Here is a 60,948-nt window from a genome sequence, read left to right as displayed (position 1 = left end):
AGCATGCGTGAAATAATAAAAATGGCAGTTATGCGTTGCTTTCGTTTTGAGTGCTGTGCCCTTGAAAACGCGAGTGCTTTTAAATTTGGATTCCGTGAGGATTGCTCTTAAAGTGGAAAAATCAAATTGAAGAATAATATTTTTTTTATCCTAATATAATATATTTGTGATTTTTTGTTTTCATTTCCAAAATCATAACCATGTAACGTGGAACCACTTGAATTTCTTAAGATTGTAAAGAACACTCTTTTTATCATCTTATGAAAACCAGATGGCCTAACATTACGCGATTATGGTGATCGAAAATCAGAATACGAGAAAGGCAACAAAAAGTCACAAACAAATTTTAATACCAAATATCACACTCACTTCGATTTTGAAAGAATGATAAGGGAAATGTGGGTAAGTCCGTCCCCCCTAGAGAAGAAACTGTTAGATGTTCACATCGAGGTAGCCTTGACAAAGATACATTGTTAGTTTGCACAGAAATAAATTCATTCCTATACTGATTGTTCTACTAGCTACACGCGTTTTATTGCCTCGCTCTCCAAGAGGTTATGGGCCCAGTAGGCTAGTAGTAATTGACGTTTGACGAAAAAAAAAAATTCAAAATGGATGCCAAACTAGGAATCGAAAAATTAACAAATGGAAACTACCCTCAATGGAGTTTCGAAGCCGAAATGCTTTTGGAAAGAGAGGATTTATGGAAGTATGTCGCTGAAAATCCGCCCGCTGAAGTCACGGCTGCGTGGACCTCGGGAGACCGGAAAGCTCGAGCGACGATTTCACTGCTGGTCGAAAAGCGCCAACATCCATTAATTCGAGATTCAAAATCGGCAAAAGAAACCTGGGACAAATTGAAGGCTCAACACCAGAAGACAACTATGTGCTCTAGGGTGTCACTGATTTGTCAAGTTTGCGATAAAAAGCTGGCGGAAGGAGGTGACCTGGAGGCTCATATATATGATCTGGAGGAGTTATTCTCAAGGCTTCTAAGCGCCGGAAAGGACCTGGGAGAGGACGTTCAAGTAGCGATATTATTGCGAAGTTTACCGATGTCCTATGAACATGTTCGAACGGCCTTGCTGATTTTGAAGGACGATGAATTGAAAATGGACTTCGTTAAGGGAAAGCTCTTAGAATACTCGAAGAAGCTGCAAGATAATGATGAAAATGAAGAATCAGCTCTGAAGGTCAATGCGAAGAAAATAATTTGCCACAATTGCGGAAAAAGAGGTCACAACCCGAGTAGCACAATTCGAGCCCATTTGGTTGCAGCAACTTATATATGACTGGATTTGGTTGTATATAGGTCAAGGTAACTCCTTTATGACAAGTATGCTGCTTGGGAAGAAAAAGGATTGTTTCCTAAGCCAAGATCCAAAAGAAAGGAAGAATCTGAAACCAAGAGAAAAATCCAAAAAAGAAAAATCATATTCCCTCATGCTACAGCAAAGCAAAGATTCAAGGTGTTGGATCAGGAACAATTCGCAGTGTAGACGAAAACGGAGAACGAACAGCAGTAACGCTATCAGATGTTCTCTATGTTCCTGGATTAGAACTGAACCTAATTTCTGTCAGTAAGCTGATTAGCAAAGGAGCAGATGTTCGTTTCGATAAGAAAGGATGTTGGATAATGGCTGGAAAGGAAGTAGCTGCAGTAGCAATCAAGCACGCTGGTTTATAGCGTTGGAAATTGCAAACATACCTGGCACAGACGTTTTGGGCACCGTGACGAAGCAATACTACAGCAGATAGTCAAGCGAGAATTGGCAATCGGCATCGAAGTACAAGACTGCGGTATTTGTGAAATTTGCAAGCATTGTTGCCTCGTGGGAAAACAGAGCAGAAAACCATTTCCAAATTCGACAGAAAAGAAGAACAGTGCTGTGCTCGACCTTATACATACCGACGTGTGTGGGCCAATGGAAACAAAGTCTTTAAGCGGATTCAGATATTTTATCACTTTGACCGACGATCATAGCAGATTTTGTATACTGTATTTCATGAAAAAGAAGTCGGAGGTAGCAGACAAGATTCAGCAGTATGTCAAAATGGTTCAAACGCAATTTAACCGAACACCAAATGCAATCCGATCAGATGATGGCGGAGAATATACAAGTGACCAACTGAAACGTTTCTATCGAAAAAATGGAATATTGCCGCAATACACAACAAGCTATTCACCACAGTCAAATGGAAATGGCTAGATGCATGTTGGCAGACGCAAATATGGATAATAGATTCTGGGCAGAAGCAATGAACACGGCTGTACACTTGCAGAACGTATTACCATCAAGGTCTGTAGAGTCAACACCTTATGAAGTTTGGACTGGAATGAAACCGGAAATGGATCGCCTGCGTGTTTTTGGATGTCCTGCTTTCGTCCATATTCCGAAGCAGCAAAGGAAGAAACTTAGTCCGGTAGCTAAAGAAATGACATTCGTTGGTTACTCAACTGACCATAAAGGATGGCGGTTTATAGAAATGAAGTCATTGAAGGTTGTAATAAGCAGAGATGCAGATTTCGTTGAAAACACAAACTTAAATCAGAAACCATACAACACTAACGATGCGAAGACAGAAATATTCGAATATGAATTGCAGAAAAGCAGGCACATCAAACCTCATTCATCTGATTCAAGAGAACAGCAGCATGAAGAAAATGTAAATGAACGCAACGAAGCAATACATTTCGATGAAGACAGTGCTGATGAACAGCAGGAGTTTGAATCTGCCGGTGAAAGTTCTTTTGATACAACATTACAAAATGATGACTCCAACGTTGATGAGTTTGAAGGTAACCGCAGATCAAAGCGTTCGACAAAAGGCGTTCTTCCCACTCGATACCGCGAGGTAACTGGAGCAGCAATCCAATTAGAAGATGAACCTCGCAATTATGAAGAAGCAATTCAAGGTGCGGAAAAGGAACATTGGATGATTGCAATGCAGGAGGAGTTGAATTCGCTAATGGAAAACCATACCTGGGAGTTAGCAAAGCTACCGTTGGGAAAAGCAGCCGTCGGAAGCCGATGGATATTCAAAAAGAAAACCAATCAAGATGGTGCAGTGATCCGTTACAAGGCAAGACTGGTGGCCCAGGGTTTCTCACAACGATATGGTACAGACTATGAAGAAGTATTTGCTCCAGTTGTCAAACAATCCACCTTCCGTGTGCTGTTGACTATCGCCAGTCGAAGGAAACTCATTGTAAAGCACGTAGATGTGAAGTCAGCCTATCTGTACGGAGAATTGGATGAAGTAATATTTATGAAGCCTCCGCCTGGACTGAAGGTTGATTCAAATACTGTTTGCCGACTCAAGAAAAGCATTTACGGGCTTAAGCAAGCCGGGCGAATCTGGAATAAAACCTTGGACAACGCATTACGTAAGATGAATTTCCGACCGTGCCAATCAGACCCATGTTTATATAAAAGAGAGAGGAATGGAGATCTCGATTTTATTGCCGTTTACGTAGATGATATGGTCATAGCTTGTAACAGTGAAGCAGAATTTGCGAAGCTGATGTCAGTTCTAAAGAAGCAATTCAAGTTGTCATCATTGGGAAACTTATCATATTTCCTGGGGATGAAGCTACATGAAGTAGATGGTTCTTTCCTGATTAATCAATCGGCGTACATTTCAAAACTAACTGCAAGATTTGGATTGAGTGAAGCTAAGCCATCAGCTATTCCTATGGACCTATTCTGTATAGACTAACATGCTATACAGATGCCGATTGGGCCGGTGATTTCAGTGATCGAAAATCGACTTCCGGTTATCTAATATTCTTTGGCAGCGGTTTAATATCATGGGGCGCACGAAAACAAAACTGTGTAGCACTGTCATCAACAGAGGCAGAGTTTGTAGCTTTGGCTGAATCCTGTCAAGAGTTGCTGTGGCTGAAAAAGTTATTAAATGACATTGGCGAACCTCCGGAACCTATTGTTAAATGTGTTGAATTTTACTAAAAGGAAGAATGGTAGAGGAAGGAATCAACTCAAGGGAATTCAAGAGAAGATTAGAAGGGATTTCTTTAGTAGGCGAATGAAGTGATTCAAGCTAGGTTTCAGAGTAGACTAACTACATTTATTTTAGCTTTTGAATAGAAGCCCATTGGCGGTAATGAACACGCTATGTATGCGTGAGTTTGTACAATGATCACAGTGGTTCAAATTCACAGGTACATCACAATTCTTCCCCTTTTAATAGTTAATAACATGTTCAGAGTCGCTAATACAGGCAAATTGTCAAACTTATGGAGGTCATATACAAATAAGCATGGTTGCAAATTCATTTGAATTTCAATATAATCTACAGCAATTCGAAACCGCAAAAATAAAATCAACGGAATTTCCCGAAATACTTTCTCTACTTGAGTGTTTAACCACATACTTAGTATTTTCCGTCTCAAAACTCCAAAATGACCAAATTCGACCAAATTCGGGTTCATTGTTCATTTTCGTCGCGACTTTATTCCTCTTGTTATCCAGTTGATCGCGTGGCTCATTCGTGAACGACATGCATGGCCCTTGCCGTCTTGATACACCTTCTATTGAACTAGTTCGCATTCGTTGAAGAGAAGCTGGACACCTTCGTCCACTCGTATTCCCAAAATATGCCTGTAAAATAAAGTAAGAATACAGTTCCATGTTAACGTTCTTAATTCGTATAGCCAAATTCCAGCTATCTTTTTTATGATTCCAATTTTCTGGAGGAATTTTCCTCTTTAATTGCTTAATTTCAACAACATATGGTTGTGGTACTATCACAATACTAATTGTGCCCGAAATATTGCTTAACATTATACAATAAAAAAATTCAAAGGATTTCCTTTGAAAACGTAACCTAAAACATGTCACACATACTAAATGCTTTTTATAAAATAGATCTAAAAAGATCTCATGAAACTCATCTTGATCTGATTTAAATGGCCATTGGCTATTGCCTAAAACATAACAAAGTAAACTTTCAACAGATTGCCTTCGCATTTTTATAATCAGTAATATAACATGCAATTTAGTATCTTGGCATAATAACAATAAAAGCAATAAAAGCTCACCGAAAAATAAATGCATATGAATTTCTTTGCGTTTTAAATCAACCGTCTCTTTGGACGATCCCGTTGTTACATAAGCCACTTCTGGACATTGGTAGTAATAACTTACATTTATTTCATAATTTAAATGGTCTAAAGATAACTTTTCATTTATACCATAACGTTTCCTAAAAACCATTATTGTCTGTTTTGGTATTTTATTTCTTAAATTTAAACGTTTACTTATCATCATCCTCTCTGGGCAAGAATTGTCAATACCATAAATTATGTTTGCTACCATATAATTTAAATCACGTGCAACACTCTCGTAACATGAATATTGGGTTTCTACCATTTTTAGCCAAAAAGGAACATATTCGTTGAAGAATGACGCGTCACAGTCAATATAACTGATCTCAGAGCATTTGCTCTTTATTACGATTTCATGATTACTTTCTTTTTCCTGTTTAATAGGCCGTTGCCACTGCAGCTGCGTTACATATTGTTTCTCAAATTTTATATGTACTGTTTGTTGCAAATAAACTATACAAATATTCATTAATAACATAATACAACCACTGTACAAATAGGCTCCATTCAGTTGACGCTCGATTTTCAAAACATTTCTATTTGGAACGATCCTAATTGTTTGTTTATACTGACCATTTGGCCTACCCTTAAAAATAAACACATTTTTTAAATTCCTAAGCAAGCAAACCCACAATAATTTGAAACCAATTCTGAACCTACGATATTTTCCATAGCATTTCGTCAGAGGTTCAAGAGATTAATGTTCGCTTTCGTTTGATTTCAAATTACTTTTCTTTTCTTCACACATGTACAAATTACAAAACAAGGCCGAATCTACAGTCAATTTATAAGTTTGTTCTACAGCTTGATAAAGATATCGTTTAACATGATTTCTTCAAAAGTTAAAGATGATACACAGGCATTAGCTGCACGAAGACAATAAGATCATTTCAATACCACCCTTCACTGTTTACAGTTTATACAAATCAGACAAATGTCTATACAAAACTGTAGCTTGATGATCCCTGAACAATTGTAATCGATTGTACTGCTAACAATTGGTTTGCATGAGAATGCTGTGATTTTGGAATAAAAATTAATATGTACTTTCTATTGATCATAAATTAACAATTAATCAAAGATGTGATTTAATGCGTAGAATTGAGAATTCAGAAAATTGAGAATTTTTTAAAAAATGGGTGTTACACTTTCACAAAAAACACTTCTCAAACCTACACTCTTTGACGGTAATCAATGTAAATCAATTGAAAAGAAGCCTCTAATGGAAATCTTGCCACACTTAGGAATCACAAAAAACACGCTTCCACAAAAGATGGCTGAAACTATGTTAAATCAATTTCTCTAGATATTCCACTGATATTCTTCAGAAATCACTAAAGTTTTAGAAAGATACCTACGAGTGATTCGCTTGCCACTATACGAACTACCTTGTTCAAAAAGGAGCAAACCGTGCTGGTAGCCTACTGTTGAGAGTCGTTGGCAATTGAATTCAGCTCACTACTTTTTATATTTGCCCGCGAAATGAAATACTAGGTATTTGAAATTAAACTACGTTTACCTCGTCGCCACTGTTAAATGTGTTGAATTTTACTAAAAGGAAGAATGGTAGAGGAAGGAATCAACCCAAGGGAATTCAAGAGAAGATTAGAAGGGATTTCTTTAGTAGGCGAATGAAGTGATTCAAGCTAGGTTTCAGAGTAGACTAACTACATTTATTTTAGCTTTTGAATAGAAGCCCATTGGCGGCAATGAACACGCTATGTATGCGTGAGTTTGTACAATTATCACAGTGGTTCAAATTCACAGGTACATCACACCTATCAAAATATTTGAAGACAATCAAAGTTGTATTCATCAGCTAGACGGAGAGAAAATTGAAAAAAGGTCGAAGCATATTGACACTAAGTACGCATTTACGAAAGATTTGAAGAAGCAAGGTATAATCACAGTTCAGTATTGTCCAACCACTGAACAATTAGCTGACATGATGACGAAGCCGCTTTCCAGAGTGAAGCTACAAAAATTCCGGATGGCGGCAGGAGTAAAACAATCAAGTTATACCACATGTGAGGAGGAGTGTTAGATGTTCACATCGAGGTAGCCTTGACAAAGATACATTGTTAGTTTGCACAGAAATAAATTCATTCCTATACTGATTGTTCTACTAGCTACACGCGTTTTATTGCCTCGCTCTCCAAGAGAAACCACTTTTTATTTAACATTTTGACAATATGTCATATTAGTTTTTATCAGTTTTGTTATTCTGGAATACTGAGAATTGTCAAATGTTGAGAAAAATAACAAAACAAGCGCAAACACCGCCGACGCGCTACTGGATGTTCATGGTCCGCCAATTGAAGTGCTACATTAGAATAAACAGATGTATTGATCCAAACAACAATATTTCCTTTCAATTTTATTCAATTTAACTAAAAAACATATCACTGATCAAATTCATCCTTTTTCCTTGAGTCACTCGTCGCAAACGATTGAGGAACCCACCGTAAGAGGCCCACAGTTGCTCTTGGGGTATAACTAGATCAGATATCGCTTCAGGACTTGCACAAAAAACATGCTGTTTTAGAACAGACGCGACCTCCAACATACTCCAGACAGATAAATTTATCAGATTCAGGATCGGTGACGTTTAGGGCTAGTTCTCAATGGGTATTTTGTATTATATTATGTTTACCCCTAATGTAGCAGTTCAATTGACGAACCCCGAAATTTTCCACTATTAAATTTTAATCTTTAACCTTGGGACTCGCGTGGTCCTGGATCACTCATGTTGTACCGCTAAGCGAACTTTTTTCGAAGGTTTTGTACTTTTTACACCGGTTCGAGTCCCGAAAGGTTAAAGTACAAAATGCTTTCAAAATATCCATTTTTTTGTAAACATATTCTTTTATTTACCTTCGAGGCACACTGAACGCTGGATTCCATAGAAAATTCATTTATTATGGTGATTTTGGACAAAAATGGGGAATGGGCCCGTCAATTATAAAATGCCGTAAGCCGGGCAGCCGATATGCATATGCAGAACCTGTAAATCCTTCCACTGATCGATCCATTACTAAATTAAGTAAATATTGAATGTGTAGCTCCACCTAGCAGTATTGGTACCTTTCTCGGTAAAGTTAAAGATGTTACTGATAGGTGAACTGGCCCAATCAAATAAGCAAAATTGCCAAAAAACGGATGTTTTCTGATTACATAGTACATTGAACTCTCCCTCACTTAAAGGAGGAATAAGAAAGTAGGAAAAATTAAGAAGGAAAACGAAAGAACAAAATGAAAAAAGGAAAGAACACAGACAAACAGACACAATACTGTAAAAATTTTCTTTGTTCACCTTCGGTGCATTTGAATATTCCTCAGGAGGTTAAACGAGCACAAGCAGTGCCCCAATCGTTTTTGTTCACGTTTCCGTTCACTCACTACCGCCATCTAGTGCATGATTGGCCAAACATAGATAGCGTTAGTGGTTTTTGAACGATGATTTTTACGTGAAATATTCGAACAGTTATATCTGTTTGACTGTGGTAAGAAGGAAGTGGGAGAACAGAAGAGGAAAGAAGGCAGAAGAAAAGAAGAAGAAGGAAGAAAAAGTAAAGAGGGAGGAAGAAGAAAGGAAAATGAATGAAAGAATAATGAAAAAGGAAATATAAAGAAGAAAAGACAGAAATAGAAGGAATATGAAAGAAAGAAGAAAAATAAGGGTGAAAAAAGAAAAAAGAAGAAAGTAAAGGAAGAGGGAAGAAGGAAAAAAAAGAAAAAGGGGCAAAAAGATAAAAATTGGAAGGGATAAGGATTAATTTCACAATTTTCCACATATCACATCTCACTGCCTTTTCTCGGTCCTCACTTCTCATTTTCTACTACTCACTTCTCATTTTTCACTACTCATTTCTCACTTCTCATTTCTTACTACTTACTTTTCACTACTCACTCCTCGCTTCTCATTACGCACACCTCACTTTTCTTTTCTCACTGCTAATCGCACACTTCCCACTTCGAATTTTTTACTTCTCAACACTCATTTCTCACTTCTCACATCACACATCTTACATCTCACTTCTCGCTTCTCATTGCCCACTTCTCATTACTCACTTCACTCTTCGCTGTTCTCACTTCTCATTTTGCATTTCTCGCCATTCACTCTTAACTTCTCACCTCTCAGTTCTAACTTTTTTTTCTTACTTCTCACTTTTAACTTTGAATTTCTCACTTCTAATATCATATTTCACTCTTTTTACTTCCTACTTCTTACTTTTTACATTTTTTTTCTCAATTCACTTCCTGTTTCTTATCTAATTTTCCCAACTCACTTCTCATTACTCACTTTTCCCTACTCCCCAAGTAGCACGCACAACATCTTCTAAAAAGCACTTGGTTTCAATCAGTTTCATTAAAGTCATTGGCGTAACTAGCCCCGATGCCTAGGAGGAGCTATCGCTCTTCATCTATTTTCTTTATTTTGAGAATAGAGGTAAGGGAGCGTCCACAAATTACGTAACGTTTAGAGGGGGGAGGGGGAGTTGAGCGAAGTGTGACGGCCCATACAAAATTTTCAAATGTTTCATACAAAAAGTGAAAATAACCAATTTTTGCGTTACGTAATTAATGGATCTTCCCCAATAAACTATAGAGGAAGATTGTCGCTAGGGCGTCAACGCAGGAAAAATCAGTACGTTTTGACAGTTGCGTACCCAACATGTTTGGGAACTAGAACAAAGGGAACCGCAGCGACAATCGTCCTCTATAGTTTATTACCTCTATTATTTTGAAATTATCTTCAAAAAATCTTGAACATTTTACCACCTCATTAAATTATCTTAGTAGTAAAGTGATAAATATTCCAACCATTTAAGCATTTAACTGCGGATCAGTCACACTCATCCATATTTCCTTTTCTCAAGCACGTGCTTTCTGTTGTAACCCACAGTATCGAAGTGTGTTTGTTTACCATCCGATGATTGCTACAAGTAGTAGCGCTCGGCTTTGTCCTGCACACTCAAAGGACAATATGTGGCAAATCGCCATCAGGCTTCCACCAGTAAGCAGTGGATATTTTTGCAAATTTCATAGATATACTCTCTATCTAAACGGAAAAAAATAATGCAACATTTCTCCATGGGTTCCGACGAAAATCCTCCAAGTATACCGAAGGGAACCTCCAGGGATTCTGAAGGCAATGCACCAGGGATTTCGACAGGAATGTTCCAAGTGTTCCAAAACAAACAAAAAAAAAACCCAGATTAATCCACCTAGCGGTGATGATGCCTTTCTCGTGCGGTAAAAAATAGTATTTTGGCCATAACTACCAAGCCTATTGTCCGATCCGTCCAATTTTCAATAGGAAACAATGGGGCAGTATTCTGCGTCGAATGCAGCCTGTTGTGAGGGAATCCGTTCAGGGTAAGTGCATTAAAAATGAGCTAGACTTTTTTACGCGCTTTTTTATGAGGAAAAGTATTTTGGCCATAACTACCAAACCCATTGTCCGATCCGTCCAATTTTCGATAGGAAACAATGGAGTAAGATACTGCGTCGAATGCAGCCTGTTGTGAGGGAATCCGTTTAGGGTAAGTGCATTAAAAGTGAGCTAGACTTTTTTACGCGCTTTTTTATGAGGAAAAGTATTTTGGCCATAACTTCCAAGTCCATAGTCCGATCCGGCCAATTTTCAATAGGAAACAATGGGGCAGTATACTGCGTCGAGTAAATTGGTTGAGGGTAAGTGCAAAAAAGTGAGCTAAACTTTTTGTACTTTTGGTGCGCACATACACACACACATACACACACACACACACACACACGCACACACACACAGACATCACCTCAATTCGTCGAGCTGAGTCGATTGGTATATAACACTATGGGTCTCCGAGCCTTCTATAAAAAGTTTGTTTTTGGAGTGAACATATAGCCAACAATCAATATGAAACTGACGATTTTTTGTGGTTCCTGTTACGCATGCTATGAACGGTCTTCGGTACCCAGCAATGAAATCGTCGCTTCAGTACGTAATCTATTGATGCCCTCTTAGAACAGATTTTAGCACGGCTGTCATAGCAACATTTCCGAAAGTTTTTTTCTTCTTCAAACAAAAACAAACTTCGAAAATGAAAACTGGCGGAGATCGAATCACGCAGAAATTATCCCTTAAAAGGCAATTCTAAAGTTTAATTTTACATTTTATAATATTATGAAAGCATTATTGATATGAAAATACGGTACGTATAATTATTACAATGAACGTTATACGTAGAAAAACATAACGATAATTTTTACTCTATTCTCCCATATTCAGCGATCCGGTATGTTGAAGAATATGAAAGCTTGCATCGCAAATTGTAAACTCGAATTTCCAAAAAGAAACTGGCAAAAATACGCCCGGGAACAAATAATCGCGGGTTTAAGAAGTGTTGAGACATATAACCAAATACTGGAAGAAGTACTTCAATACACATTTTAAAGAAAAACAGCTTTTTCCGTTATCAATGTTCTATTTTAGGGTATTCTATCTTATAGTCCCGGTAGCGATGTCGTTCTATGTACCCCTCACTACCAGATGCATTAGACGTATCAGAGCCTCTACACCTCAACACCGGCACTTTTCGCATCACGAGATGTTCATCGATGAAGAAAACCAAAATTATACAAGTCTAAAATCCCGTTTTTTGTAGCATACCGTGAAAACGACGACGAAGCTCGCACCGAGGCTCGCACAATATATGCCGTTTTTTCAGGATATTTGGAAATGGAAAAACTTTTGACATTCCCCTCGGACTTAGAAGTCTTAATTCGCCAGATACGAGAATGCAGATTTACAGTTGAATGTTCATAATTAGCTCATGTCCCGAAATAATTATTTATTTTTCTTTTAAATACAGAAGGAATTGATTAGGATGAATTTAAAATTAGATTGTTTCTTTTTTGAATTGAATGATCAGAACTATCAATAGCGATGGGAGATATATAAATATCAACCATAAATGCCATTAGACATCTCGTTTCTAAAAGTAATAAATGCCATAAATAAACTTCATAAGGGAATCATAAAGGTTATAAAGTTTCGCGAAATACTTTATTTGTTGTTGTTGCAAATACTTGTTGATACTATGTACATTATATTTATTATATCTATGCCGATATGTCACTGCACCGCTTATACTGTACCAAATCTGTTTGAATCTTTAATATTTCCAAAAATCTTCATACATTTTTTAATCCTCAATCTATACGATCCAAAATCACAACTTTCATCATCTTTGACATCAGCAAACGAATAACTAATTAAAGTTATTCACCCGTATTCTTGTTTACGGACGAACGATACTTTCGAACGAATGCGATTCGTTCGATCCGTTTCTCCATTTGATTTTGCTGGCGTAAACGGGAATGCGCTTCAACTTTCGTTCGAAAGCGCGTTCGTACGTAAACAAGAATATGGGTGATTTTATCAACTTACTGTGGTGCTGTTTTTATTCGTATTTTTTCTTCTATACAAGTGCTCGACAACAATCAGTAAAATACGTTCCCGTTCTAGGCCTTCCCTGACGATGTCCATCAACATTAGCATTAGCATACAGTAGTTCGCACAAATTCGTAGGTGGTACAAGCCAAGACTATTGTATGAGAGTAGCATCACTTTTCATCGTTATCACAGATATTGATTTGGGACTAATCACTAACTCTTAGATGGAAGCAATGCACTCTCCAATAGTCGAGATCTGTCCTGGCTACGTGCTTGCGAATGCTGAGGAAGGGGAAGGATGGTTTGTTGGATACCTACTTAAGAACGATGCAGAGAACTCTACGACCTCTCATAGGTGCCACGGGAGGTTAATGGATTGCGTGGAAGGTTATAACAGTAAGAATCGTTTTTTTGGTATTACGTGAAACACAGAAAGTACTAAGATAGAAATACAAAGTAGGAAAGGGACGAGCCTGAACCCACGGCCTCCTGCTTATAAGGCAGAAGCGGTAGCCATCAAACCACCGAGCTCGTTTTTCCCTGACGGTGCCCATTAACACTTCATGAATTAAACCGCAACGTTCGCCCAAAGGCTTGAAGGCCAAATCCACCATTCAGGGGCTGCGAATGTATCTGAGTTTCAAGTCTACGCACGATCGGATGGGCAAACGGTGGCTCGAATGAGCCGTCATCCAAGTAATTCATTAGTTCGACAGTAATTTAGCAGAGCTCACTGCAGAAATTGTAGCCGTGAACCAATCAATCAGGGGTTCTTACAAGGTGGTGATGAAGCCAACAAATTTCAGATCATGCTGCTGAATGCTGCGGTTCGGTATCAGATGGTGGATTTGTTGACTAGACTACAATGTTTGGAGTGAAGACACAGAGGAACTGACTAACACTCAAGTTGCGTGATTTCAAGAATTTCTCTTAGAATGCATAATGAGTATGCATTGGCGGATCGGTATGGCGATGATAAAGATCGAGATATGGAACGGAAAGAAATGAATTTCAAATATAACGCCATTGATTCGACGAACATGTTGCTGTACCGGTGTTTGACGCTCGCTTTCCAACAGTCGAATTAAATCCAAGAAGGAGAAGCCACCCAAGCATATTTTCGTCATCTTCGTTTAGTTTCAATTAGGGTAACGCAGCGGTAGGTGGCTCTTCTGAGATAGAAATATCCGTACATCACCCCCATGTTCATAACGCATACTTTCGTTGAAGATTAATCTCATACGGTATTTGAAAATCTCATTTGGCTTCATCGAATAGCCAAACGACGGAAAGGTGACTGGTATAAACGCCATGAGAAGTAAAAAAGTCTGCAAAGTGGTGCCGGAAAAACAGAAGTATAGGGCACTGCACGGAAACATCTCTTTCTCTTTCGTTCCTCATAAATTTTGACGTTTACTGGCCTTGTTGTTTTCTAATTTCTTTGCAGCAAGAAAGAGACAAAGCAGTCCGTGCAGTGCCCTATAGGGCACTGCACGGACTGCTTTGTCTCTTTTTCGCTGTAAAGAAATTAGAAAACAACAAGGCCAGTAAACGTCAAAATTTATGAGGAACGAAAGAGAAAGAGCTGTTTCCGTGCAGTGCCCTATAGCGTAACATCACGCTGAAGAGAATTTTTCAATCGATTGCTTGGTTTATCCGACGGCTGATACTGATACCGAAACATTCCTGGAAAGACATATGACGTCGGATTTCTGAGCTTTCAGAAGAAATTCCCTGGAGAAAAAAATCAAAAATTCAACGGGAACACTTTTTTTTATATCAACGGAAGAAAAAACCGATTGAGTGCTCAGACTATGCCTATCCATGCAATTCCTCAATCCACTTAACATTAGGTATACATTATCAATAAACCCAGAGTTTTAAGCGTCGATCTGAAATACAAATAAAGATATTATATGTATGGAAAATCAAAATAATTCCATTCCTTGAACATCCGCAGTATATATGAAAACAACAAACAGACAGTTTGATAACCTTGACAACAGTACAAAATTAGAACAATGAAAATTTATGTTGAAGCGTTGCTTTGTTTCACTGGGTACCGGAATCTTAGAACATGGAACCATAAAATGAGTACTAATTTGTTCTGACTCCAACATCTTGATAATTATATCTATGATATAGCCTTTACGTATACTTTGTATACGAGAAAGGCAAAACCAACGTGGATGTTCCAGGGATTTCGTAGGGATGTAGAAGCAAATCATCGAAGGATTCCGAAGCAATCTGTCGAGTGGTCCCGAAGCAAATCGTCGAGGGACTCCGAATTAATCCTCCAGGGATTCCGAAAAACTTCTAGTGATTTCGAAGGGAATCCTTCAGGGATGTTGAAGCAAATCTTCGAGAAATTCCAAAGCAAACCGTGGATGTATGTCGAAGTGAATTGTTGAATGATTCCATAGCAAATCGTCAGAGGGATTCAGAAGCAAATCATTGAGGGCTTCCAAGGCAAAATCGTCGAAGTATTCTAAAACAAATCGTCAAAGAATTCCGAAGCAAATCTCAGAACGATTCCGAAACAAATATTCGACCAACTGCGGAGGAATTCCGAAGCAAATTAACGAAAGATTCTGAAGCAAATTCTCCATGGATTATGGAGAGTATCCCCCACAGATTCCCAAGGGTTGCCAGCTTAGATTTCGGTCGACTTCTTTTATTTCTTTATTGAGGCTTCTGCGATGTCCCGCTGGGTTCCAGTCTAATGCTTGTTAACAGATTTCGTTTCCGCCCCTACGTAGAGTGTGGCCGTCCCAGCCCCACTTTCGATCCCGAATTTCTGTTGCTATCGGCTTCTGGTGACAACGACGATGGAGCTCGTTGTTTAAGACCCAGTTGTGAGGCCACCAGGCCCGAACTATATACCGCAGGCATCTGTTGATGAACACCTGCTGCCGTTGAGTGTCCTCCACTGATACACACCATGTTTCGCTAGCGTATAACAGCACAGATTTCACGTTAGAGTTGAAAATTCGTATTTTGTTGCGTTCACTTATCTGCCTGTTTTTACAGATATTTCTTAAACTCGCAAAGGCAGCTCTTGCTTTCTTGATCCGTGCGCCCATGACGATCTTGGTACAGCCGTCTGACGCAATTTGGCCACCAAGATATTGGAAGCTTTCTACATTCTCCGCTGGCTGCGTTTGTCAATTGATAACTACGCCTGCCGAAGAGGAGCGCTCGGCAAGGTAGTTGAGCTTACTCTGCATGTCAGTGCGCCGTTGAGCGAGGAGTGCAACGTCATCAGCAAATTCGAGGTCATTCAGGTGCTCCATGGTTATAGGCTGCCATAGCAGCCCGCGGTTTGGTCCACGGTCAATCGCACCTACCAGAATCTCGTCGAATACGATGAGGAACAGTACTGGTGATGGAATACATTCTTGCCTCACACCAGCCACTGCCCGGATAGGGCCGACAAGACCCCATTGTGCAGCACTCTACACGAGAAGGCCTCGTACTGTGCCTCGATGAGGCTGATGATTTTCTCAGGAACCCCGTTGCGTCTCAGGGTGCCCCACATATTCTCGTGATTGAGGCGGTCGAAAGCTTTTTCGTAATCAATGAATAACAAGTAAAGGGACTCTTGGAATTCGTTGACCTGCTCCAGAAAGATACGGTGCGCGACAATATGGTCCACACAGGGTCTTCCGGTACGGAATCCGGCCTGCTGCCGCTGTAGAGTCGCTGAAAGTTGCGGTGTCCCAGATATTACGAAATAAACAATGCAGTAGTTGAGCGGATGTCATGGGGTCAGCTTTGAGCATCTCGGCTTTTATGCGTGTTTTACGTCGGATCCTAGGCAGGTCATGCCGAGGTGGTGGTGGCCTGGCATGGTACTTGGAAAAGTTGTTCGACGTCCTCGAACCAGCGTTTCAGCTGGTCAGTTGGGTCGGACAATAACTGATCATTCGCGTCTTTCACAGGCATCGTTGCATTAATCTTCGCCCCGCTTGCGGTTAAGATTCTTCTCGATTCTAGTTGAAATACTTCGATGATTCTGAAAGAAATTCTTAAGATTCCAATGAGAATTCTTCTCGGATTCTGACGGGAATTCCTCCCGTATTCTGATGAGAATCCAACTCGTCTTTGACTGCTGGCGTAGTACCACGATTGCTTTGATTTATATTTTGGTGACTCTTCGTTGTTGGGATATGAACAACTTACTTTGATGCTGCCAAATTAATTAGATATTGCCTTTTTATAATTGACACCAAGCGCAATTTCACTGCCACACAGGAATCTAGCTCAGAAATGAGAAACCAGCTCATTTGTCTTCCACTCATTTCTTTATGATAGGGTCAATATGGGAGATAACTCTTTTGTCTTCAAACTATTTGTTCAATGTTGAAAATTGATGCTACTGTTAATTAACTTTTCAAATCATAGGGGGGGGAGGGGCTATTTTTTCTATGGAGGGTTAAACCTTCCTAGTCCCACTTATTTACGCCAATGATTAAAACATTTACAAAACACAAGAACACAAAAAAATTGCATGAAGCAACAACCAAGGAATGCTCATGTTGCATACATGAAACAAAAACGTTCAGTTGCATATTATGTAACATTTATGTGTCTTTCCAAATTAAATTATTTGTATAAACAGAATTACAGAAAAGTTGAGAGAATCTCAATGTTTGATTTGATATTACTCAATAATGTGACAAATCACCATTTATTCCGGTTATTGTGCAATCAAGTAACAAGAAACCCGAGTAGGAAATTTTAGAATCGAATGGTTTTTATGCTAAGTTAACATGCAATTCCTACGAAGTGTTGAATGGTGCTGTGGTAGAGTGAAGGACTATCAATCACAAGATCGATAAAGTAAATCCAGTTTGGTTTTGCCTTTCTCGTAATAAATTTATAATATATTATTAATTAATAAATAAAATAAATAAATAAATAAATAAAATTAATAAATAAAATAAATAAATTTATAAATTAATATAAAAATCACGAAAATAAAGTATTTTAAAAAACATTACATTCAAAATATCTAAAATAATCATTCCGAAGCTTGCGCTCTGGATAATGGCCAAATGCTAACATCCATTTAAAATCCAGAATAACTCCTGGAAATTCATAAAGCTCCCGAGACTTGAATAAATTCAAAAGACAAAATAGTTACAGCCAAAAAGATTTTTATTTTCGTTTTTAAAAGGGGGTTTGGTAGAGGAAGGGTTAAATCAGGATATGCATACCAAATGGGTTCGCCAGAGCTTTACAGCTCCAAATGTGGCAGAAACTTCACAATCAGTAGCTGCGTAATACAAATCCTGACAAACGAAGGAGCGCTGCTTCGATATGGTGCTGATATGCGAACAAACTCGAAACAGTCTTTTCATACTCATCTACGTGGTGGACGATTTCCATTGAATGGAATCCATTCGGTGGCGCGCCTAAGCATTTTTGATGCCGATGGTGGCCAAGAAATATCACCGGTGGCGGCGTACAGATCTAATTAAAACTAAAACTTTAACAGAATCCAGGAGTAATAGATGTTGTTATTGAATGCTTTTTAGTTCATCCATTCTAGAATATAGATAAGGTATTAATATACCAACCAAGAAATTTAAGAAAACACCGCCAAAAATGTGTAACTGTCTTTTGTTATATTTTTAATGTTATAAATGGCTCCAGCATCCAACATGCGACAAAACAACATACAATCGCTGGTCCCACATCGTTCTGCAGTTAAGGCTCTATAAACTGTAATCAATCCGATAATGACGATGATTTTATTCGAATCTGCACTAATACTAATAAAGTTTTGACCTAAATTCAATATTTTGGGGCTTCTTCCCGACTTACCTTCATCATTTTATATTCACTACATTTTCATATAATTTTTCCTTATCCAAATTAACAATTATCGAGAAATTGCAGGAAAAACGCTGAAAACTGCCTTTTTTCCTGGGCCGGCATTCGTATTTTTATCGAACGCATACTAACTCCGAACGTTCGCAGCAAACACATACACACGCATTTGATTTTTCACTTGATCTTTTCCCACTGTTTCCTTGATTAAATCACTGCTAAAACATATTCACTAACTGAGTTTCACATTTTTCTTCAATATTGACTACCAATTAATTCACTTCGCGTCCAAAAACTGTCGAAAACTGCTTTAAAAAATTCGAAGTGAGAGACAAATTTGACGACCGTATTGCGAATGCAATAAAATGCGGAAGACTCAAATTCACTAGCGCAATAAGTAAAATGGTGAGTTCAAAATCTACGCTATGCAACTTCATTCAATCCGAACAATACAACGTATACGCCAGCCAACACGCAAACAAAGGTGTGCATACACAAGAAAATAATCATCTCTTCACCGTTGCCAGATTTGTTTATTGGAAAAAATCATTGCTGTTTGTCGGATTGAACCAGAAATACCAGAAATAAATAATTAAACATGTTATGTAAGCTTCTGTTAAATTCCAAGTGGTGAATAACAAATTTTAAACCGACAAATACCCGTATATTTGATACACCGTGAACATATGTTATGATATAGAATAAACATTTCGTCAAGTCTGGCAACATTATGCATCAATGATATGGAAATGCTAATATCATCTTCCAAACTTGGACGTACATGTTCATGATAGCATTAGAGGCGAAAGTATAGAATTGATAGTTCCGTTAGGATACGGCAGGCATGAAGAATGTTTTTATAGAAGTCGATTTGAAGCGAGCGGAGGGCAATATTTGTGATGGCACATATCTTTGACCTTCCTTCTGCCAAGCTCCCGTATGAAGGGGAGGGAAGAATATCAGGGTGGAAGCTGATATATCTCCACTGGCAAAAGGAAGGTGGTTTGACTTGCTCATATGCCATCGCGTGCGGAAGGATTTGCTATCGACGAGTACTGTCCCCAAATTTCTAATATGACATCAGCATTTAGTCGAATAGGATTTTTATTGCACAGTTCTGTTTTCTCATTGCGTCCGTCTCGTCGCAACCAACTTGGCTGCCTCGGAGAGAACAAAGCAGAGAAAGGCACAGCAGCAGTGCCTTTCTCTGCTTTGTTCTCCGAAAACAAGGAAAAATAACATTCATTAACTTCACGTAGAAGTAACACACACGAAATCATTAATTTATTATGCATCAGCTGGCATATTTTTAACACCCCATTTCCACCCACCCCAGTTGTAAACAAAATTTATCTATCGCTGCTGCACTTTTCCGTACCAATTGCCTCACTATTACAAACAAGCGATACAGTCATTAATTCTCAAAACATTGTGATGGAGTCTTGAGCCTTAACATTCTTGTCAGCTATTTGGTCATCCATGCCACACCACCATTATACAATCAAATCGATGAGCGGGCGTTTTCCGCCGATTAAAGCGTCAAAATAGAATTGCGCCAAATTAGTCGATGTCACACGTTTCATACGATACACGCTTTGCATGTCGCGTGTTCAGCCCATTTAGTGTTGTTGCTCTTTGCTCACGCCGCTCGTTCGACATCACCATTCAAGTCAAAGCACTGACTGTGACCCCTTCAAGTCGAGCAGGGTGATCGTGAAAATATAAATGTTGGAATGATGGCAAAACATACCATGGAAGATGTAGACAATCGATTCTTAGCATTCACATTATTTGTCTGATTTTATTATTTAAATTTTGGTTACGGTGACTATAAAATGCTAATTCGCCACCTGTTTGATATGTATACATATTATGGAACGTGTCGGACCACTCTAATTCTCATAACGCCCTGTAGTAATGCGGAACACAATGAAGGTAGCTCAAATATGAATGATGTCTTTCAATGAACACAAACTTCCATCACCATTCATGCAGCATATTTACCTATAGACACTTTTCCAGTTTATTCGTGGAAAAGGGCAACAATCAGTCGCTCACGTAACGATGATGACGGTTGACATAGATTCGAACCTGCCCTCCCGCATCGCCCTCCCACCGGTTCCAGTCATTGAAGTTCTACTCGTTGGTTGCTGGGATGCTGGTTTGACAAACGTGCCAGGAACTATTCTTCTCGAGTGCTTACTGGGTATGGAACTGGGAAACAGTGAGCTGCTCAAGCAAACACCAATCAAGTTGTTTTGATGTCATAATGGCCCTAGCGACCATACACTGCGCAGCAACTGAAGCTGCTGGTAGATTGCGAAACCGATAAATGCCTTGACAAACTGTTGCGCCGCGTCACTCGGAAGTTTGCCTGCAGAACCGCAAACAAAAAGTTTGCTTGATACCGTGCAAATTCAAACTTCGGACGCTTAAGCACTTTTTGCTATGAAATCAGCCTGTTAACAAACATTTTAAGTCTCACCGTTCAAATTACCATCACAATCATAGAGCATATCGCTTATCTTTGTAACACGGGATTAACATGTACGAATTATTGTGTAGAATACTTCCGATTAATAAAAATATTTGGCTTCTGTTTTACTCAAACTCCGGACAGCAGCAAAATTGGATTCATATTTCGGACATAACGTTTCAAACTTCGGACAACAAATTACACAATATTGAGAAGAAATATTGCAAATGATTATCACTAGATAGCTCAGACTGACATTCAATTATTTCGTCACATTAAATTAACATGGATTACTAGAATGAAACTATCCTAAATAAAGCTAAAACTATGAGCCCTTTCAATTCAGCTGGATGAAACATTTCAATGACATATTTCTGAAAACCTCCCATACAAATAGGAGTGTCCGAAGTTTGAGTATGTCCGAATTTTGATTATCCACGGTACTCGGTTGGACCCGCCCGCACTCGAGAACCTTCGTGGAAAATAGACACCTGTCTGTGCGGTATTTACAAAGGTGAAATGTGGAGTGGGACAAAAAAGTTTCAAGTACCTTCTATAACTGGAAAATGACTTTAAGGGCAAGATTGTTACGCTCAACCTTTCGTGGAATGTCGCGCCGATGTAAACCAGAAATAAACGAAAATTTATAGACTTGACGCGTAAAATCTAAAAGTAAATCCACCAAAAAAATAAACTGTTGGCGCTAGTTGTTTTAGAATTACGTAGAACGTGTGTATATTCCATTGTGTTTTTATATTCTTCATTGTTTTATTTAAGGGAAATCTATATAGGGGAACGGTTAGGCACTTCCTCCCACAGCTCCTATTTCCATCCCGTCAAAAACAAAGCAAAGAAAGTGTTTAGCCAAAAAAAGATCTCTTCATTGAAACGACATTTTGGGCCGAATGACACGTTCGAAGTGAAGTCATTTCCAGTCTAAATCGCTGATTCGATCATATGGCCCATCGAAATACTCCGACATCCAGCATCTAGGACATATAGATTCTAGCATAACCCCTTCTTACCAATCACTCAAATGCAATTCGAATAGATGACATTCGGCCAAATGGCTCTCGGCCGAATAACTTTCAGTTAAACGAGCTGTCATCCTCATGTATTAAAACTATGATAGTTTCTGGTTCATGTCTGAAAATCAAAAAATCAATTAAATCGATCAAAAATTGAATGAGTAAGAGCAAAAACATCATCAATATTTGGTTGCGTCAAAGTGGTTGGGGATGCAAAGGTTAATGATATACACTCCTCTAATGCCGAGAATCATGGTTCAACTATTCTTAAAATCACAAAGTACGTGTAGTAACGATCATCGGCGCTATAATAAACTCTGCCACCACCAGTATGTACATGACGTCATCCTACGACATTTTGGTAGATTGGAAATTCTAAAAGGAGCAAAACTGGACTATCGTCGAGTGTTATTTCGATAACGACGTTGCGCTGAGTACCGAAGAGAAATGCAGCTTTTTCACTGAACACTTTTCGGGTTTATTTTCAAGCTATTCGTCATCTCAAGGCTGATATTGAAGAAAGTTGTACCTATTGCAATAAAGTACTACTAGTGAATATGGATGTCTTTGATATGGATTTTGATTTGATACGGCAGAGTAAATCATCATGGATCTTCTTTTGACCGTGCAGAGGAAATGTTCCGATATTTTAGCTGCTCCACTTTCTTTGCTATTCACCGGAAATGCCAAGTACAGTGGAAAATGCTGTACCTACTATATAATCAGTTTTCAGGAAAAGCGACAAACGAAATACATGAATAGAATCGAACTACCGTGACATTACATCTTTGGTGATATGTTTGAGTCGGCAATAAACTGTAAAATGTTCGCTTCCTGCAAGAAATACCTCAGCCTTTGCGTGGTGTCTTTCCCAGCCGCTTTGTGGAAACGAATCTCATCGTTTTGCATATGGAGAATAGTAGCGTGGATGAGACAAGCAAATAGAAAAAGTCCTACTCAAGAATGTACTTGGGTGGGACAGTCGTATTTCGTTGCCATTATTACGCAGAGGGAAAAATCATTAGGGGAAAAGTGGGTAAAACCGACACCTTAAGCAACTTTACAGTTCCCCAATCTATGAAGTAACTTTTCGGTCTAGAAATTTGATACAAGCATACTTTAACTCATCAAGCATCAGTCCATTAGGTTTCAGGACTATATTTCTTGATAGAATCTGATTTAAGATGAAAACGCGAACAGTCCATCTTCTAGTCCAACCAGCTGGGGTGCGGGTAAGATCGACACCACATGAGGGTAAAACCGACACATCAAGTCGTTATGGAATCGAACATCAGAACAATTCTAAATAATGTTACAACATAATTGAAAATGTTTAACAAAACATTATTTTTGAAACTATTAATTTAGACTATAACTTGGTAATTTCGGTACCCCTGAGTTTATATACGATTATTGGAATAAAAAAAATCCAGGAATCTCATTTTAAATGGGACGCGATAAATAATAATCGTTGGTCTTCCAACTACAAAGATCCGTTTCAGGAAGAAAAAAAAAAGTTGTTCGAGACCCCTCGGTAGATGTTTTTCAAATAGTCACGAAATGAAAGTTAAGAGCTATATTTTCACGTAGTGAAAGTTTTGGCGATGCTCATTTTTTTGTCATAAAGGTCCCCCATACACACGCCGTGCTCTCTTTCTTTACGCTCTCTTTTGCTAATATCTAGGCTAGTTTAAAATTTGTTGCAATATTTTCACCTCACCACACTAGACAAAGCTATTTTCTTCAGATCGGTGCTGGAAAATCCAATGTAAATGTTAGTATGGCGATGGCGATTATGTAATAATCGAAAGAGAAAGTAAACAAAGAGAGCCTCTCTTTTGAACTTACGACGTTTTCAAAAATCACGCGAGAATTATATTATGGGAGTGATGAGTCTAATATTGTCTATCCGGAACAAATTTATACCGCCTTTTATACCGAAGTTGAATTTTTCCCCAGATACAGGCAACTTTCCCAACTTCGGAAGTAGTGCGCTGGATTCGTCTGAAGATGCGCTAAACAACGCATCAATTAGTTTGACAGATAAAACTTCGGAAGAAAGTTCGGTTCGAAAGTCCCGACTTCCGAATTCTAAGTTGGTGCTACGCCGACAATAAAACAGAGGTATTTCGTGATTCGATGACAGGTGTCGAATTTACCCCAACTGATAACATAATAATGATGAGATACATGTGGATGTTTATTATTAGAGAAGTTAACTATTTTTCCACAACATACACAAAATGATGTTTAATTATGGATCAGAGAAGGATTAAAATTTAATACTGAAAATCAACCAATTATTGTCGAAAAAGCTTATATACCGAAGCTAAAATTTTACATAACTCATCTCCTCGATGGTGATTAATGCTAAATAGCTGTTTATTATGACTCTTACACGTCTCTGGCAGTTCCAAAAACTAGAAATACTAGAAATCAAACGTTTATTCAAAGTGTATCGAAATACTGTCCGATAATCACTTGAAATCAGAGATTTGAAGTGGTGTCGGTTCTACCCGCAGTATCGGTTTTACCCACAATTCCCCTAATAAAATTAAAAATACCAATGGGAAAATTTAAAATTTGCGTTTGTTCTTTTTCGTCAACTCTCGTAACTATTTATTATGTAACAAAAAACAAACTTTTCTAGGAGGCCCGGAGACACATAGTGTTATATACCAAAGTCTCGCTCATTTTTCAGGCACTTACCCTTAACCGATTTGTTCGCAACAAGTTGCATTCGACGTGGAATTCAACAAAACAACAACTAGGGTGGGTGTACCAGTTATCGCTATACTTAAGAACAACTTTTTTTTTTAAATAAGTAAAAGACGTGCGGGTCAACTTTATATATCAAGCGAAAGGTATAACGGGATCCGGGTTCAATCTGAGAAAGTGGAACTCCAATAGCCAACAAGTATTAAAATCGATTCCTTCTTATCTGAGAGATGACCGTCAAATACTAGACTTGGATGAGAAGGCAACTGTGAAGACGCTGGGCCTTACGTGGGAGCCAGCTACCGACACCCTGTGGATCAAAGTTCCAGATTGGAGGCCAGGTGGGCCAATCACTCACCGTGTTGTGCTTTCTGAGATTGCACGTCTGTTTGATCCCTATGGACTAGTTGGTCCGGTGGTCGTTCTAGGAAAACTTTTTCTCCAAGAATTGTGGAAGGCCAAGTACTCCTGGGATGAGCCGCTAAGCCAAGAACTGCAGACACAATGGTTGGAGTTTAGATCCAATCTATTCGAATTGGATGCAGCCTCAGTTCCACGGTGGATCGGTTTCGGAAAAGACATTATTTCGTGCGAGTTCCACGGATTCAGCGACTCAAGCGATAAAGCATACGGCGCTGCAGTTTATTTGCGCTGTATGGACTGGAACGGAGATATCACTGTCAACCTGCTAATGGCCAAATCAAAGGTTGCGCCATTGGAGGATTTTAGCAGGAGAAAAAAGAAGCAGTCAATACCTAGGTTGGAGTTATCTGCAGCTCTACTGTTGGCGCATCTCTATGACACCGTTTCGACGAGCATGGCAATTGAAGCAAAATCTTTCTTCTGGACGGATTCTACAATAGTCAAATGCTGGATTTCCTCGCATCCATCGAGATGGCAGGCATTTGTGGCAAACCGTGTATCGGAGATACAGCATGTCACAAAAGGTAGAGTGTTGAACCATGTCCCGGGAATCGAGAACCCCGCTGATATAATTTCGAGAGGGTCAACTCCAGCTCAAATAGCGAACAATTCTCTGTGGTGGGCTGGCCCAGATTGGCTGAAGAAGGATACTCAATACTGGCCGGCAAGTACTCACGTTCCAGATCAGCAGTTTGATTCGGTGACCCTGGAGGAGAGACCACTAGTATCGGCAGTTCTACATATTCTGCCTCCGAACAAGATTTTTACGTTGTGATCAAGTCTGCTAAGTCTCATACGACTGACTGCTTGGATGCGCCGGTTCTTGTTCAACTGTAAACTCCGGAACAAGTTCCAACGAAAGTCTGGAATTTTAGCTGCCACTGAGCATGAAGAAGCACTGCTCGTTTTGGTGCAACTTGCTCAATCAGAGAGCTTTCCATTGGAATTGTCAGACCTTGCATCGAAGAATGAAGTCAGATCCACCTCTAAGCTCCGAAGTCTCAATCCTGTGATGATAGAGAGTATACTTTGCGTTGGCGGCCGGCTCAGAAATGCTCCAATATCGTGCGGGCGTAAACACCCGATGCCTAGACAGCCGGCATCCGTTTACGAAACTGGTCGTTAGCGATTACCATCACAGACGGCTCCACGCAGGGCCGCAGTTGATGATATCCTGCATCCGTGAAAGGTTTTGGCCATTGAATGTCAGAAATCTGGCAAAAAAGGTAACGCATGAATACGTGGAGTGTTTCAGAGTGCAACCACGAGTTAACGAGCAACTGTTGGGAGATTTGCCACACGAGAGAGTCTCACCAGCTCCTGTCTTTCAAAAGGTAGGAATTGATTACTGTGGACCATTTGAATTGCAGCCTGCTACGCGGAAAGGCGCTCCGACAAAATGTTATATCTGCTTGTTTGTTTGCATGGTTTGCAAAGCTGTCCACATTGAAGTCGTCATGGAAATCACGACCGCAGCATTTCTCGCCGCTCTAAAAAGATTCGTGGCCAGGCGTGGGGTGCCAATAGAAATATTTTGCGATAATGCTTGTAATTTTGTTGGAGCACGGAGACAGCCGAATGAGCTGCATCGAATGTTTCATCAGCAACAACATCAAGAACATCTGTCGGCGGAGGCCGCTCAAGACGGCATAGCCTTCAAATTCATTCCAGCCAAGTCCCCCAATTTTGTTGGCTAATGGGAGGCCGCAGTAAAATCTCTGAAGGCTCATATGAAAAGGGTTATTGGCAACAGGATGTTGAAGTCTGACGAGATAAGTACCGTCGTAGCCCAGATAGAGGCATGCCTTAATTCGAGGCCCTTGACCCCACTCAGCAATGATCCGAATGACCTGGAAGCACTAACTCCAGGGCACTTCTTGGTGCAGCGCCTTTCGTCTGCAATACATGAACCCAGTCTTCTGGAGCTACCGGAGAACAGACTCTCTAGGTGGCAGTTGATGCAGCAGTTCAGTCAACTGATTTGGAAGCGATGGTCAACTGACTATCTATCGAATCTCCAGAGCCGTAACAAGTGGACAAGGCATAGAGATAATCTGGACGTCGGAACTATGGTTTTTTTGAAGGAGGACAACGTTCCACCTCTATCCACATCCACAATACCACATGGAAATCACCTAATCATGTAACAGAAAACCAAATCGACCACGTTCTAATCGACGGTAAATTCTTCTCCTACATCACGAACGTACGCACTTACCGCAACGCGAATATTGAATCCGACCACTATCTCGTCGCAGTATGTCTGCGCTCAAAACTCTCGACGGTGTACAACACGCGTCGGATTCGCCCTGCCAACTTAACATTGGGCGGCTACAAGACGGTAGACTAGCCCAAGACTACGCGCAGCAGCTGGAAGTGGCACTCCCAACGGAAGAGCAGCTAGGCGCAGCATCTCTTGAGCTGGAATGCTATTCGATTCGCCATTGGAAGCACCGCAACCGCTGCACTAGACACGGTGGCTCCGGATCAAAGAAACGACTGGTACGACGGCGAATGTGAGCAGTTAGTTGAGGAGAAGAATGCAGCATGGGCGAGATTGCTGCAAAAACGCACGATGGCGAACGAGGCACGATACATACGGGTGCGGAACAGACAAAACTCGATTTTTCAGAGGAAAAAGCGCCAGCAGGAAGATCGAGACCGTGAAGAGACGGAGCAACTGTACCGCGCTAATAACACACGAAAGTTTTATGAGAAGTTAAACCGTTCACGTAAGGGCCACGTGCCACAGCCTGATATGTGTAAGGACATAAACGGGAACCTTCTTACGAACGAGCGTGAGGTGATCCAAAGGTGGCAGCAGCACTACGTAGAAGCACCCTGAATGGCGATGTGGCAGACGAAGATGGCGGTATGGTGATGGACCTGGGAGAACGCGCGCAGGACATAATTCTACCGGCTCCGGATCTCCAGGAAATCCAGGAGGAGATTGGCCGGCTGAAGAACAACAAAGCCCCTGGGGTTGACCAACTACCAGGAGAGCTATTTAAACACGGTGGTGAGGCACTGGCTAGAGCGCTGCACTGGGTCATTACCAAGATTTGGGAGGAGGAAGTTTTGCCGCAGGAGTGGATGGAAGGTGTCGTGTGTCCCATCTACAAAAAGGGCGATAAGCTGGATTGTAGCAACTACTACATTGCTGAACGCCGCCTACAAGGTACTCTCCCAAATTTTATGCCGTCGACTAGCCCCAACTGCAAGGGAGTTCGTGGGGCAGTACCAGGCGGGTTTTATGGGCGAACGCTCCACCACGGACCAGGTGTTCGCCATTCGCCAAGTACTGCAGAAATGCCGTGATGATATGTGCCTACACATCATCTATTCATCGACTTCAAAGCCGCATATGATACAATCGATCGGGACCAGCTATGGCAGCTAATGCACGAACACGGTTTTCCGGATAAACTGACACGATTGATCAAAGCGACGATGGATCGGGTGATGAGCGTAGTTCGAGTTTCAGGGGCATTCTCGAGTCCCTTCGAAACCCGCAGAGGGTTACGGCAAGGTGATGGTCTTTCGTGTTTGCTATTCAACATCGCTTTGGAAGGGGTAATACGAAGAGCAGGGATTAACACGAGTGGTACGATTTTCACGAAGTCCGTCCAGTTATTTGGTTTCGCCGACGACATTGATATCATGGCACGCAACTTTGAAAGGATGGAGGAAGCCTACATCAGACTGAAAAGCGAAGCTAAACGGATTGGACTAGTCATCAACACGTCGAAGGCGAAGTACATGATAGGAAGAGGCTCTTGAGAAGTCAATGTGAGCCACCACCACGAGTTTCTATCGGTGGGGACGAAATCGAGGTGGTTGAAGAATTCGTGTACCAGTGAGCCGGTGACCGCCGATAACGATACCAGCAGAGAAATTCGGAGACGCATAGTGGCTGGAAATCGTACGTACTTTGGACTCCGCAAGACGCTTCGATCGAATAGAGTTCGCCGCCGTACCAAACTGACAATCTACAAAACGCTCATTAGACCGGTAGTCCTCTACGGACACGAGACCTGGACGATGCTCGTGGAGGACCAACGCGCACTGGGAGTTTTCGAAAGGAAAGTGTTGCGTACCATCTATGGTGGGTTGCAGATGGCAGACGGTACGTGGAGGAGGCGAATGAACCACGAGTTGCATCAGCTGTTGGAAGAACCATCCATCGTTCACACCGCGAAAATCGGAAGACTGCGGTGGGCCGGGCACGTAGCCAGAATGTCGGACAGAAATTCGGTGAAAATCGTTCTCGACAACGATCCGACGGGAACAAAGAAGGCGAGGTGCACAGCGGGCAAGGTGGATCGATCAGGTGGAGGACGACTTGCGGACCCTCCGCAGACTGCGTGGTTGGCGAAGTGCAGCCATGAACCGAGCTGAATGGAGAAGTCTTTTATGTGTAGCACAGGCCCCTCCGGCCTTAGTCTGATGATAAATAAAAAAACGTTCCACCTCTCAAGTAAAGACTGGGACGTGTAAGTGACATCCATCCAGTACAAGACGGCAACGTGAGGGTTGTCACCGTTCGCACGAAGGAGGGTCTCTATTGACGAGCCATCTCCAAAATTTGTATCTTGCCCATCCTTGATAACCAGACTGGTGAATCGTCAACGTCAACACAGCCAAACTAAGTATTCACGCCCCCATATGGGGCATCTAAGGCATCTTGCGATACAAACCGTCGCTATTGCCTGGGGGCAACCTCAATGTATATTAGAGTGGCCCAGCCTAGTATGGAGAGAAAAAAAGTCATCGGATTCTACATGATTTTGCCTCTAGGTGAGAAAATCATTTTCTGAAAATTTCAGCCTGATCGGTTATTGCATAAGCTGGCGCAATTGATTTGAAGTTAATATGGGGATTTCAGCCGAAATACATGGGAAAATACACCTCTGTTACTATTTCGTACAGGAAATTGGATGGAGGTTCCCGATTGAGCCCAGATTTGCAGGGAATGAAGTTAACATGCCCATGAACAATTCGACATAAAATTCTACTATTATTAAATAAACTTTAAATCAGTTTTTGGCTGATTTATTTGGAATTGGGTTGAGCACTTTGAAATTCATTAATTGCCATGAAAACATACGCATGCAATCAAAGGTGCCTGCGATGCGTGATTTCGCGCGCACTGAAACATGTAACTGCACGCGCCACAGCACATATCGCAGCTACCTTCGATTACACGCGCTTGTTTTCAAGGCAATTAATAATTTCAAAGTGCAAATAAATCAGAATCGCACGACTTTTTGTATCCTGGGCTATGTATATAGTTGTATATAGTTTATTTGCAATCCGGAAACATTCTGACGCGTTCCCCTTCGACAGTGTTCACCAATCTTTGGAGGAATCGTCATCTGGTCAGGAACCTTATCATCTACTATCATCGCAGATTCACCAAAGCTAAGTACGCCCCCATTTGGGGCAACCGTTGGCGAATTCGTGGCTATCTAGCCACATCTGCCGAGGGGGCGATGTCCAAGTTATGTCACCATTCATCAATCTTGCATTTCGAATCCAAATCGCTTTTTATTTTTGGCAGATATGGTTCGTCTACGGCTTCCTGGTATGCAGTCATCATTCTGATAATTGATTATAATCTCAGATCAACTTCAGCATCACATCAAAGCTTAACAGCTCATTAGCGAGTCTTTTGTCACGTCGTTGGAGAGTCTTTTGACACGTCGGCGACGTCCGCATCGAAGTTCCTCACATCAACCTTGAGACGACAACTGGTTGTCTGCAACACGACTTCCGCTAAGCATTTCACGGCCCCATTGGGGCATACTTTGGCAATGATAGAGTTTCGTCTGTTAACACCAGGGGGCGACAACTAAGTTATGTTTCCCTCCATTCAAATGTGTTCCGGAATCAAGCCATATTCTTCTCCGACAGGTCACGGAGAACCGATTCCACCGGCCGATGCCATCATAATCGATCTAATCAGCGGAAGTACGTGAGCAGCGGAGTCAGCAGAAGTTATCGAGAACTATTCAGATCAGAGGATTGTCATTCCTACAAGGATGTGAACAGTATCAGTAGCGGTGAATCCACTTGACGGACGATCAACCTCACGTTACGGCGCACGAGCTAGCAATTGCAGTTGGAGAGTCTTTTACTTTGAGAGTTGATGCAGCCGAAGAGGATCATTTTTGAATACATGTACCTAGATATAAGTACTAGTAATTGATTTGAATTTTGTTTCGAGTAAACTCAAGGCGGCCGGTATGTTAAGGATTTTAAAGGCATAAATTTGGTACGTCGCTGTAATCAGTAATTTTGAGATGAGCATCTGCAGCCAAGCGAATATAGGTATACTACACGCTGCTAGGCATAAAGAGATAGGCTATCAGTGATACGCTCTCGCAGCTTCACTGATAGGTGCAGATAACAACATTTTAGTTCTCTCTAACCGCCGCCGGTATAGTTGTCGGTCGGCCGTACGACCGTGTGGTAAAATAAAATTATTACAGTCCACTAAATAAAGTGTATCAAGTGAAACACAAATAAATTAATTTGTAGTGACCGTATCACTTTGAAGCTCTTTTTCTGTTCACGTTCCGAACAAGTTTCGCGGGTGCGCACGTTAGTGCAAAACGGGGAAAACCCAACAGGTCATTCGGCCGAATAGGTTCTTGGTCCGAGTAGGTCATTTGGCCGAGTAGATCACTTGGCCGAATAGGTCATTTAGCCGGTTAGGTCTTTCAGCCGAATACGTCTTTAGGCCGAAAAAGTAATTTGGCCGAATAGGTCACTTGACGTCTCACTTCTCAATCATTATTTCTAACTTCTCACTGAGAAATAAGAGGTTAGAAATTATGAGTGGGAAAAGAGGCGTCTCCGTCCTTACTTCGCTCTTCCTACTTTTCACAGTTAGAAGTGATAAGTGAGAAGTGAGACGTCTAACTACTCACTTCGCACTTCTCAATTTTCACAGTGAGAAGTGAGAAATAATTAGTGAGAAGTGAAACTTCTCTTACCAAATGACTCGCTCCCTAAGAAAAATGAGTCCAGTAAAAAATCGACACATTTTGGTTTGATATATTCCAAGTTTTCCGTTTTCCTTTGAAGAAAAAGAGGATTGAGAGCGCTAAAATAATAAAATATTTCTAAAACGCACGTAGGGGCATGGCAGGTATTTCCGTCCATCGTCGCGCCGTAGGGCCTAAAACCAATGAAAAGCAACGTCAATTTGCTAGAACTCCACTATAGCAGAACGTTTCTCCTGAGCTTACGATTCGGTACGCATGAGTTTGGCAAAAAAAGTGTCTCTTTTATTGGTTTTCGAGACTATGACGGAAATACGAAAATGCCGGCTTTAACTGCACATTAAATAACTAGTAACAAATGGTACTCAAATTCAATCATATATCTAACGGATATGTTTATAAATATAAGTAATTCCAAAATGTTATTAATTTTCGAGATCATTCCCTGTTCTTCGTTAGAAGCGAGCAGTTTGTTTTTTTGATTGCTCTCATCTCGCGTGAAATTCTCGGAGTGTTTTTCTTCATTAGAAGTTTTTTTCACTCGTTTTTAAAAAACGCGTTTTGTGCCCTGTGACAGGGAAGCAGCACACCCTGGCCGAGACCTCCGGTGTGTCTGTTAAAGGCACTTCCGGCTACGACAACCTGCCGGATCGCAAGTCGCAACCCTTCCAAAAGCTGCATCATCGCCAGCAGCAGAAAGTGCGGCAATCATCTTGCTAGCGAAGCCCCCATCCCCATCGTAGCAGCCAATACGACGACAAAAGCCTGCCTGCAGAGGAGTCGCCATCGACGCTGGTACGCTACCTACCTACAAAAAGCTGTTACTGTCGGTAAATATCTCGTCTGTTGTTCTCGGTCTCTCGCTGCGAGTCTCGCATCTTGTGAATAAGGCAAAGACAAAGGTGCTGTTTGAACGAGATGGCGCCACAACATTTAAAGTAAAATGAATTTCCTTGTATGGACAAATCATCCGTTCTCATTAACTACGCATCGCATCAATATGAAACCTAGGCCAAAAAGCAACAAATAATTTTTAGATTTTTTGTTCCCACGACTTGTTTTACAGTTCTAAACAATAAAAGAGATTTCATTGTACCTCCATACTAAATTCTAGTTGTATACTTTCAATTTCTTCAAGACTGTTCTCCACCTCGTGTGTGTGGAAGGAACATTGAAAGCTTACGATATCGAACAGCAGATGTCACTAGTGTATATGCAATATTACATTGATACAAACACACAGCAACACCACCTGTCGCCTGATAATGGAAATATTGCAATTATACCATCAGGTGTAGTGGCTGTTGTTAAAATATTTAGGAAGGGCCTCAAGCGGAATATTTGCTAGAATGCAACTGACGATCTCCTAAAAACTACCAATAGGAGATCGTCAGTTGCATTCTAACAAAAATCACTTGAGGCTAACTGTTCATACAACAGCCACTGCATTTTACAAATGTTCATGGCGACAAACAGCACCTTTGTCTTTATATAAATCGTCAGTTGCATTCTAGCAAATATTCCGCTTGAGGCCCTTCCTAAATATTTTAACAACAGCCACTACACCTGATGGTATAATTTCAATATTTCCATTATCAGGCGACAGGTGGTGTTGCTGTGTGTTTGTATCAATGTAATATTGCATATACACTAGTGACATCTGCTGTTCGTTATCGTAAGCTTTCAATGTTGCTTCCACACACACGAGGTGGAGAACAGTCTTGAAAAAATGAATTATTGGCAGTGGCTGATTTTTTACTCGCCGCTGTCACATCCAGGCGCTATAGTATATGCGCAAAATAGCCAGCATGAGTTAACCGCCAGAAATTTGTATGGCGAAAGTCATCTAACGCGGGATTTCTCAAAATAAGAAACTTTTCATGAAAAACTATTTGGTACCGATTATGTAGGAAGGTGTCCGCTACCATGCCCACCAAATATTTTTTTGATGAAAGTGTTTAATTTTGAGAAATCGAACCTTAGATGCCTTTCGCCATACTGATTTCAGAAAGTTAACTCCTAGTGTGCCGCTGTAAGCACGCTCAAAGCAGGCGATTCATTGAAAGTATACAGCTAGAATTTAGTATGGAGGTACAATGAAATCTCTTTTATTGTTTAGAACTGTAAAACAAGTCGTGGGAACAAAAAATCTAAAAATTATTTGTTGCTTTTTGACCTAGGTTTCATATTGATGCGATGCGTAGTTAATGAGAACGGATGATTTGTCCATACAAGGAAATTTATTTTACTTTAAATGTTGTGGCGCCATCTCGTTCAAACAGCACCTTTGTCTTTGCCATATTGGCAAGTGGAACTGTGAACTGGTAGTAAATTGGCAAGTAGAGCTATACTAAAAGTTCATCAGATAAAGGTTATTTTTTTTCTCGTTATATTTTTTTTATATTTTTTTTTGTTATATTTTTTTTTCGTTGTATTTTTTTTTCTCGCTATATTTTTTTTCTTTACATTTTTTTTCTCTTCCGTTATATTTTTTCGTTATTTTTTTTTTCTCGTTATATTTTTTTTTTCGTTATTTTTGTTTCTTTTCATTTTTTATTAATTGTCCCACTCACTTTTTCATTTACCCGCCATTTTTTTTTCTTTTTTTTTCTCTTTGACGAGTTGGGTTATTAACAGCAGCTAGTATCACAAGCTACAACGCGGAGACTGCCCCTTATTACAGCACGTTTTCCCGCTTTTCTCCTTTTCGTTTTTGGAATAACCGCAATATTCTGCGTGTTCTTTGTTTCGATATTAGAATCATTTTATTTTTCGTTGCGGTGATCATTCTCCGCAATGGAAACTTATGACAAAGGCGGGGGTGATTCGCGATTCGAAATTTCGGACGATGATTACATTCCATCCCCGGAATACGAGCAATTTAATGAAACCGGCTTAACTCCCGATGAAACTGTTTTGCAAAAACAGGTAAACGTTCAGGTCAACAACTCAAATTCTCCTGGGATTTTAAACCTGCCTTCTCCTGATCCTATGGATACTAACCAGGCAAGTGGATCAACACCCCCGGCGACCCCCCGCCTAAAAGCGTACCCGCCCGGATCTAAGGGCCCATTTCTGGTTTTCTTTCGGCCCAAAGGTAAACCGCTAAACAAATTGCGAATCGAAAAAGATCTGGCAAAATCGTTTCAGGGCATTATTGAAGTGAATGCCCCAAGCCGTAATAAGTTGCGAGTCACTGTAAGTGATCGTGAAAAGGCCAACATAATTGCTGCCTTCGAGCTCTTTCGATTGGAATATCACGTGTACATCGCAAGCAGTGAAGTCGAGATAGCAGGAGTGGTCACCGAGTCGTTTCTAACATGTGCTGACATCAAGACTGGTACTGGGGGGTTTAAAAATCGAGCGGTCCCAACAGTTCAGATTCTTGATGTCAGACAAATGAACTACGTGTCAGAAGATGGCACCAAAAAACCGTCTGATTCGTATCGTGTGACTTTTTCTGGTTCTGCCCTTCCTGACCACCTTGTTCTAGGGAAACTTCGATTACCAGTGCGCCTCTATATACCGACCGTAATGCACTGTAAAAAGTGCCAGCAGATTGGTCACACAGAGACCTACTGCTGCAATAAACCACGGTGTAGCAAATGCGGTGAGCAGCATGCCGAGGGTCTCTGCAGTAAACAACCGAAATGTACCTGCTGTGGCGAAGCTCCGCATGAACTTACTACGTGTGCTCGGTATACAGAGAGGGAGAAACATCAAATCCGCTCAATAAAACAGCGGTCGAGGCGATCCTATGCAGAAATGCTGAAGACGCTTGCCCCAGCCGCTGTTCCATCAAACCGTTCTATCGCCAGCTCAAATGTCTTCTCTTCCCTGCCCTTAGATGATCAAGGCTCAGACTCTGGGGACGGTGAAGAATACACTGTCATCGAAACAGGGACAAAAAGAAAGCGAGCAAGATGCAGGCGACAGCACCAACACGCTTCTCAAAATGTTCCTGTCGTTGAACAGAGTACTCGACCTTCCCCTGCAAAATTAACAAGTGGTGGGAAACCCCAAAAAATGGCTTCTATTGGGTTCAAGTTTGCGGCTGGCAATTTCCCGCCACTTCCGGGAACATCTAAAACCCCAGCTGTTCCAGTTTTTTGCCCAGAAAGTTTACATCAGCAACAAAATCATCAGGCGGTTCAACATAACCATGTTGAAGTACCTGACAAAATGACTCTTTCTGGGATTGTGGATTTCATCTTCAATACACTAGAAATCTCTCCCGCAGTGAGAAACATTATCAACATGATAATCTCACTGGTGAAACCCTTATTGAAACAATTGATTTCAAAATGGCCTGTTCTTGATTCAATCTTATCCCTCGATGGCTAATTTAACCAACGAGGTCGGGGATAAGATCGTAGTCCTGCAGTGGAACTGTAGGAGTATTTTTAAAAACCTGGATCCGTTTAAGTTTTTAGTTCACAGCTCATGCTGTGACGTATTTGCTCTTAGTAAAACATGGCTTTCTCCAGACAAAGTTCTCTCTTTCCACGACTTCAACATTATTCGCTTAGATCGAGGAGATGGATATGGAGGGGTGCTCTTGGGGATCAACAAGCTCCACTCCTTTTACAGAATAGATCTTCCCTCGATGACAGGCACCGAGGTAGTCGCATGTCATGTCACCATACGAGGGAAAAGCCTCAGCATAGCCTCTGTGTATATACCGCCGAATGCTTATATGCGACGCAGAGATCTTAACGAAATCTGCTGTGCTATGCCTGAGCCACGGTTGATTCTAGGAGACTTTAACTCACACGGTACGGCCTGGGGGGAACTTACCGATGACAACCGTTCTTCGTTGATTTACGACATGTGCGACTACTTCAACATGACATATTTAAATAACGGAGAAGCAACACGTGTGGCACCTTCAGGACTCGAAAGTAGAATTGACCTCTCAATCTGTTCGATTTCACTAACATTGGACTGTACGTGGAAAGTAATTCAAGATCCCCATGGTAGTGATCACTTGCCTATCGAAATCTCAATCACCAATGGATCGTGTCAGTCTCGCCAGATCGACATTGCGTACGACCTCACGAAACACATTAACTGGGGAAGATACACTGAGGCGATCATCGTCGGTGAGCATTCGGTCGATATTCTTCCTCCGCTGGAGGAATATCAGTTTCTCTCCGGACTAATCCTAGACAGCGCAGTTCAATCACAACGTCGATCAATACCGACTATCGAAAGCGTGGTACTCGAGATAATTACGGTCGTTATGTTTCTCTTGAACGTAAGTTTAAGAGTCTCGCAAATGCTAAGAAACGCGGTTATTGGCGCCATTTTGTTGATGGTCTTTCGCGCGAAACGTCGATGACAACACTTTGGGCCGTCGGGAGAAGAATGAGTAACGCGTCATCGATTAACGAAGATAGGGAAAGTTCTTCCCGATGGATCTTCGCTTTCGCCAAAAAAGTGTGTCCGGATTCCGTCCCAATTCAACGGTTCGCACGCGAAGCATCCTCCGGTCGACACGAGGGGGACGCCCCATTTTCGATGGTTGATTTCTCACTTGCTCTCCTTTCATGTAATAATACCGCTCCAGGAATGGACAGAATTAAATTCAACTTGCTTAAAAATCTCCCAGACGTCGCGAAGAGGCGCATGTTGAACTTATTTAATCAATTCGTGGAAAGCAACATTGTTCCGGATGAATGGAGACAAGTGAGGGTGATCGCTATCAAGAAACCCGATAAACCTGCTTCGGATCATAACTCGTACCGCCCAATCGCAATGTTGTCGTGTATACGGAAGCTCTTAGAGAAGATGATTCTCAATCGACCTGACAGATGGGTCGAATCAAATGGCTTTCTATCAGATACACAATTCGGATTCCGTAGAGGCAAGGGAACGAACGACTGTCTTGCGTTGCTTACTACAGAAATCCAACTGGCCTATTCTCAAAAAGAACAAATGGGTTCAGTTTTCTTGGACATTAAGGGGGCTTTTGACTCAGTTTGCGTTGACGTCCTTTCAGACAAACTCCACGAGTGTGGGCTTTCACCAATATTAAATAACTATAAGTACAACTTGTTGTCTGAGATACATATGAGCTTTTCTCATGGAAACTCAACAACTTCAAGAATTAGTTACATGGGTCTCCCCCAGGGCTCATGTTTAAGTCCCCTTCTTTACAATTTTTATGTTAGAGACATCGATGGATGTCTTGTGGAAAATTGCTCGTTAAGACAGCTTGCGGATGACGCTGTTGTCTCCTTTACAGGAACAGGGGTGGGCGATCTGCAAGGACCATTGCAAGATGCTCTGGACAATTTGTCTACTTGGGCTTTGAAGCTGGGTATCGAATTCTCTCCGGAGAAAACAGAGCTTATTGTCTTTTCTAGGAAGCATACGCCAGCAAAATTAAAGCTTCATCTTAGGGGTAAGAAAATTCGTTAACATCCTTGCTCTCAAGGCATTTCACATAAATACTTAGGGGTCTGGTTCGACTCAAAAGGCACCTGGGGAATGCACATTAGACATCTGTATCAGAAATGCCAACAAAGAATCAACTTCATGCGGACAGTTACCGGTACGTGGTGGGAGCCCACCCAGAAGATCTGATAAAGCTATATCGTACAACGATTTTGTCGGTTATTGAATACGGGAGTTTTGTTTCCAAGCCGCCGCGAAAACTCACATTTTGAAGCTCGAACGCATTCAATATCGCTGTCTCCGCATCGCGTTAGGGCTGTATGAACTCGACTCATACAATGAGTTTAGAGGTACTCGCGGGAGTACTTCCTTTATCAGATCGCATCGCGGAATTATCGTTTAGATTCCTTATTCGGTGTGAGGTTTTAAATCCATTGGTAATTGAAAATTTTGAGAAGCTAATCGAACGAAACTTCCAATCAAAATTTATGACACTATACTACTGGTACATGAGCCTGGAGATTGGCCCTTCTTCGAATGTTCCCAATCGTGGTTGCTTCTTAGACTCCTCCAGTTCTTCTGTAGTTCTGTAGTTCTTTTGTAGTTTTGTAGTTTTTTACCACCAATTTTCACAAGTAAATACAGCCATGTCACTTGCGTCAACAAGTTTTTCACCGACGGGTCAAAAATAAATGAATCCACTGGATTTGGTGTCTTCAACGTATTGCATAGCGCCGCTCGAAAACTTCAAAATCCTTGTTCCGTATACGTTGCAGAATTAGCAGCTATACACTACGCATTAGAGCGAATTGCCTCTCTGATCAATACTTCATTTTTACGGATAGTCTCAGCTCAATAGAGGCTATACGTTCAATGAGGCCGGTACAGCACTCACCGTATTTCCTGAGCGAAATACGATCCATATTGAGTGCTCTATCGAATCGCTTTTACACTATCACTTTGGTATGGGTCCCTTCACATTGCTCGATTCCGGGTAATGAGAGAGCGGACTCACTTGCCAAGGTGGGCGCTATGGAAGGTGATATATACGAGCGTCAAATCACCTTTAACGATTTTTTTTTCAATTTCTCGTCAACAGGCCTTGCTCAGTTGGCAACGAAAATGGGATGAAGGAGATTTGGGTAGGTGGTTACATTCCATTCTCCCGCAGGTATCGAAAAGACCTTGGTTCAAGGGGTTGGACCTTAGCCGAGACTTTATTAAGGTAATGTGTCGTCTAATGTCCAACCACTACTCACTAAACGCGCATTCCTATCGAGTAGGGCTCGCAGACAGCAATCGATGCGGTTGTGGGGCAGGCTATCAGGACATCAATCACGTTGTCTGGAACTGCCCCGAATACGGTATTGCCAGGTCCGATTTATATGCATCCCTCCGGGCCCGAGGGAAACCAGAAAATGAGGACATTAGAGATGTGTTGGGAAAGCTTGATATTGACTACATGGCCCTTGTTCACAATTTTTGAAGCGCATCAACGTCATTGTTTGATTCCCTCTCCCCCATTCGTAGGGCCATGTCCACCTTGTATTCTCCCTCCCGCTCGGTAGAAACGTTTTGCTTGTATCATTGCAGTTTGTCCCTGTTCTGAACCACACCAATCATTATGGGAAGACTGCATCAACGCTACCTACGGACACCAATATAATCCCAAGCCCCAATCCCATCCAATTTTTTTTGTATGTACTCCTTAACCTCGACTAAGCCGCGAGTTTTTCGGCTCCCCAAAACTAACATAAGAACATAAGAAGCAAAAGATGAAATTGTAATAAAATTTCAATTGACTTTCGGCTCCGTTATGCCTTCGAGCGCTTGAGCCTTCAAATAAACGCTAATTAAAAAAAAAAAATGCATCCTTAGTGGGATGAAACGAGCTGATCTCTTGATAAAACATCTATCAAGGCAACGGTTAAGTGCTTTGAGTAAACTTTGTGGTCAGCAGTGGTGGAAATACTCGTTTCACGAGTAAGAAAAGAGTGTAATTGGGCCTACCAAAAATGCCATACTCGCGCGAACCTACTGCCTGCAATTTTCTGGTGCTTGCTTTGTTCGCGAGTATGGACATAGCAAAGACAAAAAGCCAGGCTGTATTTTGTTCGGGAGTAAAAACACGTTCGCGAGTTTTTGTGATTACTTCGAATACAATGGATAGATTTGACTTAACATAAACACAATAACAATAAACAATTGTGTTTTTGCTCGAACATCAGTGATAAATAAGTTCCGAGGTTGTTTTATGACTTTTTGCAAATTAACCTGAATGACTCGCGAAGCTTCACAAGCATTTTTCGGGGTTTGTTTTTTTCTTTTCTCTGCGAGTAGTAGGTAGGCAAGAAAAAGGCAAAACAAATGTTCGCGAGTCTTTTGCATTGCCTACTTCTTGTTTTGTGAGTAAGATTCACAGATTTCCACCACTGGTGGTCAGTAGGTTGATTAGTTAACAGGGTTTCGACTTTTCGTTTCAATGAGACCAAAGCAAGCGTTTTTCGGGCCAAGGGAAAATCTTATTTCGTTGTTTATGTTGAGGATCATCTTTCACCCATCAATCTTTTCTCTAGAATTAGCATTGGAAGACGAACGAAAATCTTGCCTATTAGATGAAAATCCTTTTTCGTTTCATTACTTTCACCTCTCACTCACTTTTCGCGAGAATTATCGCAGAACAATTACAAAATTGTATGGCCGCGCCGGGATTCGAACCCAGAATAGTAACAATAATAGCTGTGGGGATGCGCTTACTTTAGCCACACCACCACGCTATCTGTATGAAAGCGTTAAGTTATTTGTTCCACATAAGCTACTACCATTTGCATTGATGATGCCACGAAAAGACTCGAATATGAAAGAAAAAGAGCAAATCAACGTTTAGCGGCAATCGAAGTGAGCGAAAAATTGTTATCACTCTCCAGGCTGTTTTTCTTTCCCGAAAAGCGATTTCTCCCCGAAAACTTTCGTGAGGGAAAATCATGTGCTCCTGAGATTGAGTGAGCATTATGAACCCTGTTAGTTAAAGTTAAAGAAAATGCTATTTTATATCTCGATTGAATAGCAGCATAATCGGCTGTTGTCCGACATTATCTTCAAAGGAAAACAATTTGTTTGTACCCTCGCGTGTCTGATATACTTATCAGGAGTTAACATAATAATGTTACTATTAGTAAACGAACGTTCGCCTTTGGAGTGCCGAAGTAAACCAAAGAACACTCCCCCGTAAACGCTATTTCGCATTGGAAAAAAGACGGCAAGTCACGCAATATCCGTTTTTCGTTTCCCACCCAACTCTGTTGGTTCCGCTGCGGCCACTATGGTTATCGTACTATCAACACCATTCTAGACCTAGACGTAGTGGCGATTTCTGCTGCGGTGGGATCATGCATAAACGATGTGAAGCTAGAATTGGTAATTTTTATCCACCTCGCTCCATTAATTAGTTTTTATGGTCTTCCGAAAACATCGTTTAGCCAGTCACAGAAACCCTCCCACCCAAAACGTTGACATCATTCGTGCGGAGCCCTTGTGCAACAGTTTTGTTTATCTGCCTTTTTCCACGATAGTACCCGACCTTCGTCTAACTTACACTAATCGCTGTGGGGCGTGTTTTCAATGTCAAATTTTGGTGTCTCATAAATTAAACATAGGGCCCCGTTTAATGAGTCGAAGTGTGACTTACGGATGCTTCGCAGGAACAGGTGCAGTCTTTTGATCTCGCTTTAATACTACATCAATAAGGTATCAGAACGAGCTTTTTCCTGTTTGCTTTCTCAGTGTTCTGCGGTGGAATACGACCAGCTTGATTAATTTGATTTATGACATTTTACTAATTGGCAATAATAATGGTCGTGTTTCTGTCTTGATTCGTAGATAGTGTTACATCACTCGGATCATATACTATTTGTGATTTGAAAAAGATGACCGATAGATATTCTAACAATTCTGTATAAGAACTACGCATTTGCGAAATTGTTAGATTCTTATACAAAAAATGCAAGCTCACAAACAAATATTTTAGGAAAAGCTTGCAAAATTGTAAGGTGTCTTACAATATTTGTATGATTGTGTATGACCAGTTCTTACACAGGTTTTGGTAGGTTCTTATACAAAATGTTAGAAAATCCAACAATCACCGGTGTGGTGTAAGATTCGAGCGCCAATTAATATTCTACCGTCAGCATTGGATCAGAAAAAAACCTGACATTTGCTTATCATTTATCCCAAAATTTATCCTATATGTGCTGTTTGATAAGTACAATGGAACTCAAAGTATTCAATAATTTTGAACGTATTTTTCATATTTTCCAAAGTCATAGGGTACGTTGACATGAATTCATAAAATAGTAAAGCAACACAACCAGTTCAAACATTGTTGCTACCCACCGTTGGTGCACCGTTCGGTATTTGAATTTCAGATCAAATAACCATCGTCGTGCAGTTTACTCAACCCTGACACTGAAGCAAAGTAAATGATGTCGGGAGGTTGCCAACATGTCGAACAATGTGACCGAAATAGAATACAATTGCCTCAGCCGTACTTTCCCAACAATTGACGATGATGGGCCAAACATAGCATCGGAGGGGAGCGGCAACGCAAACCATACTACGATCCAAAGTGTACATTCTGAGTGACGTCTTTCATAATGCCCCGTATTGTGGTCCGATGTTTGTAGCTGCGACAAAGTTACTAATGCAGTTGTTATGTTCGGGGAAACTGTTTTGACCACGACACAGTTGTATAATGTTCATTGTTCGCGCGCGTTGTAGTTCATGACCAACGGAAATGGATTATGATGCGAGATGAGGATTGAGGAGCTTGAAGCTCTTCAACAAAGATAATGCATAAAAGAAGGTGGACTTCAATATTTCATAAATTTCTAATGTAACTAATTTGTTATGATGTTTTACAAATAATTATATCCCAAGTATCTTAATAAATCACAAACAAAATTTTATCATGTATGCATAACACATAAAAGAGACTTCAGCGAGCTCATAGAAAAATCTTAAACAACGAGCCCCAGTGTTTCACTACATTTTGAACAAACGACATTGGCTAGTCAATTTATATGTTCTTGAACTGTGATTATAACGCATTAGCCCCGACTTTTTTTTCGACCAATTTTATCTGTCTGCACTAATGTTGACAACCGCTATTTTCATGTCTCGCAAACAGACAGGCATCGTAGCAAGAGATCAGTTGAGTGGTTTCTTGATGCTGCTTTAGATCACAGATTATTAATTCGAACATTATAGAGTCTATACAAAACTAGATAATCGTTGATCTTAAACAAGCATACATAAATTCCAAGCGTTAGTCAGTTTTGTTCTATTCGCGATTAAATTTTAACGAAAATAAAAACTTTGTCAAATATTGTCATTTGCTCGAACAATTTGAGTGCTCATAAGCGTTAGTCATTACCGTACCGATTGTGTAAATTGTTGAAGGTCCGCCTCACATACAACAGTCATACCGGAAAGGGCTTGGGAAAATAATGCTGGATAACATCTCCGAATGGATAATTGACTTGTTTGCGCCATTTCTAGTGACGCGCATATGACTTAATGTCTGCAAACTTACTGCTTAAAAGTAGTTAATTGAAAGAACAAAGACTATATGCTGCTTTGTATCCCAACCAACTGACTGACTCGGCTTCAGTTTGTAATGCACACTAACTAAGCACATGAGTCACCATCTAATGCATTCGAAGAGCACGATAAACCGCACGACAAGCCACTTCATATAACATTAATTTATTAATATACACATTAAATTAACTGGAGATTCACTTCTTGCCGCTATCACTCCGACACACTGGACACTGTGGGGGCTGGTACGCGGGATAGGCCGGCAATGCCAACTTCACGGTGCCGGTGGGATGCGATGGTGCTCCCGGAACGGTAGCTACCGGGGCTACTGGGTGAGCTGCCGGCAGTGGCGCTCCGGCTGGGAAATCAGCCAACACCAGGGGAAGGTAGGCGGTCACATGGCCGGTAGGGTTCGCGGGTGCACCCGGATGGACTCCGGCTGGGGCTCTCGCGCTGGGAGTATCACAGTCAGCTTTGCGGGAGAAAATGTGCTCCAGCAGTTTCATTAGGGTAGCCTTCACCTCTCGGACGTCCTGATGGATGGCATCCAGGTCCTGGGGTTGTTTGTTGCCTGCACGGAATAATGGAAATAGATGAAATGAAAAGGTGGACATTTTACTGTTACACGTGTTGCACGTGATATATCAAGGTGAGCTCAATATTGAACGAAAGATTGCGACGCAAGATTTATTCGTCTTTTGATTTCCAGATAATTATGCACCATATTGAAATAAAAGCATTGCTTAATGTTTTACTTTGGTTTACGTACCATATCATCAAATTTAACATTGGAGTTTTAACACAAAATTACTGCCCATGATCGGATATTTGTAACACTCGCATTTTTGTTCATTTTGTCAAAAGCATGTGAATCGTTCCAAATGCTCAATTTACTACTTCACAGTAAAACATGCTTTACTATCTTGCTTATCTGTGGTAAGCTGGAAATGATTGAGTTTGTGGAGGGAGGATTATTATTATTTAACTTTATTAACGAGATTTTCGACCCTTGGCTGGGGGGAGGATTGACAAAATCAACCAAAATACAAATGCTACAAATATGCGATTATGGGCAGATTAGTTCTAGCGTTATTTTAACCCTTTCAGGCCCACGGGGTCATATATGACCCCAACACAAAAATAAATGTATAAAATCGCACGCTGGATAAAAGTGAACGCTGTCTTCAGCCTAATTTCTTGAAATTAACTCCCTTATCAGGTAAAAATATCAGAAAGGTGAGAAAATAACGGCAAGGTAGTTCTGGGATATTCTGGGTTATTCAAACTATTCTTGAGTCCGTGACTTGAGATCTACATCTGCTTAGAAGCTTTTTCGCTACTCCAAACTTCGATATGCATTCAATTATATCCATTACATCTCCTGAGAGGTCATCAAAAATCATAAGATCCTATTGTAATATTCTGCGTCGTCCAAACTGTCATTGAGTTCGGACCTTAAGATCTTGAGCTGCAAGAAAGCCGTTTTTCAGTACCCAAAGCTTCAACGTGCATTCAATTATGGGTTAGGGACAAAAGGTCGAAAGACAAAAAGTCGAAAGGACAAAAGGTCGAAAGACAAAAAGTCGAAGGGACAAATGGTCGAAAGGACAAAACGCCAAACGGGACAAATGGTCGAAAGGAGAAAACGTCGAATGGAACAAAAGGCCGAAAAGAACAAAAGGTTGAAATACACAAGAAACTGAAAAGAGTATCAATCTCGTACAAAACAAGTTTTATTCATTTCTTAACGCTCTACAATCCAAATTTTTGTTTTCGCTCAAAATTACTATTTTGCTTTCTAAAATCGATCTAAACACGGTTTGGGCATTAAAAATTTTTAATTCGCAATTTTATCAATTTCACACTTTGATTTTTTAGAATTTTGTTTTTCAAGTTTTTAATCCAATAAAATAGTTTCTTGAATCAATTGATCTTTTTTAATTTTTCAACATATATATAGTTTGAAAATTCCTGTCCAATGCTGACTTATTGCAATTTTAAAATTTTCAGCTTTATTTTTTATTTTCCGATCATGAGGTTCATGATTCCGATCATCAGGATCATGATTAGAAGCTTGGAACATGGAACTGCAAGTCGCTAGGTTTCGCAGGTTGCGACAGGATGATCTTCGACGTCGTGGCGCTGCAGGAGATTTGCTGGACAGGACAGAAAGTGTGGAAAAGCGGGCATCGAGCGGCTACCTTCTACCAAAGCCGTGGCACCACCAACGAGCTGGGAACCGGCTTCATAGTGCTGGGTAAGATGCGCCATCGTGTGATTGTGTGGCAGCCAATCAACGTAAGGATGTGCAAGCTGAGGATTAAAGGCCGTTCCTTCAACTATAGCATCATCAACGTGCACTGCCCACACGAAGGGAGATCCGACGACGAGAAAGAAGCGTTCTATGCGCAGCTGGAGCAGACATACGATGGATGCCCACTGCGGGACGTCAAAATCGTCATCGGTGACATGAACGCTCAGGTAGGAAGGGAGGAAATGTATAGACCGGTCATCGGACCGGATAGTCTGCATACCGTATCGAACGACAACGGCCAACGATGCATAAACTTCGCAGCCTCCCGCGGAATGGTAGTCCGAAGCACCTTCTTTCCCCGCAAAAATATCCACAAGGCCACATGGAGATCACCTAACCAAGAAACGGAAATCCAAATCGACCACGTTCTAATCGACGGTAAATTCTTCTCCGACATCACGAACGTCCGCACTTACCGCAGTGCGAATATTGAATCCGACCACTACCTCGTTGCATTATGCCTGCGCTCAAAACTCTCGACGGTGTACAACACGCGTCGAAGTCGGACGCCGCGGCTTAACATTGAGCGGCTATAAGATGGTAGACTAGCCCAAGAATAAGCGCAGCAGCTGGAAGTGGCACTCCCAACGGAAGAGCAGCTAGGCGCAGCGTCTCTTGAAGATGGCTAGAGAGATAGTCGATCCGCATTTGGTAGCACCGCAACCGCTGCACTTGGCACGGTGCCCCCGGATCAGAGAAACGACTGGTATGACGGCGAATGTGAACAGTTAGTGGAAGAGAAGAATGCAGCATGGGCGAGATTGCTGCAACACCGCAAGAGGGCGAACGAGGCACGATATAAACAGGCGCGGAACAGACAAAACTCGATTTTCCGGAGGAAAAAGCGCCAGCAGGAAGATCGAGACCGTGAAGAGACGGAGGCACTGTACCGCGCTAATAACACACGAAAGTTCTATGAGAAGTTAAACCGTTCACGTAAGGGCCACGTGCCACAGCCTGATATGTGTAAGGACATAAACGGGAACCTTCTTACGAACGAGCGTGAGGTCATCCAAAGATGGCGGCAGCACTACGAAGAACACCTGAATGGCGATGTGGGAGACGAAGATGGCGGAGTGGTGATGGACCTGGGAGAACGCGCGCAGGACATAATTTTACCGGCTCCGGATCTCCAGGAAATCCAGGAGGAGATTGGCCGGCTGAAGAACAACAAAGCCCCTGGGGTTGACCAACTACCAGGAGAGCTATTTAAACACGGTGGTGAGGCACTGGCTAGAGCGCTGCACTGGGTCATTACCAAGATTTGGGAGGAGGAAGGTTTGCCGCAGGAGTAGATGGAAGGTGTCGTGTGTCCCATCTACAAAAAGGGCGATAAGCTGGATTGTAGCAACTACCGCGCAATCACATTGCTGAACGCCTCCTACAAGGTACTCTCCCAAATTTAATGCCGTCGACTAGCACCAACTGCAAGGGAGTTCGTGGGGCAGTACCAGGCGGGTTTTATGGGCGAACGCTCCACCACGGACCAGCTGTTCACCATTCGCCAAGTACTGCAGAAATGCCGCGAATACAACGTGCCCACACATCATCTATTCATCGACTTCAAAGCCGCATATGATACAATCGGTCGGGACTAGCTTTGGCAGCTAATGCACGAACACGGATTTCCGGATAACTGACACGGTTGATCAAAGCGACGATGGATCGGGTGATGTGCGTAGTTCGAGTTTCAGTATAACGTTCGTTTCGGTATAACGTGAAATACAGAAAGAACTAAGATAGAAATACAAAGTAGGAAAGGGACGAGTCTCGAATTGAACCCATGTCCTTCTGCTTAATAGGCAGAAGCGGTAGCCACTAGACCACCGAGCTCGTCACAAATCTATTCCTTATTTTTAATACACAAAATCTTTTTAAAATAAAATGTGAAATTTCTAAAAAAAAATCGTAATGTTATGAATTTAGTGGCCAATTGTGGCACAATTACTTCTGACATAACTTGCTCTACTTTTTTTTTCGAGACTTTAAAGCTTTTTAAAATAAAATCGTTTATTCGGAATTTAATTTCTTTTCAATCCGAATTTTTATGCCGTATTACAGATAAGCCGTTCTCAACCTTTATCTTAAGAGGTACCCCTTCAAATGATATATTAATGGTTGTACCCCTAATTTTTTCAGGTTTCCTATACGATTTAGGTATTTTGGAAGCTTCCGAGCCTCTTGGAAGGAGGCTTCCGAGCCTCTTGAAAGGAGGCTTCCGAGCCTCTTGAAAGGAGGCTTCCGAGCCTCTTGAAAGGAGGCTTCCGAGCCTCTTGAAAGGAGGCTTCAGAGCCTCTTGAAAAGAGGTTTCCATGCCTCTTGAAAGGAGGCTTCCGAGCCTCTTGGAAGGAGGCTTCCGAGCCTCGTGGAAGGAGGCTTCCTGAGCCTCTTGGAAGGAGGCTTCCGAGCTCTTGGAAGGAGGCTTCCAGGCCTCTTGGAAGGAGGCTTCCGAGCCTCTTGGAAGGAGGCTTCCAGGCCTCTTGGAAGGAGGCTTCCAGGCCTCTTGGAGGAGGCTTCCGAGCCTCTTGGAAGGAGGCTTCCGAGCCTCTTGGAAGGAGGCTTCTGAGCCTCTTGGAAGGAGGCTTCTGAGCCTCTTGGAAGGAGGCTTCCGAGCCTCTTGGAGGAGGCTTCCAGGCCTCTTGGAGGAGGCTTCCGAGCCTCTTGGAAGGAGGCTTCCAGGCCTCTTGGAGGAGGCTTCCGAGGCCTCTTGGAAGGAGGCTTCCAGGCCTCTTGGAAGGAGGCTTCCAAGCCTCTTGGAAGGAGGCTTCCAGCCTCTTGGAAGGAGGCTTCCGAGCCTCTTGGAAGGAGGCTTCCTGAGCCTCTTGGAAGGAGGCTTCCGGGCCTCTTGGAAGGAGGCTTCCGGGCCTCTTGGAGGAGGCTTCTGAGCCTCTTGGAAGGAGGCTTCCGAGCCTCTTGGAAGGAGGCTTCCAGGCCTCTTGGAAGGAGGCTTCCAGGCCTCTTGGAGGAGGCTTCCGAGCCTCTTGGAAGGAGGCTTCCGGGCCTCTTGGAAGGAGGCTGGGCCTCTTGGAAGGAGGCTTCCGGGCCTCTTGGAGGAGGCTTGAGCCTCTTGGAGGAGGCTTCCAGGCCTCTTGGAGGAGGCTTCCGAGGCCTCTTGGAGGAGGCTTGAGCCTCTTGGAAGGAGGCTTCCGGGCCTCTTGGAGGAGGCTTCCAGGCCTCTTGGAAGGAGGCTTCCTGAGCCTCTTGGAAGGAGGCTTCCAGCCTCTTGGAGGAGGCTTCCGAGCCTCTTGGAGGAGGCTGAGCCTCTTGGAGGAGGCTTCCGAGGCCTCTTGGAAGGAGGCTTCCGGGCCTCTTGGAAGGAGGCTTCCGAGCCTCTTGGAGGAGGCTTCCGGGCCTCTTGGAAGGAGGCTTCCGAGCCTCTTGGAAGGAGGCTTCCGGGCCTCTTGGAAGGAGGCTTCCAGCCTCTTGGAAGGAGGCTTTGAGCCTCTTGGAGGAGGCTTCCGAGCCTCTTGGAAGGGAGGCTTCCAGGCCTCTTGGAAGGAGGCTTCCTGAGCCTCTTGGAAGGAGGCTTCCTGAGCTCTTGAAGGAGGCTTCCGAGCCTCTTGGAAGGAGGCTTCCAGGCCTCTTGGAAGGAGGCTTCCGAGCCTCTTGGAGGAGGCTTCCAGGCCTCTTGGAAGGAGGCTTCCGAGCCCTCTTGGAAGAAGGCTTCCAGGCATCTTGGAAGGAGGCTTCTGAGCCTCTTGGAAGGGCTTCCAGGCCTCTTGGAAGGAGGCTTCCAGGCCTCTTGGAAGGAGCTCTCCCGGCCTCTTGGAAGGAGGCTTCCGAGCCTCTTGGAAGGAGGCTTCCGAGCCTCTTGGAAGGAGGCTTCCAGGCCTCTTGGAAGGAGGCTTCCAGGCCTCTTGGAAGGAGGCTTCCAGCCTCTTGGAAGGAGGCTTCTGAGCCTCTTGGAAGGAGGCTTCCGGGCCTCTTGAAAGGAGGCTTCCAGAGCCTCTTGGAAGGAGGCTTCCGAGCCTCTTGGAAGGAGGCTTCCGAGCCTCTTGGAAGGAGGCTTCCGAGCCTCTTGGAAGGAGGCTTCCGAGCCTCTTGGAAGGAGGCTTCCGAGCCTCTTGGAAGGAGGCTTCCGAGCCTCTTGGAAGGAGGCTTCCGGGCCTCTTGGAAGGAGGCTTCCGGGCCCCTTGGAAGGAGGCTTCCGAGCCTCTTGGAAGGAGGCTTCCGAGCCTCTTGGAAGGAGGCTTCCGAGCCTCTTGGAAGGAGGCTTCCGAGCCTCTTGGAAGGAGGCTTCCGAGCCTCTTGGAAGGAGGCTTCCGAGCATCTTGAAAGGAGGCTTCCGAGCCTCTTGGAAGGAGGCTTCCGAGCCTCTTGGAAGGAGGCTTCAGCCTCTTGGAAGGAGCCTTCCGAGGCCTCTTGGAAGGAGGCTTCCAGCCTCTTGGAGGAGGCTTCCCGGCCTCTTGCAAGGAGGCTTCCGAGCCTCTTGGAAGGAGGCTTCCGAGCCTCTTGGAAGGAGGCTTCCGAGCCTCTTGGAAGGAGGCTTCCGAGCCTCTTGGAAGGAGGCTTCCGAGCCTCTTGGAAGGAGGCATCCGAGCCTCTTGGAAGGAGGCTTCCGAGCCTCTTGGAAGGAGGCTTCCGAGCCTCTTGGAAGGAGGCTTCCGAACATCTTGGAAGGAGGCAGCCAGACCTCTTGGAAGGAGGCTTCCGGGCCTCTTGGTAGGAGGCTTCCGAGCCTCTTGGAAGGAGGCTTCCGGGCCTCTTGGAAGGAGGCTTCCGAGCCTCTTGGAAGGAGGCTTCCAGACCTCTTGGAAGGAGGCAGCCAGACCTCTTGGAAGGAGGCTTCCGAGCCTCTTGGAAGGAGGCTTCCGAGCCTCTTGGAAGGAGGCTTCCGAGCCTCTTGGAAGGAGGCTTCCAGGCCTCTTGGAAGGAGGCTTCCGAGGCCTCTGGGAAGGAGGCTTCCGAGCCGATTGGAAGGAGGCTTCCGAGCCTCTTGGAAGGAGGCTTCCAGGCCTCTTGGAGGAGGCTTCCAGGCCTCTTGGAAGGAGGCTTCCGAGCCTCTTGGAGGAGGCTTCCAGGCCTCTTGGAAGGAGGCTTCTGAGCCTCTTGGAAGGAGGCTTCTGAGCCTCTTGGAAGGAGGCTTCCGAGCCCTCTTGGAAGGAGGCTTCTGAGCCTCTTGGAAGGAGGCTTCCTGAGCCTCTTGGAAGGAGGCTTCCAGGCCTCTTGGAAGGAGGCCTGAGCCTCTTGGAAGGAGGCTTCCAGCCTCTTGGAAGGAGGCTTCCAGGCCTCTTGGAAGGAGGCTTCCTGAGCCTCTTGGAAGGAGGCTTCCAGGCCTCTTGGAAGGAGGCTGGAGCCTCTTGGAAGGAGGCTTCCGAGGCCTCTTGGAAGGAGGCTTCCGAGCCTCTTGGAAGGAGGCCTGAGCCTCTTGGAAGGAGGCTTCCAGGCCTCTTGGAAGGAGGCTTCCAGAGCCTCTTGGAAGGAGGCTTGAGCCTCTTGGAAGGAGGCTTCCGAGCCTCTTGGAGGAGGCTTCCAGGCCTCTTGGAGGAGGCTTCCGAGGCCTCTTGGAGGAGGCTTTGAGCCTCTTGGAGGGCTTCCGAGCCTCTTGGAAGGAGGCTTCCGGGCCTCTTGGAGGAGGCTTCGAGCCTCTTGGAAGGAGGCTTCCGAGCCTCTTGGAAGGAGGCTTCCGAGCCTCCTGGAAGGAGGCCTTGGAGCCTCTTGGAAGGAGAACTTGGAGCCTCTTGGAAGGAGGCTTCCGAGCCTCTTGGAAGGAGGCCTGAGCCTCTTGGAAGGAGGCTCTGAGCCTCTTGGAAGGAGGCTTCCGAGCCTCTTGGAAGGAGAGGCTTCCGAGCCTCTTGGAAGGAGAGGCTTCCGAGCCTCTTGGAAGGAGAGGCTTCCGAGCCTCTTGGAAGGAGAGGCTTCCGAGCCTCTTGGAAGGAGAGGCTTCCGAGCCTCTTGGAAGGAGAGGCTTCCGAGCCTCTTGGAAGGAGAGGCTTCCGAGCCTCTTGGGAGGAGGCTTCCGGGCCTCTTGGAAGGAGGCTTCCGAGCCTCTTGGAAGGAGGCTTCCGAGCCTCTTGGAAGGAGGCTTCCGAGCCTCTTGGAAGGAGGCTTCCGAGCCTCTTGGAAGGAGGCTTCCGAGCCTCTTGGAAGGAGGCTTAAAAAGCCTCTTGAAAGGAGGCTTCCAAGCCTCTTGGAAGGAGGCTTAAAAAGCCTCTTGGAAGGAGGCTTAAAAAGCCTCTTGGAAGGAGGCTTAAAAAGCCTCTAGGAAGGAGGCTTAAAAGGCCTCTTGGAAGGAGGCTTAAAAAGCCTCTTGGAAGGAGGCTTAAAAAGCCTCTTGGAAGGAGGCTTAAAAAGCCTCTTGGAAGGAGGCTTAAAATCCTCTTGGAAGGAGGCTTAAAAGCCTCTTGGAAGGAGGCTTAAAAGCCTCTTGGAAGGAGGCTTAAAAGCCTCTTGGAAGGAGGCTTAAAAGCCTCTTGGAAGGAGGCTTCCGAGCCTCTTGGAAGGAGGCTTCCGAGCCTCTTGGAAGGAGGCTTAAAAGCCTCTTGGAAGGAGGCTTAAAAGCCTCTTGGAAGGAGGCTTAAAAGCCTCTTGGAAGGAGGCTTCCGAGCCTCTTGGAAGGAGGCTTCAGAGCCTCTTGGAAGGAGGCTTAAAAAGCCTCTTGGAAGGAGGCTTAAAAAGCCTCTTGGAAGGAGGCTTAAAAAGCCTCTTGGAAGGAGGCTTAAAAAGCCTCTTGGAAGGAGGCTTAAAAAGCCTCTTGGAAGGAGGCTTAAAAAGCCTCTTGGAAGGAGGCTTCCAAGCCTCTTGGAAGGAGGCTTCCAAGCCTCTTGGAAGGAGGCTTCCAAGCCTCTTGGAAGGAGGCTTCCAAGCCTCTTGGAAGGAGGCTTAAAAAGCCTCTTGGAAGGAGGCTTAAAAAGCCTCTTGGAAGGAGGCTTAAAAGCCTCTTGGAAGGAGGCTTAAAGCCTCTTGGAAGGAGGCTTAAAAAGCCTCTTGGAAGTAGGATTAAAAAGCCTCTTGGAAGGAGGCTTAAAAGGCCTCTTGGAGGGAGGCTTAAAAAGCCTCTTGGGAGGAGGCTTAAAAGCTCTTGGAAGGAGGCTTAAAAAGCCTCTTGGAAGGAGGCTTAAAAAGCCTCTTGGAAGGAGGCTTAAAAAGCCTCTTGGAAGGAGGCTTAAAAAGCCTCTTGGAAGGAGCCTCTTGGAAGGAGGCTTCCAAGCCTCTTGGAAGGATGCTTCCAAGCCTCTTGGAAGGAGGCTTCCAAGCCTCTTGGAAGGAGGCTTCCAAGCCTCTTGGAAGGAGGCTTCCAAGCCTCTTGGAAGGAGGCTTCCAAGCCTCTTGGAAGGAGGCTTCCAAGCCTCTTGGAAGGAGGCTTCCAAGCCTCTTGGAAGGAGGCTTCCAAGCCTCTTGGAAGGAGGCTTCCAAGCCTCTTGGAAGGAGGCTTCCAAGCCTCTTGGAAGGAGGCTTCCAAGCCTCTTGTAAGGACGCTTCCAAACCTCTTGGAAGGAGGCTTCCAAGCCTCTTGGAAGGAGGCTTCCAAGCCTCTTGGAAGGAGGCTTCCAAGCCTCTTGGAAGGAGGCTTTCGAGCCACTTGAGTGGAGGCTTCCGAGCCTCTTGAGGTTTACTAGCTGCTCGGTTGCTGGAGGCTTCTCAGCGTTTTGAAAAGAGGCTTTCGAGCCTCTTAAAAAATGTTTACGATCTGTTTGGTAGCCAGAAGAAGGCTTCCAAGCCTCTTGCAACTAGCTACTGAGCTTTTCGAAAAAAAAGCGATACTTCCATGAACCTCAAATGAAGGCTTCCAAACCAGAGATGGAAAAATCAAATTTAAAAACAATCCACTGAGAAAATCGAGTAAAAACCGGTTGAAAATTGTGGTTTGATTTGAAGCATGTACCTTTGGACTATTTTTCTTCCTAACACGAAAGCACGGAACTGTTTACATTAAGGGCACTCCTCACGGAATCCAAATTTCAAAGTACTTGCTTTTTCAAGGGCACACTAATCGATACGGAGGTAACGCACAACTGCAATTTTTATTATTTCACGCATGCTGCGACGCAGCAAAGCTGAAACAGTGTTCTCAAGCAAGTCTTAGTTTGGTTTATATTTGAATGATAATTCTTTGTTTATTATCGATTGAGTCCAAAATTTGAGAAGTAATCGTCGGCGACAAATCCCTTACTGTTCTCATTTGGAAATTTCTCAAATGAAAATTGCAATCAATCTCGTCTGAGTATGATTCAGCACAACACTGTTCCGAACTTTAAGTTTCAAGATTCCAGTCACTCGACATTTGTTTCCTTTTGATCTTTTGTTCTACAGCCACAGACAAACAGACGTGCATGTTGCACGAAATTTTGTTTAGTACAACAAAGTCAGACGGCGCTATTGTGAGATATGCAATCTGAAGGTAAATGATGCGCGCATCTAGGTCAGAAACAAGTGATCATTGTAATTTGAAACGACCGTTCAGAACATGGACGATGGTAATTTCATCAGTGTTACGTCTGTTTGTCTGTTCCTATACTGTGCTGGTTGTAGGAGGCGGAAGTTGCATTTTGTATCATCGTAAAAAACTCAATTGTAGTGACAATTCGATAGCCTGTTTCTTCGCTTGCCTGTTAGTTTACCACTTTGTATCAGGTTGACCTTCCGGGACTCGCTTCATCCTGGACCGCTTACACAGTCCCGCCTTGTGAACCAGTCCCGTGTTGTGAACCAGAAGCGTGCTTTTTTTTCGAACCTGTTGTACTTTTTACAACGACGCGAGTCCCCGAATCTTAAGAAGAATAACCATATACTGTTGGTTGGTTGATTTGTTTTACAGCGTTCGCGAGAGCCGTAATGCAGGTGATTATTTATGATGTGTATAACACTAAGCCAAAACCAAGGGATTGAATCGAGAAAGGCATCGTCTCCGCTAGGTGGATTAATCTAGGTTTTTTTTTTATCTGTGTAAACTCATCACATTCTTTCATCGCACTTCAATCTCACTAGCGGCAGCGCCACTCTGTACCAAGTAATTTTCAATTTCCGAAATGTCACTTTAAAGCTAAATTCGATTTAATTTCGGGAATTTCAACAAAACCTAGGTTGATAGAAGATAATCAGCATTTCATTCGAACGAATCGAATTGCCGGATCAGAAACAGACTGAAAGTGACAATCTTCCAGAACAATCGAATATTGAATCAGCTCCATTTATGTATGTCTATTTCCGCTGATACTAAAAGTGCTTTTCCTACCTCCACATCGCTTAAATATTCATTCCATCGCAAACCAGATTCTCTTCACGAGCGGTGATAATACAGCTTCTAAACAAACCACACAATTCCAACTTACCGGGATAGAGCACAGTTTCCGTTTTGGTTGTCGCTTGCGGCTCGTTCGGTCTTCGAACTCCGACGCCGTTGGGGGCTGGCTTGGGAGCAGGCTGGCCTTCGTTGGGCTTTCCGGAAATCTTCGAGGGGTAGTCGTTCAACTTATTGGCGAAGTCTGTTGACAATTGATGGATTAATTAATTTACAAATTTACTTCCCTTCTTCATTGCACGTGGCGAACTTTACCGTTGCCAACACGATTGGGTGCCGCAGTGGGTTTGACCGGAGCAGGAACACTGGCACGCACAGTGTAACCTTGGCCTTGCGGGTACGGGTTCGGAGATGGATATGTTGTGGTAGGTCTCGTCTGTCTGATCGGGGGAGGAAGTACCGCTGGAGCAACAGGATCGGTGTAGATGACGGGTATCCTTGGTGGCGCTGGACGACCGGCTGTTGCGCCATGCGGCTGACTAGCATCGGGTGTTATCCTTTTCACTGGCTCTACGACTGAGGGCTTTGCGGGCGATGGCCGGTTCAGTTTGTTTTCCTTTGTTACACTTCCATCATCATTAATGATGTACTCCGGCGGAAGGATAAACTTGTTTGACTGCTTGTGGCTGAGATACAGATGCCGACAAACTTCTGGGAAATAGAGTTGTTCCCAGGGGATGTTTTCTTCTACGGCTTCGAGTAATTGTTTTCTGAGTAAACAAAAAGAGGAAAAATTCGATTTGGTACAGGATGTTGTATTCCGGGTATTGACGGTTCAATTTATTTTATCCAAGCACGATTCATTGTTCTATCATTAATTCAACTTACACACTTTCGGCCACGCGCTGTCGATAAATTTTGGTTGGTTTGTTCGGTGGGACCACTCGATATCCCTTCAGATCGGACAAGTAATGGTACAGATGGGTGCCGTTCTTAGGATCCACAAACCCGTAGCACCCGTAGGTCACGTCATCTGGGCCGCGAACTTTGTGCTGGAATTGATTGAAGTGCTTTTTGGCTACATTGTAGCCATAGTTGAAGGACCCTTCCCGCGTTTTGAATTGATGATAGGTCTTTGAATCGGGATCAACATCGACAGTTATGTCAATATTCTCGTTGGATATAGCTTGGGCTATTGATGCCACCGCAACGACGGCCAGAGACTGGGGGAAGAGCAGAAAGATAAAATGTGATATTTTTTTTAAAATGTGGGGGATTGATGGTGAGGCTTATATACGTGAAAAAATGTTGATATTCTGTTATAATTATAAACCATTTGCATTTTTTTTTTGCAATAAATTGCCAATCAATTATAATTTTGTTCCTACGGAGCATAGGATTTCGTTTAAATAATTCGATGATTTCGATCCTAAAGATGAGAATAATTCTTAAAGAAAAAACTTATCAATAAATTATTTCTACTGCATCAAAATCAGTATTCACAATCACTAAACACAATTCAAGAATATTTAGATACTCTGTTGGTGACACTCCACCCACATTCTTTCTTCGTATAAGCATCGCATAGCTAGGATTGATACGACATGCTAAACAAGCATCATTAAAGTCTGCAAAACGATTTCCATATCGCATACCGATACCTATCCGGATTCACGTCGCTTCCCAGTCGTCCACCCACCTTACCTCACCTAAGTCCATCGCATTGCGGGGGCAAGGTTCCACACTTTCCGATTCAGAATTCATAAATAATTAAGATCGCACATGATGATGCCGGAGATGACTGCCGCCTGCCTACCAACCAACGTCCACCAATTCCCACAGCCGCAGCCGTGTCGTAATTATTCGCTTTCCGCTTGTGCCACATCGTCGCCGCCCGGGAGGGTCTCGCTTTGAGTGTGGCTCCGAAACTTGCCCAAGGTAAGACGTTTGGATGGCGTCGCGTCGTCGCCGTCGTCCAAAAACAACGGCGCATCATCAAAGTGGCTAATAATGCTGATTTTAATGTCTTCCAATTTTTGGATAGCTGCCGGTAGGGCAATACATATGTAAATGCGGTACAACTTGTAACACTTCACGGGCGTCTCAAAAGGTCATGGTTTTGGGCGACTTTAATATGAACAACCCAAGAACGCAATCATCGTATGATCAATAGACACGATGCTCGTAAGAAATAGGTCCATTACTAGTTTGAAAAGGACTTTTTTTTTCATTTCCATCCCTTCCTTTGTACATGTTTCACATTCCAACCGTTCGAATTTTAATCTTGCTCTGATCATATCCTCGTAAAAGTTTTGTGCGATTCTAGAATTTGAGAATATTAATTATGGTATATTTATCGAATTATCTTCTCTTCTCTTCTTTATCGAATTATCTTCTTCTTAAGAAGCTAGCTGAGCTTAACATCACTCACTGGCACTAACTAACGAATGTTTTTGATTAATTTCTTACGTATCTGTTTTTCTTATTTGTTTTGGTTAGCCGTGGGAAAGAATTCATGATTGTTTGGGCATTCCGGACCAAAATTGATTGCTTAGAATTCAGATTCGTAATGAATTGGGTTAAGACAAGATTCGTTTTTTTATTGGAGCGATATTGTGATCAATTTAAGACGACTTTGAAAAACATTTAAATTGACCTTGAATTGGATTTCAATAATATTATGAGACGTTAAAAAAAGGCATGAAATGAGTTGGATTAGAAATAAATTAGACATCATTAGAATTCGAATTGGATTTGGATTAAATTTGGATTGGATTTGGATTGGATTTGGATTGGATTTGGATTGGATTTGGATTGGATTTGGATTGAATTTGATTTGGATTTGGATTGGATTTGGATTGGATTTGGATTGGATTTGGATTGGATTTGGATTGTATTTGGATTGGATTTGGATTGTATTTGGATTGGATTTAGATTGGATTTGGATTGGATTTGGATTGGATTTGGATTGGATTTGGATTGGATTTGGATTGGTTTGGTTGGTTTGGATTGGTTTGGATTGGTTTGGATTGGTTTGGATTGGTTTGGATTGGTTTGGATTGGTTGGTTGGTTTGGTTGGTTTGGATTGGTTTGGTTGGTTTGGATTGGTTTGGATTGGTTTGGATTGGTTTGGTTGGTTTGGATTGGTTTGGATTGGTTTGGTTGGTTTGGATTGGTTTGGATTGGTTTGGATTGGTTTGGATTGGTTGGATTGGTTTGGATTGGTTTGGTTGGTTTGGATTGGTTTGGATTGGTTTGGTTGGTTTGGATTGTGTTTGGATTGTGTTTGGTTGGTTTGGTTTGGTTTGGTTGGTTTGGATTGGATTGGTTTGGATTGGTTTGGATTGGTTTGGATTGGTTTGGTTTGGTTGGTTTGGATTGGTTTGGATTGGTTTGGTTGGTTTGGATTGGTTTGGATTGGTTTGGTTGGTTTGGATTGGTTTGGATTGGTTTGGATTGGTTTGGATTGGTTTGGATTGGTTTGGTTGGTTTGGATTGGTTTGGATTGGTTTGGATTGGTTTGGTTGGTTTGGATTGGTTTGGTTGGTTTGGATTGGTTTGGTTGGTTTGGATTGGTTTGGTTGGTTTGGATTGGTTTGGTTGGTTTGGATTGGTTTGGATTGGTTTGGTTGGTTTGGATTGGTTTGGATTGGTTTGGATTGGTTTGGATTGGTTTGGATTGGTTTGGTTGGTTTGGATTGGTTTGGTTGGTTTGGATTGGTTTGGATTGGTTTGGTTGGTTTGGATTGGTTTGGATTGGTTTGGTTGGTTTGGATTGGTTTGGTTGGTTTGGTTGGTTTGGATTGGTTTGGTTGGTTTGGATTGGTTTGGTTGGTTTGGATTGGTTTGGATTGGTTTGGATTGGTTTGGATTGGTTTGGATTGGATTTGGATTGGTTTGGATTGGTTTGGATTGGTTTGGATTGGTTTGGTTGGTTTGGATTGGTTTGGATTGGTTTGGATTGGTTTGGATTGGTTTGGATTGGTTTGGATTGGTTTGGATTGGTTTTGGTTGGTTTGGATTGGTTTGGATTGGTTTGGTTGGTTTGGATTGGTTTGGATTGGTTTGGATTGGTTTGGTTGGTTTGGATTGGTTTGGATTGGTTTGGTTGGTTTGGATTGGTTTGGATTGGTTTGGATTGGTTTGGTTGGTTTGGATTGGTTTGGATTGGTTTGGTTGGTTTGGATTGGTTTGGATTGGTTTGGTTGGTTTGGATTGGTTTGGATTGGTTTGGATTGGTTTGGATTGGTTTGGATTGGTTTGGTTGGTTTGGATTGGTTTGGATTGGTTTGGATTGGTTTGGTTGGTTTGGATTGGTTTGGATTGGTTTGGATTGGTTTGGTTGGTTTGGATTGGATTGGGGATTGGTTTGGATTGGTTTGGTTGGATTGGGATTGGTTTGGATTGGTTTGGATTGGTTTGGTTGGTTTGGATTGGATTTGGATTGGTTTGGATTGGTTTGGATTGGTTTGGATTGGTTTGGATTGGTTTTGATTGGTTTGGATTGGTTTGGATTGGTTTTGGTTGGTTTTGATTGGTTTGGATTGGATCTGGATTGGTTTGGTTGGAACTGGATTGGTTTGGATTGGTTTGGATTGGTTTGGTTGGTTTGGATTGGTTTGGTTGGTTTGGTTGGTTTGGTTGGTTTGGTTGGTTTGGTTGGTTTGGTTGGTTTGGATTGGTTTGGTTGGTTTGGATTGGTTTGCGTTGGTTTGCGTTGGTTTGGATTGGTTTGGATTGGTTTGGATTGGTTTGGATTGGTTTGGTTGGTTTGGATTGGTTTGGTTGGTTTGGATTGGTTTGGATTGGTTTGGTTGGTTTGGATTGGTTTGGTTGGTTTGGTTGGTTTGGTTGGTTTGGATTGGTTTGGTTGGTTTGGTTGGTTTGGATTGGTTTGGATTGGTTTGGATTGGTTTGGTTGGTTTGGTTGGTTTGGATTGGTTTGGATTGTGTTTGGATTGTATTTGGTTGGTTTGGTTTGGATTGGTTTGGATTGGATTGGTTTGGATTGGTTTGGTTGGTTTGGATTGGTTTGGATTGGTTTGGTTGGTTTGGATTGGTTTGGTTGGTTTGGATTGGTTTGGATTGGTTTGGTTTGGATTGGTTTGGATTGGTTTGGATTGGTTTGGTTGGTTTGGATTGGTTTGGTTGGTTTGGATTGGTTTGGATTGGTTTGGTTGGTTTGGATTGGTTTGGATTGGTTTGGATTGGTTTGGATGGGGTTTGGATTGGGTTTGGATTGGTTTGGATTGGTTTGGATTGGTTTGGTTGGGTTGGTTCGGTTTGGATTGGTTTGGATTGGTTTGGATTGGGTTTGGATTGGTTTGGGTTGGTTTGGATTGGTTTGGTTGGTTTGGATTGGTTTGGTTGGTTTGGTTGGATTGGATTGGATTGGTTTG

General features: G+C 42.6%; 1 protein-coding gene and 1 long non-coding RNA gene across 2 annotated transcripts; both read left to right on the top strand.

The window, feature by feature from the left end:
- The first annotated feature begins 11,102 nt into the window (after positions 1 to 11,102).
- LOC134220832 (uncharacterized) lies at positions 11,103 to 12,111 on the top strand. Its single transcript, XR_009982074.1, has 3 exons — positions 11,103 to 11,325; positions 11,403 to 11,546; positions 11,607 to 12,111. It is a non-coding gene; the product is annotated as an uncharacterized LOC134220832 (long non-coding RNA).
- An 8,357-nt stretch (positions 12,112 to 20,468) lies between these two features.
- Positions 20,469 to 32,776, top strand: LOC134222660 (uncharacterized). Its single transcript, XM_062701821.1, has 3 exons — positions 20,469 to 20,610; positions 24,734 to 25,573; positions 32,634 to 32,776. The coding sequence occupies exons 1-3, from the start codon at positions 20,469 to 20,471 to the stop codon at positions 32,774 to 32,776; spliced, it is 1,125 nt and encodes a 374-aa protein (XP_062557805.1).
- The last annotated feature ends 28,172 nt before the right edge of the window (positions 32,777 to 60,948 follow it).

The sequence above is a fragment of the Armigeres subalbatus genome, chromosome 3 (assembly GCF_024139115.2).
Source record: "Armigeres subalbatus isolate Guangzhou_Male chromosome 3, GZ_Asu_2, whole genome shotgun sequence".
NCBI classification, from domain to species: Eukaryota; Metazoa; Arthropoda; class Insecta; order Diptera; family Culicidae; genus Armigeres; species Armigeres subalbatus.
Note: the sequence above shows the minus strand (reverse complement) of the source record. Positions and strands in the feature narration are given on the sequence as shown.

Excerpts from the sequence above, each read along its gene's own strand:
- LOC134222660 (XM_062701821.1), top strand. The coding sequence starts at position 20,469 with ATGATGACGGTTGACATAGATTCGAACCTGCCCTCCCGCATCGCCCTC. Across the intron at positions 20,611-24,733 it reads TCTTCTCGAGTGCTTACTGG|TAAAAGACGTGCGGGTCAAC; the intron begins GTATGGAACTGG and ends TTTTTAAATAAG. Across the intron at positions 25,574-32,633 it reads GATACAGCATGTCACAAAAG|GGAAGCAGCACACCCTGGCC; the intron begins GTAGAGTGTTGA and ends GCCCTGTGACAG.